Raw genomic sequence first — 72,089 nt, 5'->3', positions numbered from 1 at the left:
TTTGTTCCGTTTTCCGATTAACTTGCCGCCGGTAACCGCCTTCGGACATGGCAGAGCCCCGTCGTCGCATCTCCAAATGTTCGACCGATGAACCGTCATCTACAACTGTTGGTGATACTTCTGGAGAAAAATCTGAATATTGGGATGATCGGTTCCCTCTCCGTCTGTTTGCAACTGACCGTTTCCCCGACGCTAGGTTGAATGTTTACTCACGACCTGATATCCTGACGACAGTCCACAATGTTCTCAAAAGCACTCCCCAATTTGATACGATTCTTAGCTTAAGCCTGGGTTCTCTATTCCGGCTTCGTATTGGTGAGTCTCCTATCTCCTGCAAATTACTCCACGCTTTGCTATGTAGGCAGGTTCTGTCCAAAAAAAAATACGAGTTGTGGACTGTATTCGGTGGATACCCTTTGAGGTTTTCTTTAGTTGAATTTGGTGTTGTAACTGGCCTTCAATGTGACAAATTTCCAGAAGATTACGACCCCAAAGACGACCCTGCTCCGAACCTCCTGATGAATGTTACTAGGACATGTTGATTGGGAGAGATCGCAAGGCGACCCTGGGTGATGTGTCCACTATTTTTGAAGACCCTACTATCAAGGATTTGGATCGGAAGCTTCATCTAGCGTTGCTACTCATAGTCAATGGTGTACTCATTGCCTCCAGCCAAACGAGCCGACCAACTTTGAAGCATGTTGAGATGCTTGAAGACATCGACTCGTTCCTAGCATTTCCTTGGGGCAGAGAATCCTTCTTGAAGACTATTTCCACTATGAGACCTGATCTCAAACCGCAATCCATACCAGTGGCTAAAAGACTTAAACGGCAGGGCAAGGTTCAACCAACGGACTCCGTGAAGAGTTTCACGGAGAAGTTACAACAGAAGTCCTTCCATTTGCATGGCTTCCGTCTTGCGCTTCAACTGCTCGCATATCGTAACATTTCTGGATTACGAGACAAGGTACCAGGTGCTGGTGACAGCCGCACTTTCCTGGAATGGTGTTCAGTTGGCCTACCAAAGAATAATTTACCTTTGACAGACGTCATAAGTGTTGAGCATTATCCAGATGTAAGTTGTCTTATATACACATCATTAACTTGGATTACATTATCCACGTGGATACACACATTATGAGATTTTGTCTATCACAACCACAGCTATTAGTTTCTCCATTTTTGGAAGCTGTCCAACACGAAGGGATTGTTGAATCTGGTTGGGGAGAGTGGGACGATGAGATTAAAGACAAAAGGATTGCTTATATGGAAAGTCTCATTCAGGCAGGACATATCTTCACCAAAAAGGAATGGCCAGGGGGTGATTGTTCTTTGCCTTTAATAACTTTACCAGATAAGAAGGGCAAAGGACTTCACAGGAAGCACATTATTCCTAGGCGGAAAGAGATTTCTGCCAAACTTCGCGTCAATCAACCTTCTCCCAAGTCCAAATGCTCGAGTTCTAAGAGGCCCCGTGTTATCTTCTCCAATACTGAGGAAAATTGTTTCACTGATTTCAAAGCTGCTGTAAAGAAAGAACTTAATTCTATTAGGGATGCGGCAGATAGTAAGTTTAAAAAGCTGCAATCTGAGAACAGGAAACTACAGCAGCAGATTCACTCCCTTCGATCCCGTAGGCGGTTAAGACTACCGCTAAGGTGCGCCATTAGGAGGCCAGCATCCGTCTCTCCCTCTACTGTCAAGGAATCACCACTGGCCCATGTCGCAGTCGATGAGTTTACCTGCCGGAGAACGCAGCAGAGAATGTTACGGTCGGGACGTCACCCCTAACTCCTCAACAATCTCCGACCAAAGCAATAACGTCTCCTGACGATATCCTTCTTAACCAACACGACTGGGAACAATATGTTCACCCGTTTGGGACAACGGTATGTTGTTGTTTTCCATCATCTTGGAGCTAGTCTGAATGCATTGGTATTCATCTTAGTCAAATTATACAGGAACATTCCGTTGGAAACTGCTTGTCCCATATGAAAGATGTGATTCAGGATGATTCAGGATGTCCGAACTCTAGCCTCAATCCCATTTATGACACCGAGACTAAGGTTAGTCACACTTGTACCTTTTATATCAAACTTCGAGTAGCTTCCTTTTTGTTACCTAAACTACTTTTTGGAAAACAGCAATCCCTGGTATATGACACCGTCACCAAACCTATTCCCTTGAATGACCAATCGGTACATATCCCATATCTTTACTTTTTCAACATTTACCCCAGTTTACAAACTTACACTGTCCATGTGGATACATTTACAATATCAACATTTACCCCAATTTCCAAAACTTACATTGTCCATGTGGATACATTTTCAATATACAGGCTGCGACAGATATTGATCAAAAAGGAGTTAACTCCGCTGCTAATGCATCTCCACAACCCCTACAACCTTACACCAGCTTGTTACAGGGATTTATTGGGAACTCTAATGTCAATCCTGAATTGCCTGCTCCTAGTCCTGTCCTTGACGGTACACTTTCTGACAGTATTGAGGTATCTTTTCACTAAATTAATATACTTTCCGAGTAAGTCTCTATCCTCAACTATATCTCACTACTCAAACACTTGCTAACCTTCACGCAGAAAATTGACGCTGATAATGTGTTGGAAGCCACTCCCCTAACGTTAATTGAGGTAAGCAATTCCATTTATTAATATTTCCTATCATAAATATCCTATCCACATGGACACCTCACTTAGGCTAGTTGTTTAATCACAACTTTAATGTATCCACATGGATATGCATCACCAATTCGTTGCCTTTTTCTTGCAGGACACCAATGTTGACATTAACAGAGCTTGTGCCGATGAGGTACTGCAGACAAATACTACTTCAAAATCAATTTGTTAACTTTCACAATTTTACCTCATAGTTATTTAATTGGGACCCCAACTTGCTTTATTAGGATGATGGCCGTGAGTCCCCCATACAACCTAACGAATCCGACAGCGAAGCCACCGAGGTATTCCATCCTTCTCTACTTTTCATCGAATCCCTGCCTAGTTTTTTGCTGCCTAATAGTTTGCTGAAAATGAAATTTTCATCACCCACAGAGCAATGCTACGCCCACAGACCCTCTTGATGTCAGTGATTCTTCGCCAGCCAAACCTACACAAAAGTGTGTTCTCTCGGGACCAGAAGAGACCCTTCTCCCGGCTGTTTTGCGGATTCCTACACTTTCACCGTCCCAACTGCCTGACCTTCTACTCATTGTCGACAAAGATTTAGCATTCCTCATGAAAAAATCTCTGAAATCATGTCCAAACACGTAACTTTCTACACACCCTATGCCGTTTTTTATTCTAACAATATCAGACCAATGAGCTAACCGTGGATACCATTTTCAAAACCTCCAGGATACACATAACAAAATGTGGATACCCAATTGACAACTTGTTTTTCAAACAGTTAGCAAAGCCTCAGAATTGGGTTAGTACATTGGTAAGTATTTCCTATCTACCAAAATCTGAACTCGTTTTCAGTTAATCTATACTTACACATTATTTTCACCCTCTTCTCACAACATATGGAGGTTTTAGTGGATTTTCTACAAAAAAAGCTGCAAAAGTTCCTACTCATTGAACGCTCTCTCTTCCTCTCACCCTGGCTTGGGAACTACTTACAAGGGAAGTATCCTTCCTTCTGTCAAGCAAAAGTGAAGGCCAGAGTCAAGTGGGACAATAAGCTAAAACGTAAAACCTATGGTTCTCCTTCAGAGTGGTTTGTGGATTGGAACACGATATATATTCCGATGATTTGGGATAATTCTCACTGGGTTGGCTTAGTCATTAACCTCTCCAATTGGAGCATAGAAATCCTTGATCCTAATGTCAGTCTATACGACGACGCTAAGGTTGCCACCTATATAGCCCCGTTCACATAGCAGCTGCCATACCTTATTTCAAAACTTTGCACACCGCCTCCAACTCAAGATCATGGCTGCACTCCATTCACTTGGTCGAGGGTCCAGGATATTTACGTCAATGAGAGATGTGGTGATTGTGGTCCCCTTGCCATGAAGTTGCTAGAGATCGTCGCAACTGGGTTTGGTCCAGAACTCATGTCTCAGATCACCGACCAAATCGTCAATGATATCAGGTCACAATACGCGTTGGACATCTATAAGGAATATGTCGCACCCATCTACTCCAACTAGTTTTAAAACTTTTATTCGCACCCTCTGTTAGGTTTCTCTATGTATGTTTGTATCATGCCGTACTTTTAGCGACCTGTATCCTTGAACTTCTCTATCCGTATGCCTATCTACGTTAGGATATCGTTACCTACAATAACCCCTCACAGTTATCCCCGGTATCCAAATGGACATGTTACCTACAATAACCCCTCACAGTTATCCCTGGTATCCACCGATGTCTGACCACATGACAAGTACGATTGCTCAGCTCATGTACACTATCTATTTGCGGCTTAGTATTAATCCATAACATACACCCATAACCATATCATATAGCCACGTATATCCACGTGGTCAGACATCGGTGGATATCTCTCACTACTTAACTAGTTAGCAGTTTTCACTCAAACTTAATTTACACCGAAAAATACATGTTGTTGTGGTAAACCTGAAAATACATTTTTTACATAAACCACTACAATCAGCTCCCCCAGTTTGTTGATTCCAGAGTGTAGATTTAACAAAATGGAAGGAATCAGCCTAAACCCTAAACCCTAAACTCTATACCCTCAAACCAACACCCTAGACCCGACACCCTTTAAACCCTAAACCCTAAACCCTAAACCAACACCCTCTAAACCCTAAACCCTCAAACCAACACCCTTGACCCAACACCCTCTAAACCCTAAACCCTAAACCCTAAACACTAAACCCTAACCCCTAAACCTTAACCCTACCCCATGAACCCTTAACAGTAAACCCTAAAACATTGTGTGGAAATAACCCTAAAACCCTAAAAAACTCCCAACTCAATGAAATTTTGTGTCAGGAAGTTGAAGATTTGGTTGGAGAACTGCAGAGGCTTGAGGAGATGCGAGAATTGGTTCCTCCTCCAATTGATTGGTTGAAGATGAAAGTGAAATTCAACGATGAGTAGTGTTATGTCATGTCTTTATGTACTCGTTTTTTCTCACCACATCCAAACAATTTATAACATTGTTTTCCGTCCCTATTAAGCAAGCACCAAATGGATACACGTACATGTCAACCGTCCATGTGGACATATATATTTGGATGCAGTTACATACATATCTATGTGGACACGTACAATTAGCCCCCGTTACCCTATTCTACACTCATCAGATGGCCAACATTTTAGAAATAACTTGTCGAGAAGATCATAAAACAAATAAACACAGAATCCACTAAAAAAAATTAGAGAAAAAAATATGGGATTGATTACATTTCCAGACCACAATAACATCTCATAACAGTCCACAGCCACCAACCATATTACAACCTTAACGTAAAACATAAGAATCTGTTTCTGTCACCTAGAGGTGGAAATGATGAGAACATTCTGACAAATGATTCTTAGGAGTCTTCGCTCCTCCACAACGGGGACATCTAGGACGACCCACTTTACACTTTGTCTTCGGTGGTGATAATTTATGATCCACCATTACTGAAGGTACATCACTTGATCCGCCATCCACATATGAGAGAGAGCAGTTTTGAGCACTATAACAACCTCGGACGAAATGTCCGAAAGCAAGTCCCTTGTTATTATTCGCCCACATTGCATACGGATTACCGTTTTCAAGACATTTGGAAAAGAAGAAATAGTATTTCGAGTGTAAATTTGACCACAACACGAGATCTTCGGACTTGTCGAGTCGCACGGTTGCAAGACATTCCTTGGAGTATACAGCATTCAAACCTTGTTTACCAGTAATTAACAAGTTCTTCAACGCGTCCACACCATCTTCAGCCAAAAAAACAGCAACTTTGGCAAGCAGCTCGGGTGGCATGTGAAACTCGTTTTTGGAAGCAACCTGAACAGATTTAATGTGGCGTATATCAAAGTTAATTAGTAAGATGAATGTTATTCCCCAAGAAATAAAACGGAACTTACTATAACAGATTCCACATAACGCTGTGTATTTGCCATGACCAACAACAAATAATTTTGCTTCCACAAAGTTCGTGTCGCCTACGGAGGTTCATAAGCTTTAAACAAAGTCAGAACTTTAGGTAGGTCTGATTTTAAAGATGTGTACACCAGCTGAATTTAATTTGGGCACCACTTTAAACAATATTTTTTGGCACACACTATATCGTCCACATGGATATGAACTTTGTTCTTGTAACTTTTCAAACTCTGTGTGGTTAAAACCATGTGGATAGAGCGTTCCGAGTACTGGGGTTTTCTGCTGGATAAATCCTTTCCGTACACCATTTTTTAAAGATTTGTCAGAACTTTAAACGTGTAATCAGTATTCCCTCTCTCTCCTTACTGTTTGCTCTGTTACACATTAAATGCTCCTTCAAAAGCACTGTCGTGATGTAAAATTTTTGCGCCTACAACCTTAGGCTCACTGTTCTCTTCCGTAGACTACTCCGTCTGTTGGCTCAGCTTTTAAAGATGTCTACACCAACTGCAATAATTTCCCCACAACCATTACTCTTGTAACAAATAATCGATAAGAACTTTTATGACCACAATATACTGTCCACGTGGATTTCTTTACTTAGCCCATTGTTTGATATTAAGGTTGTTTCTTCCTAATCATGCAGAATTGAACATTATCTACTATCCACTAAGATGCTTAGAAATAAAGTTCCCCCTGGATACGTCCGCGTGGTTAGGTTTTTGCAGTTACTATTTAGGGCTACGTGTTAGTGTTTTCGTTTACTGATTCTATATAACCAGAGTATCTCTCTGTTATGAGATAGCTGAAAATGATTCCGACGTACAAAATCGTCTGTGAAAACTGCTCTCAGGGAAAATGCGGACATGGCCGAATTTTACCTAAAAGACATTTCCCTCGTCCGCACAGTGCATTGACACCGGTGACTGAACGCCAACCAGCGGAAGAACCAACCACCCAACCTCTTGTTCGCCTGAATCCTGAGGTTTGTTTCATTCTTTTTACAGTACGAATCCAGATAGATTTTTAAGCACTGGTAAATTTAATATTTATACTTGTCGCTATTACAGATTCCAACACGTAAAGATCTACACTTCCCAGCACCAATTCTGGCGAAAATTGTCAGCTGCGTAGCTCAGGATGGCATCAAACATTTCAGGAACTGGCTTGTCGCAGGGCGTGCAGGTAGAGTAGCAGTTCACTCGTTGGACACACTTTCATCGGTTAGGTTGGATCGCCATTCCAAATTCGTTAAGTGGTCAAGACCGGATTCTGTGTACTATGATTTTTTTGGGTGGTGTTTATACGCTAAAAATCCTTACGCTTTGTATGTGAAAAGTTTATTCTTAGCCTTCCAATGTTGTGATCTAAAAGAGGCTGTCTCTTTGGTGAGTACCATTAAACATGTGTACCCAGTTGCTGAGTTGTTGTGGATATGTTGAAGAGCTACGAAGGGACGTTGGATTCGGATTGTTACTGGAACTACAAAAAAAAGTATCGTTTTGGTGATGTTGATAGGATGGCTGACTCTCTAATGTACCACATCTTTAGCATGCGGAAGCGATGGGGGACTTATTCTAATACTTGGCGCTTTGAAGATGTGCCAAGTTGCGGTAATAAACACGCAGCGTTCGGGGAATTCAATGGGGAAAGGTGTATCGACGGTATCTTCTACTATCTATCGGGAGATATACTGCTTCTGTCTTAGATATAATGTTTGTATGTTGCTTTTAAATCCGCTCAAACTCCTGTCCTATAAGATCTGCTTAAGATTTGCTACTCTAATATGAATTCTACTTTTAGCATTTGAATTTTCTTAATTCAGCCGACAATCTAATGATGTCCACTTTAACTCGACTCAAACAAGAGTATCTACACACATATCCACAGCAAACCTATCCACAAGCTACTGCAGGTTATCTCTACCTCTACATACATTTCCTAAAAAGACAAAGGTTTCGATCCACGGGGTAATTGTAGGTGGCTATATTAACGGGTTAATTGCAGGCAAAGGTTGCTTTGTAGTTTTGTACATTATCCGTCGGCTAGATAAGAAATGGCTATCTGTCCACTTGGATACTAAATATGTGGATTACAATTACAAAGATCATACGTCGTTGAGTTTACTTCCTTGACACAATATTCCACAAACTGTTAAGATTAATAGTTCCAAACAACTTTCACCCAAAAAAAAAAAGGTTGGAAACAACAGCATAATAGGTTTAGCAATACTTAGTAAATGCAGACAACAAGTCTTACCCGTAGCAAAATATAAATTTCATAGCAAAATGTGGTACAAAACAACAAACCCTAATCTTAATCTTTTACCAAAAAAAAAAACAGCAAACCCTACTTAAGAAGCTTCTTAGACGTGAAATCCCTTCTATCAATCTGCGTTGAGACGAACAGCAATTTCTGACCAATCAATCGGAGTAGGAACACCACACTGCTTTGCGTCGTGGTCCGCAACAACTCTCATCACTTCTAACTTCTTGTGCTCTGCCTCCAAGTGCACAAGTTGTTGTGCCACTATTTCATTCAGTTGGGAGAGTTTGGCGTCAATTAAATCGACTTGATGCTTCAGGGCGGTACACTCTTCCTTCTTCTTCATATGATCTTTAATCATATGAAGAATATCTTTGAAGCGCTCAGCCGCCTCCGCCTCAGCCACGGCTCTTGTCTGACTGAAGGCTTCGCTAACGGCCAGAAGAGCTTCCTCCTCCCACTCGAAGTCAGCTTCCCGTACTGGGCGTTTGCTGGAACTCTCCCCGGCAACGGTCAACGGGCGTGTTGCTTCGTCTTCCCACTCTGACATTGGTTTTGAACGTTTCCTTGAACTCTCTCCCGCCATAGCTCGACTCTCTAATGGAAGAAATCGATGGATCTGAGAGTTTATTTATAGTTGAAATGATTGAAGAGAAGGGAACGTTTCACCGCTTTAAGAGGGAGAAGGGAACTTATTCAGAGAACCAAAAGACAAGAGGAGCCAACGTTTCAATGACACAAATAACCTCCAGATATCGGAAAGACACCTACGAATTCAAAACGGTATAAGGTGATATCGAAACGATGCACTGAATATCGATGTTCATGTACACAAAATAACAACCACGTGGATAGCAATATCTAGTTAGCCAACGTTTCAATGACACTAGTAACCTCCAGATATTGGAACGACACCTAGGAATTCGAAACGGTATAAGGAAATATCAAAACGATGCACTGAATATCGATGTTCATGTACAAAAAATAACTACCACGTGGATAGCAATAACCAAATAACAACAACGTGGATAGCAACAACGCGCAGACTTAATAAAATGATTAATGCTATTTGTATCCACAAAATAGTAATCCACGGACTATGTGTAAGTTATCTTCTTTATTTATGTTCAATTGTCCTTCCAATCACATTCAAATGTGTACACACCTGATAAACAAAACTTTAACACTTACTAATACATAGAAAAGTATGCATTTGATCACCTCTATTCGTAAATTTGCAACCAAAGTTCTAGATTTATCATCAATAAAATGAGTTTAGTTAAAGTAGCCACAGAAATTCACCCAGATTACAATAACTTAGGATAAATACACAATATCTTTAGCTAGGTAAAAGTAGATACACTCCATGCATCTCTCCCCGTTCGCTTCATTAAGAGCTTTGTGTTCCCACAAACACTATGGGAAATCTTCAAAACACTCTGGTATGTGCTTTTTCTTTGAGGTCCGATAAAGTAGATGTGGTACATCAAAGAGTCCGCGAGTTTGCCTGCTTCAGTAAATCCATACTTCTTCTTAAACTTCCATTACACATCCATATTTAGAATGCCAGCGAAGCTGCTCAACATTATCCACAATAGTTCTGCCACTGGGTACAGACTCTTCACCGTACCGACTAATTCAATTGCCTCATTCAATTGAAGACATTGAAACGCTAAGAACAAGCTTCTCACATACAAAGCATACGGATTATTCTGGTTTAGACACCTTACAAAGAAACCATAGAAGACATGCGAAGGCCTTGACCATGTCACAAACAATGGATCTCGGTTCAACTTTACCGATGAAAGCGTCTCTGGGGAAAAAACAGCTACTATTCCCTCGCGACCAGCAAGTATCCAGTTTTTCAGCGCCATCGGGCCATCTTCAGATACCAAACTCACGATTTTGGCAAGTATAGGGGCTGGGATGTGAAGATCTCTTCGCGGAGGTAACTACAAAAAAATCCAAAGAAAAGGGGCTCACATAACATATTGATTCAGAGCTCTGAAACAGTATATGTAAGAAAACGAACCTGTAACTTTAGTTGCTCAATAGCAGCGCTGATTGACTCCTCTTCATTTTTTCGGTCACATATCCTTGTCAAAGCACCGACAGGGCCAGGGTAATGTCTACGGCTAATCAAACGTTTAGCAGCCTCGTCGGCGGTGTAGTATGTTGGATCCATGTTCTCCTTTTCTTTGTGTTCTGTTTGCGAGACCTTACGTGCTCCTTATAAAGCTGATTCTCCTCATTCAAACGAATCCACATGGATAATGATTACTTAAACTACTTCCTACTAAAAAAACGTCGTCGATGTACATTAGGGCGACATTACATTTTACAATTTTTATGGTAGTACGTTTTTAGACAAAAAAAACTTAATTATCCACCTTATATTAACCACATGGATATATTTTCCATGGTTCCCTATATACTTGCCTAATCATCTAAATCCACATCAAACCATCCATGTGTTCGATACATTCATTATATTAGGTACCTGTAGCTAATAAATACGTGGATAGTAATTAACAAAGGAACTACACTATATTATCTAAATTGATTGAAGACCTACTAGTAAACTGCCTAAAAACATTAGCGTACTACGGTTCATGTATACAATCCATATCTCCAAAACGACAGACCACATGGGGTTGACAGGTGACCATGTGGTTATAGGCTATGTGGATACAATCAACAAGTCTTAAGTAACCCTAAAAATTACTCTACCTCTATATAAAGATTTTCAACCTGTTTACGCCCCCTACCACGACTAAAGAAGCAAAACATTTACTTCTGCTGATGGCCAATCTTGAGCGTCATGAGCTTTATCTTAACGTAAGTTTCGTTTCACTTCATTTCATCCTTATTTATCCACTAACAATGAGAAACACTTATTTAGCTAAACAAAACTCCCAGGTCGAATCCAATTCAGACTTTCACATGCCCACAGACTTACTAGCCAAAGTAGCTTCAATTCTGGGTGAAGATGGTGTGGAGGCCTTGAAGAACTTGCTACTCTCTGGAAAACAAGGTTTGGAAGCTGTTTATTCCCAGGAATGTCTCTCTACAGTCCGCCTAGACAAGTCGAAAGATCTTTTGTGGTGGTCAATGCGACACTCAAAATACTACTGCTTCTTTTCTAAATGTCTACAAACCGCCAATCCATACGCAATGTGGGCGACTAATAACAAGGGACTTGCTTATGGAGATCTGCAGAGGAAGTTCAGAGATAAACGTCGTAGATGCCCCCGTTGTGCACGACCAACCACTAGCACGCATCAATTCACAAATGAACCGGCATGTCCTCATCCTTTCCACCTCTAAGCGTCCAATTTTGCAACTTCCCTAATCTGACAACTGTAGTTACTTTCAAATAATTCTCTTCTATCATTATTGATGTTAAAATATCGAATTGTTGACCCGGTATCCAAATAGAAGGCACCTTCGCTTTTTCGATAACTAACAAATACATAAACGTTTCAATATCCACATGGATTATTCTTTATTGTTATCCACATTTTAATATCCACATGGATATCCACATTTTAATTACTTGTGTAAAGATATCCAAATAATTTGCATCTGTTGTGGATAGACCTAATTAACATATATACGTGTCCACATGGATACGTTTCTAAGAGTTTTCAATTAAACGTGTCCACATGTATACGTATCTTATAGTATCCAAACCGTAAACTTCACCATGACTTTAAGGATTGAGAATAAAATGGAATATAGATAAATTAAAAACGTAGAACAATGTTAGAAATAGTGCGGATGTTGTGAGAAAGAACGTAGTTTACAGAGTACGAAAATAAAAAAACAATTTAAAAACATAAAATAAATCTAATAAATCTTCAATTAAGGTTCAACTTTTGACCAATCGATTGGAGGAGGAACCCAACACCCTGCGTAATCGGCGTCCGCCACTTCTCGCAACTCCTCAAGACTCTGCAACTCTCCCACCAAATCTTCAATTTTCAGAGACATGATTTCATTAAGTTGATGGATTTTTGCATCGATGGTTTCCACTTGATGAAGGAGGGCTGCTTTCTCTTCCTTTTTCTTAAAATGATCCTCCATCATATGAATTATTGCCATGTAGTGATCCCTAGTCTCCGCCTCGGTCACCTTTCGTGTCTTAGTTAGCGCGGCTCGCATGGCCTCCAGAACCTCCCCTTCCCATTCGAAATCATCATTCCTTTTGGGGAATTTACTCGAACTGGCTCCTGCGGTTGGCTCCTCTGCAAAGCGTTTAGGACGTCCACTTGAACCCTCTCCGGCCATTGCTGCACTTTTGAAATGATATTGTTGATTGAAGGAAACACAATAGTTTCGGTCGACAATGAGAGGAATTTTATAGGGGTCATGATCGAACAGGCACATAAGGAGAATGAGACAATTGAATGCATATAGACAGATTCAATCGATACAATGAATTATCGGGGATCGAAACGATACAACGTTTCCGACTCATTTATAGTGTTTTAAACGACGACAACGTTTCTACTTCAATCCCACTTGCTATTGGTTGGGTTATGGATACAAATATTAAATAATCTAATTTTTTGGTTCGGATAACCCTTACAGTATGTATCTTAACATAAACCTGAATGACAGATTAAAGTAAATGACACCCAACTATCATGTACACCCAACTATCATGCAAATGACAGTATCCACATTAATAAAATCCATATGGATACATTAACATCACTATTTTGATCTATATAATATGCACCCGCGGCTATCTACGTGGATATAATATGTGACATGATAGACTAACATAAACATCCACGTTTAAATATCCACATGAATTATGTTCTGTTATTCTCCACATTTTTAATATCCACATGGATTATATCACGTCTGTGTTTCCGCATAATATAATCCATGTGGATACTACCACGTGATACTAAAATCCTAATCTCAGAATATTTTACTTTCAATTTCACATCAAACCATAACAAACTAACAATGTGGTTACTAACCTTTCTTCTCGATTACAATCCAATAGAGTACACCAAAAATATCCGTAGTATATCAAAGTTACCACAAACATCCGTGGTTAGTCTATCATGTCACATGACGTGGATATAATATGTGACATGATAGACTAACACAAACATCCACGTTTAATTATCCACATGAATTATGTTCTGTTATTCTCCACATTTTTAATATCCACATGGATTATATCATGTCTGTGTTTCCGCATAATGTAATCCATGTGGATACTAAAGCGTGGATACTAAAATCCTAACCTCAAAATATTTTACTTTCAATTTCACATCAAACCATAACAAACTAACAACGTGGTTACTAACCTTTCTTCTCGATTACAATCCAATAGAGTAAACCAAAAAAATCTGTAGTATATCAAAGTTAACACAAACATCCATGGTTAGTCTATCATGTCACATGACGTGGATATCATATGTGACATGATAGACTAACACAAACATCTACGTTTAAATATCCACATGAATTATGTTCTGTTATTTTTCACATTTTTAATATCCACATGGATTATATCATGTTTGTGTTTCCGCATAATATAATCCATGTCGATACTAAAGCGTGGAAACTAAAGCGAGGATACTAAAATCCTAACCTCAAAATAATTTACTTTCAATTTCACATCAAACCATAACAAACTAACAACGTGGTTACTAACTTTTCTTCTCGATTACAATCCAATAGAGTAAACCAAAAAAATCTGTAGTATATCAAAGTTAACACAAACATCCATGGTTAGTCTATCATGTCACATGACGTGGATATCATATGTGACATGATAGACTAACACAAACATCCACGTTTAAATATCCACATGAATTATGTTTTGTTATTTTCCACATTTTTAATATCCACATGGATTATATCATGTCTGTGTTTCCGCATAATATAATCCATGTGGATACTAAAGCGTGGAAACTAAAGCGAGGATACTAAAATCCTAACCTTAGAATATTTTACTTTCAATTTCACATCAAACCATAACAAACTAACAACGTGGTTACTAACCTTTCTTCTCGATTACAATCCAATAGAGTACACCAAAAAAATCCGTTACTGACTACCCAAAATAAAACCATATCCATTAAAACAAGATGGAATGGATACCTAATGTATTTTCTAAGATAGCAATGTAAGCAACAGTGTTCCCAAGTACATCCACAAAAAACATCAAATCTGGACACTTCCAATTGACTACTATCCGCTCCTAATCCGGTTAGCTTCACCCCAAGAATAACCCAAAAAAACAGTGCTCTCCCACACTACCGCCAAACTTTCTACCTTCATCCTCATGGCAACGGGTTCGAACAACTTGTTCGATTGTGTCCCGTCTCTTTGCACCTACCACAACGATTCACTTTTGTTTTCCCGAGTCCATTACTCGGCAAACAACATAACATATCCAAAAAACCTGGCACGTTACACAAATATTTATGTGGATACCAACACTACACATTTAAAAAAGGATTTCTCACATATTAAGCCCACTTACACGAAATTCACCAATAGAAGGAATCCTACTTTCTTTTGGACACCCAGCGGGACGTCGCGCCTTAGGAGGGTATAAAACACGGTTCTTTATTTCAACAGGAACTTCAGCATCACAAATTTCAGGATTAATTATCCCTTCGTAAGTCCTTCTCCATGTTTCTGTCTTGTAACAGTCACAAACCAAAGTCCCATAAGGGATCCCTTACGTATCAGCTGCTATCAATGAATGCCCGCATGGTATTTTCAGCCTATTGTACTGCTTACAAGAACACTGCTTCATATCAAGCAAAACATGATGCTGTCCATTCAATAAACCAACCACTTCATAACTCCAACTAGATAAACTGCCTACTTTGCTACCATAAACACCAACCACGTTCTTCTGCATCTGTTTATCTACCTCCGGCGTAGTCAACCCTCTATGCTTCTCAGCTTTCTTGCGCCTCGCACTAAACCACCTACTTAACATCGCACAAATGTACTTAAGTAGTTCAATAATATGACAGGATCTACCCTTTCCTAACACATTGTTTAAAGACTCTGCAATGTTGGATGTCATCAAATTGTAACGGTTCCCTTGGAAATAAGCCCTACTCCAATGAGCTGCTCCAATTTTATCCAGGAAAGCAGCACATTTGGCATTTTTAGATTTTATTTGTCTATAGATTTCGAGGTAACCAGTTACCTTATACGCAAACGCTGCATCCGTCACAAGTTTTGCAAGTCCTTTACTATGAAACTTCGCATTAACATTCCGGGCTAGATGTACTATGCAAGCTCCATGATGTGACAAAGGAAACACCCTCTTCTTCGCGGTGTATATTGACGGGCACCTATCTGAAATTATGGTCAGGCTCTTACTATCAGCAACGATTCGTTCTAATTTCTCAAAAAACCAAGTCCATGAGTCTTCGTTCTCACTGTCCACAACAGCAAAAGCAAGCGGAAACACCTGGAAATTAGCATCCTGTCCACTCGCGGTCAAAAGAACTCCATTATACTTCCCATTCAAATGAGTCCCATCCACAACAATAACACGCCTAAGCTTCTTAAAACCTTCTATGGAAGCCCCAAAAGCCAAAAACATATACAAAAACCTTTCTCTACCATCTTCAACCACTTCAGTTTTAATATCGGTTATAGTACCAGGATTCGCTTCTTTTAAAACATGGAGATAACAGGGAAGATTCTCGTAAGACTCATCATCAGGACCAAATATTCCTTCCAAAGCCTTCCCCTTTGCCCTATGACATTTGCGGTAGGACGCATCGACCCTCAATTCTTCTAATACCATCTGCTGGAGATCCAAAGGTGTCGGTCCTTTAGTAGGATCACTGAACTTCGATTTGTACACTGCTGCAATCACCTTCGAGGTCGCTTTCTTTAGGTAATTGGACCTAGTCTCTATTGGGCATGTGTGTTCTAGATTAGCTTTCCTGATCACATAGTACCCGGATTCTTTCATTTCACAAGCTAGTACCCTCCAGTCACACCTATCTCCAGAACAACTAACTACAAACGACTCTTTCTTGGTCGTCGTCTGCGTGAAGTGAAACCTGTTCTTGATGGCGTATATAGCTAAAGCTATCTGGCAATCCTCTTTATTTGCAAAAACCTTACCTTTATAGATACCTTTCCCATCATCCTCATAATCAAGATCCGGTATTTCAGAACTAACATAATCTGTGTCGTCAAACAGAGGAGGAATATCAAACTCCTCGTCATCTATATCTTCTAGCCTGCGACCATCCAGTGCAGTTGCAACTCCCTGACCACGACCACCTGACCACGTGGTTACATCAACATATTCGCCATCAACTACTCCGACCTGTTCCAAACCACCAGTTTTCCTCACTTTATTCTCCTCTTTTAAAGGAACAGCTCCGTTAACTAAGACAGTGTGATCAAAACAGGAGTTTTTGTTACACATAACCTCCACCACGTTCACCCGACCAAACTGATCGCCAATGAAATTCCCCCAAAACTCTTTATCATAGCTGCTTGGGCTCACAGCTACATCGGTTAAAACAGATTCTTCTTCTTCGTCTACATCTTCAAAACTATCTTCCAATCCGTCAATTTTTTCAACACAACCTAATTGTGTACTTGTCATCCCACGACCAACACCATCTTCTACACCCTTACTGCCCTTCATCTTTCCCTCTATTTCTGCCAACTCAGCCATATATTCTTCATCAACCTGGCTTGTTTCAAAAGCAAATGGCTTCGAACCGGCTGTTGAGGCTTCCCCTAAAAACCCTTCTTCACTACCGCTGTTACTAAGCCCAAACGAAGAACCCGAACTAAGTCTCTTCCGACTTTCCTCTCTGCAATCGGAATCCTCAGCGTCGTTACCCATTCCTCTCTTCTTAACCTCCTCAAATGTTACAAATAAATTCAACCCACAGTTCTGACTAAGCATCTGAATATAATACTGAAGTCCTAAATTCGTTGTCACAACCACCGGAGGCGTCCTCACCCCTGTCGCCAAATCCATAAACGTTGGTATGGAGTAACTCAGATTAGCCTTCTTCTCCACCAAACCGAATTCACCAACGATAGAAACTTCTAACTCTCCTAACGTTGTGGTCGAAGACAGTGGAACAACACGCGAGAGAAGTTTATTGTCAACTTTGAATCCCTAAACGCCGTCGTCAGAACAGCTCCAGCTACCGGATATTACCACACAAAAACTCGGATCTTCACCCTGCATTACAAATCAAAGGAAGATATCACACCCATCCACGAACATCAAACAGAGTTGCATTTATACGACCGTATCCACACAACATAAACCCTACCTGCGCAGCCATGTTTCGTTCACGGGGACACAAACCCTACATTCAACTTATGTCTCTTATCCACAAACAATCTTCAAATCTAACAAGGAGCATACATCCAACGGTGGAGAACAAAGAGAGGTAAGAAAGGTAACTTTTAAGAAGAGAAAGAGAGGTAAGTTGTTAGTAAGGGCAAAAATGTAAAAGGAAAGTGGACACATAAGCAAAAAACTTGGGAAAGTATACCATGAGTGGAAAGTGGATTTTTGTGACAGAACTCACACCCAAAGTGGGTAAATTTCATACTTTAGTCATAAGGTAAGCTTTTTAACCACTTTAGGTCAAAGTCAAAAATATCTTTCACATATTAGTCAGTTACCAAATTTTGTACAATTATACCCTTCAAATTAAAAAAAAAACTAAAACTGATCTAGTTACATCTCTTTCCTTTAAGTAACTGAGCTCAATGAAGTCTTATTGCTACAGTCCACTAAACAGAATAAACAAAACTAATTATATTATGTCACATAATATTTAATTCATACTTTAAGTTTCTAAGAGCATTATTACTGGTGAGTACTCACAGAGGTACTCACAAAATTGGGCCCCAAATTTGATTAAAAAACCCATTGAGTCTACAGTGTAGAGTATCGATTCTATGGGAAGCATTTTGAGTAACCCCTTAAGAACCATACGTGTCCTTCGCTGATAGGTTGACGCAGTGATCAGAAAATCGAATCGATTCACAACGATTCCAATAAAGTTTCTGGCTAAAATTGGAGGTTTGTTGATCACCCGGCTAAAATTGGCTTTACGATCGGCAACTTTTGGATTTGAAGCTTCGGTACTCACGAGAAACGACGGCGGAGGTATCTTTTGGTGGGACAACGACGGTGGAGCTTTCTTCTGAAGGCTTGAAGGGGAGGGTTCGGACCACCGGCTAACGAATCGGAGACGAGAAGGTTCGTCTTCGATTGATGTTAAATTGACTATGATAATAGTTTGATGTTCTTATTATGTTATGTTTGTCTTTGTGTTATTGATTGTATAGTGAACCCGTTTGATATTCTTAGGAGTAGAGTGTAAGAATAGTTTGATGTTTGGTATAAATAATTGTGTGATGTGTTGTATTTTTTGGTCAAGTTTGTTGTGTGCTTTGATGTGTTGTTGTGTGCTTTGATGTAAAATATTTATAGTGTATTGTAATTTTGATGTGAAATTTCAACTCTGCTCTGTTTTCATGTGTGAAATTTGGATGTTTTATTTGTACCCTGTTTTGTTGTTGTTCTTTGCATGTGATGCCGAGTTGAAGCTTGTTGGAGAATATGGTCTTTGTTGCAAGAGATAGCTTTGGAGGGTTCAGTTTGCACTTGGCCGTATCCGTAAAGCTGTTCGGATACCAAATATATAAGTTAATCAGGTTCATCGCCAAAGTCTCAAGTCATGTTTTTGTTGTTACCTGTTCTGCGAACAGGCTTGCTGCATCAAAGTCGTTAGTTGCTTCTTCCAATTCCTCCAAGGAGAAAACACGGTACGGCGGCAAACCAATCACTGCAGACTGAGACTTTATGAGAGGCATGTCTCTCGTTGTTGTTGTTGGTTACTTCAGAATGATTTTCTTCTGATCTTGATCTTCTTCTTTTCAGGGCAATCAAAATCAACAGAACCAAACTTAGAAATTGGAAGTGACCCGCTTAACATATTCTGATCCAAACTTAGAAATTGAAGAGAAGGAAGCGAAAACAGAAACTCTGGAATCGACCCGGTGAATTGGTTGGAAGAAAGGTCTAAACTTTGAATTATTCAACTTCTTGATCTGTTCCGGAATCTTGGATCTAAAGGAGTTGTTCTTCAATGAAACAGAGATGAGCTTACTTGGGAGTGAAGGAATGAACTCAATTGTGTTAAGCGTATAGGTAATGTCTTTTGAGTTAGTATGATCTTGGGAACAACAGTTAGTTAATTGCTCTGATCAAACTCAACTGTGTTGAGGCGTATAGGTCCTCTCGGTGGTGGTCGACCTGGACGAGTGAAGAGAAGGAATGAGAAAGCCGGGGCCAAGAAAACTTATCGTGGTCATGGAGATGAGGATGATGAAGAGTGAATGTACCAAACCCCTAATAACGATTTTGTCTACTTTGTCTTAGCTGGGGAAAATGGTGTTCTTCTTATCTGGAGAAAGTTGTATTCATTTATAGGTGTAGGACTTAGAATAAGTGGAGTTTGTAATATACTAATGACTGAAGTTGTCAAAGTAGTCTGTCTGCATTAAGAGATGTCTTGAAGTTTAGGTGATAGTATCCACTATCCATTGATGCTCGTACGATTCTTTCTATTAGCTTGTATGGTCTGATCTGTTTTCTATTAAAGGAGTATCCATCAAAATTTATTAATGTTTTTGCAGGCTGCTGAATTTATCTGAAATTTATTAATGTTCTGTTAATCCATCCATCATGCAATGCAATGTTTGTTTTAAATTTTTATCTAACCATTCATCAAGAAACTTTAAAACATAGAGAAATGAATCCAAACATAAAATTAATACATGTTATACAGTATTTCTAAACTTATATTATGAAAGTTAATCTGAATTTTGTAAAATATATTTAATATTCTGAATTTTGTAAAATATGTTTAATATTCCAAAATGTGTAAAATATGTTTAATATTTCAAAGTTTTATGTAATATAAAAATTTTAATAATTGTTTTATCATTTTACATAATTAAACTTTGATAATTAATAAACACAAATTAAAAAATTATTATTTAAATGCTTGAGTAACCTTCTTTGGGGTTCTCTAGTAATAGAGTGATTTTGCTTAAGTTCTTTTAGGGTTACTTTATTTAATTTACGATTATTTATATAATAAATTAATGTGAGAGTAACTATGGCGGGTTACTCCACTAATGATGGTCTAATGTACGTACATCGCATAAATCGAACAAAATCTAATATACGTACTCACCAACAATGAAATAAATAGATGTACATAGCATCAAATTTACTTAGAGTGTACGTAGTCAACAACAACGACAAAAATAAATCATTTTATCAAATTTCTCTTTTTCAATATACGTACACAACAACAGTGAAACAAATCAATGTACATTGCATCAAATATATTATAATCTATGTACACAATAATAATGAAACAAGTAGATTCTTGTACCAAATTTCTCAATTGCCATACATATAAAATTTCAATTTTACAGTTTGTAAATAAACCAACTTAGAGTACTTGTTATTGTTATTTACATAAAGAAGATATAACACATCATTAATATTGATCATTACGAGATATAAGTACAACTATATGTGTATATATTTTTTACAAAATTTTATGCGACAAAATTTGATTAAGTAATCATCTCACTATAATTTTATTCACATTTCTTTGATCAACAAAAAGTACTATAATTATTTCTTTATTTCTTTCCTAGGTATTTTTTTTATGGTAACATAAAATTAAACGAAATATAGATATATATATATATATATATATATATATATATATTACCTTATCTCTTTTTAACTTTTATGATTATAATTTTTTACTGTGCATTATAATTTTTTTTAATACTATATTTTCACTTTAATTTAATATTCTTTTTTATTTTGAATCATCCTCTTAAATATAGTTTCAAATTAATATAACCATGTATGTTCATGTACGTACACAGTAATAATTTATTAGTGTACTTATGTACTCAGTAATGTATGTAATGTTCTTTTATTTAATTTGTACGTCCATAAGTACTCAATAATGTACGTAATGTTCTGAATACATACGTACACCTAGGAAAAATAAGGCTTATGATTTGCTCTATGATATGGTGTACATACATAATGTTCTTTTATTCAATGTGTAAGTCCATAAGTTTGTTTTTAATAGAGGGTATAATTGTATTTTTGCAGTCATCTCAACATGTGTATCCTCTACAACCCTAATATTGCCGCCATTGTTCGCAATTTCTCATAAGTCTTATTTTCCTTTACATTTTAATGTTTTTTACACATAATTCTTGTAAATCTAGCTCATACACTACAAGAAAACAATCGATTTACGAGGACACATTGCGATGAAAAAAATCTCTCACAAATTTGCGATGCATCTACGAGGCAATTACGACGAATACTAAATCTTTAGCAAATCCCTCCCAAATTTGCCAGAGAAACGGTCCTCGCAAATCGATTACTATATGCGACGAATGCGCAGATATTTGTAAGGAGTTATATATCTCTCGCAAATCCATTGCAATTTTGCAACAGATTTGCAAGTATTTTCAAGAGTAATCGCAAGTCTACTGCAAAAGAAAAAAAATTAACAAAAGTACTTGTAAAATTTAATATAATTCATTTTTAAATATGCTAGAGTATTCGTACTCTGTCGTTGAACTCTTTTAAATTGCTAGAGTGTTTTGTTAATTAAATTTTTTTTTATCAATTTGCGATTACTTTTTTTTTACAACGTCTTATTCTCATACATTCATTTGTTAATTAATTTGTTCATAAATAGAATTTAGGCTACATAAATGCAAACAATTATATATATATATATATATGTATATATATATATTTAACGCATAGGGTGTAGATTTTGAGATTTAAGAGTTTAAACATAAAGTTTACAAAATAGAAAGAATGCACAACCAAGAATTAAGATTTAAATTTACCAAATAAAAATAATGATCTTTAATATAACATTTAGGGTATATAGTTTAAAGTATCTCTATATAATTAGAAGAGGAGTACGTTTGGGTAAATGTCCGAAATCCTCTTTCTATTTACTCAAATTGCCACTCAATTCGAGCAAATCTAAAATGATTCTGAAAATTCGCAAGGGCACAATCGTCTGCCCACACATAAAAAACATTATCCGACCCGCTTGAACGAGGATCCGCGTCCTTTTCTTTTAACCCGACTTTGTATTCATTTTCTTTGGGCCGCAATTAAAATCCCTCCAAAAAAGCCTGCAAACGAAAACAAAAAGAACCCATTACGAAAACATATTTTACAACATGTTTCTATATTTTACAAACTGAAGATCTTCATCAGTTTCAAACCACAACAATCACGGCTTTATCATCGCTAATATAAGATATTCGCTCAATCAATCATTCAAAAATTATAGCATCCTAATCTCGAAAAATCCCTAAATGTTAGTATTGCATAATCTAAACTTCCCTTATATCAAACCTAACAATCGAATAAACCTTGATCTTAAACGTATCTAAGATTTTGTGCTTTTTACATGCAATCTACCCATTCACCTATAAATATCCTCAACAAACGCATAAACTAAATTATCTCACACTAAGCATTTCTCGAAAACAAAGTTTCAAACACAAACCTCACAATGGCTGCTTCCTACGCTTACCTCCAAAACATCAAACCTTTCAAGACTTCGTGGAAGGTCCAGGTTAGGGTCCTGCATACATGGAAAACATACACCACACAATTTGGTGAAACCTTTGACATGGTACTCGCTGATGTCCAAGTAAGTATAAAGATCACATAATTTCCTAATATGTACACATATAATAACCATATACATATTCATAATTTATTTGCGGGTCATTTACAGGGAACAAAAATCCATGCTTCGTGCAAAAAAGACTTCATCAACCGGTTCGAGAACAGGTTGACTGCTGGACAATGGAGATCCATTGAAAATTTCGGTTTAAGCTTAGCCGGTGACCAATTCAAACCAACCAGTCATCGATACAAGATGACTTTCATGGCTCAAATTGTAGTGGATAGGATCGACTCTATATCTGATGACCTGTTCCTATCTCTCAGCCGATTTGACTCGGTCTTATCTGAAAACCTGAATCCAAACTTCCTAATAGGTAAAAATCAATATAGCTCCTAACTCTCTTCATTTATTCAATGGTAATTACTAAATTTTGATCCTCTTTAACCAGATATTGTTGGTCAAGTGGTTAATGTTGGTGAGATGCAAACAATAGATGTCAATAACAAGCCCACACACAAGATTGACTTTGAACTAAGGGATGAGAGGTACTTACCATGCTTATTCAGACTCTTAAACCTAAAAACTTATAGTTGATCGATTTTTACATTTAAACTAATAGTAGTTTGCTTCAAATTACAGTGATGTGAGGATAACATGTACTTTGTGGGCATCATTTGCTGATCAAATCTATGCTGCTTGCCAAGAAGTTGATGTGCATAGGGTGATTTGTCTTCTTAGATTTGTGAAGATCAGACTCTATAATGGTAAGTATTTGCTGGTTTATGAAATTGTCGGATATAATATATTCCAAGATTAAATTTTGCTTTTGTTAACCACGCCTTCATAGATGTGAGGACTATCTCAAATGCGTTCTATACGTCTCAACTTATTATTAATCCAGACTACGTTGAGGTTATAGAGTTCATGGGAAAGTAAGTATTTATGAAGCGTTTTATTTTTTAGGTTTGTCACGAAGGCATAGAATAGAATCCTATTTGATTATTGAAATTCTTAATGTAGGTTGCCAAATGATGGACTTGCTCTCACTATCCTTGAGGGCAATCCAAATCGTGAACTACAGTTCATAAAATTCGGCAGATGGTCCAGAAAATATGTGGTTCATATAAGAGACGACGTAAAGGTTTCAATGTTAAATCATTATCTTTTGGCGGATCCACAAAAATGAATTCAAAGGGTGACAAACCAAGACCAGAAGGTGATATTATGTTATAAGCTAATCGATATATGTTCAGACTAAAAAAACAGTAATATATGTTTTTTAAAAATGATGTTATAAGCTAATCAATAATTTCAAATGCTTGCTGTAGGTAGTGAATATTTAGATCATGGAGATCCAACATACAAGTGTTGTTACTGTGGTGCTATGATGTGGTATGATGAGAGAGTAAACAAACGAAGAAGATCAAGAAAACCTAAATTCTCTCTTTGTTGTTTACAAGGAACAGTCAAATTACCGTTTCTAAGAGAGGCACCAGAGCTCATTAGAGAATTGCTTAGTAAGGATGATGCTCTAAGTAGGCATTTTAGAGAAAATATAAGAGCATATAATATGCTCTTTGCATTTACTTCTCTCGGTGGTCAAGTTAATCGGACAGCTGAGAAAGGTCAAGGTCCTAAGCAATTCCAACTACATGGCCAGAATTTACACAAGATTGGAAGTATGAAACCAGAAGATGGAGATTATGCAAAGTTTTCACAGCTGTATATAGTAGATACAGAGAATGAGGTTGAAAACAGATCATCTGTTATGAGGTACACCAATTCCTCACTCCATTTAGCCATTAATCCATTTACTTTCAGTATTATTGTACTATCAAATTAAAAACTATCATATCATAATCTAATTTATTTTTCATAATAAAATGTATAGCAAAGGAAAACAAAGAGGAAGATTCACAGGGAAAAAAAGGTATAAGAAAGGAACTCATTGCCAGACTAATTAAAATGTTGGATGATGTAAACCCTTATATCCATGCATTTAGACAAGCGAAAGATAAGCTTGATGCTAATGAAGAAGAGAAATTCCATATGCGCATACTTAGTGATCGTGTGGGGAAGGATGGTAGAACATATTCTATGCCAACCGCATCTGAAGTTGCTGCATTGATTCCAGGGGATTTTCGTCCAGAAATGCTTGGACGTGATATTGTAGTGCAAGAGAAAAGTAGTGGAAGGCTACAAAGAATAAGTGAAGTACATGTTTCTTACTTGGCACCACAATATCCTCTAATTTTTCCCTATGGTGAAGATGGTTTCAGAATTGGAATAGAGAAGGGCTTTGGAGGTAACAATACAAATACAGAAAATAAGTCTATTAGTCTTAGATAGTGGTTTGCTTACAGGATCCAAGAAAGAGAGAATGAATCCCAAACACTATTAAGGTCTAAGCGTCTATTCCAACAGTTTTTGGTAGATGCATACACCAGTCTGGAATCAAACAGGTTGAAGTATATTAAATTTAACCAGTCTAATCTAAGATGTGATAATTACTCATCTCTTGAAGCAGCGGCCGAAGGTGGAAACAATAACATGGAAGAGCAGGGGAAGCAAGTTCGAATCCCCGCATCTTTTACTGGTGGACCTCGCTATATGTTGCAGAGTTATTATGATGCCATGACTACATGTAAACAGTATGGGTTTCCTGACTTATTCATTACTTTTACATGTAATCCCAAGTGGCCAGAAATAACAAGACCCTTGAAGAAGAGAAAATTGAATTCAGATGATAGACCAGACATTATGTGCCGGATGTTCAAGATAAAACTTGAGTCTCTTATTAGAGATTTAACAGAAAAAACATATTCTAGGCAAGACTACAGCGGGTAAGTATTTTGTTGAGCTTCCTAAATTAAATTCTTATGATCTATTTTACTAACAATCAGTTTGCTACTAATGCAGCAATGTACACCATTGAATTTCAGAAACGAGGACTACCCCATGCTCATATCCTTCTATTCATGGATCAAAGTTGTAAATTACCAACAGGCAATGATATTAACAAGTTCATATCTGCTGAGATCCCAGATAAGCTTCAAGATCCTGAACTATACGATGTTGTAAAGGATTGCATGATCCACGGACCGTGTGGTGCGGCTAAACCAAATTCACCATGTATGGTTGATGGAAAGTGTTCTAAATTTTACCCTAAGGTCCATGTTGAAGATACAAGTGTTGGCAAAGATGGATATCCAGTTTATAGGAGAAGAGTATCTACGGCTTATGTAGAGAAGAATTATATAAAGTGCGATAACAGATATGTTGTTCCTTATAATCGCCTCCTATCATTGCGCTATCGGGCTCACATCAATGTGGAGTGGTGCAACCAATCTGGTTCCATCAAGTACTTATTTAAGTACATTAACAAGGGACAAGATCGTGTAGCATTTGTGATAGAACCTAAAAAAAAAAACTACTTCAGATGCTAATGGTCTCGGTAATGGTTCTAACATCACAAAGGAAGCAGGGACGGGTGATACTTCATCTTCTATAAATCTCGAAGAAAATAAGAAAGATGAAGTAAAAACCTGGTTTGATTGCAGGTATTTGTTTTACCAGTTATTTTTAAAATGATAAAATCTACATTGATATTGAGCGTTTGTGTAGAAAAATTGATAATCGCCTTTTCTTATTTTTTGAAGATATGTTTCAGCTTCAGAAGCAGATTGGAGGCTTTTCAAATTTCCAATACAGTATAGAAGCATACCAGTGATGAAACTTCCATTCCATCCTCCAGGAAAGCAACCAGTATATTACAAAAGAAAAGAGAACATTGAAGATGTTTTGGAAAGAAGAGCTAATGTAGATTCTATGTTCATGGCCTACCTCAAACTGAATCAGGTTAACGAGTTTGCTAGACAGTTCACTTATGCTGAAATACCAAAATATTTTACTTGGGATGGAAAATTAAAGCAATGGAAGCTTAGGGAGAGAGGTTTCTCTATAGGAAGAATCAATTATGTACCACAGAAGATGGAAGCTGAATATTACATGAGAATACTCCTTGGTATAGTGACTGGTCCTAAAAGTGATGAAGATATTAGAACATACAGAGGTGTTGTCTATGATACATACAAAAAAGCATGTTGGGCACGTGGTATTTTGGAAGACGACCAGGCTTATATAGACAGTATTCTAGAAGCAAGTGCATGGTTTTTTGGACCGCAGCTGCGTAATTTATTCACAATGATGCTTTTAGATGGTTGTTTATCAAGACCTGAGCATGTGTGGGAAACAACTTGGCAAGTATTATCAGAAGACATCGAGAACAAGAAAAGAGAACAATACAATAATCCAGGTTTGTGAATCTGTTTTTTTTTTTTTTAATAAGAGTTTTCAAGTTATTATAGGTCTGTCTAGGAAGTTTCTGATTGTGCCAACTATTATTTACCTGACATGTAATATCATCTGCAGCATTGAATTTAACAGAGGATGAGAAGAAGAATTATACTCTCCATGAGATAGAAGAGTTGATGTTAAGCAGTGGTGGAACTCTACAAGCATTCGATGATATGCCTAAGCCAACTGATATGGGTGTTGATCATTCCAATCGTCTCATTACAGAAGAAAAGAACTACAATCGTGATTATTTGAAAGAGAAACATGATGAATGGATAAGTAAGATGACATCAGAACAACGAGCAATATATGAAGAGATTATGTGTGCTGTTTTGAAAGACAATGGTGGAGTGTTTTTTGTATACGGCTTTGGAGGGACTGGAAAGACTTTTATGTGGAAAACTTTGTCTGCTGCTGTTAGATATAGGGGATTGATAGCAATAAATGTCGCATCAAGCGGTATTGCGTCTTTGTTGTTGGAGGGTGGAAGGACTGCACATTCAAGGTTTTGTATCCCAATAAACCCTGATGATTTTTCAATGTGTAATATCAATCCTACTTCAGATCTTGCTAACATGTTGAAAGAAACATCTTTGATCATATGGGATGAAGCACCAATAATGAGCAGATATTGTTTTGAGAATTTGGATAGAAGCTTGTCAGATATTATGAGAAATGGTGATAATAAGCCCTTTGGTGGAAAGGTTGTTGTGTTTGGAGGTGATTTCAGACAAGTTCTCCCAGTTATCAACGGTGCTGGTAGGGCTCAAATTGTTCTAGCGTCTTTAAATTCATCATATCTGTGGGAACATTGTAAGGTTCTAACTTTGACAAAGAACATGCGGCTTATGTCAAATGGGGTGTCTAAGAGTGAAGCAGAAAGTATCAAGGAGTTTTCTGATTGGATATTAGCTGTTGGGTATGGGAAAATTGCTGAGCCTAACGATGGGGAAGCCCTAATTGATATTCCAGATGAATTCCTAATCACGAATGTTGGTGATCCGATTGACGAATTCCTAATCACGAATTCCTAATCCATCCTTTGTTAAGATTTATAACCGTTTTCAAATTATATTCTTCAATACTGAGATTTAGCAAATCGATTGCTAATATGTTAAGATTTATAATGAAAAGGGGAACTTTTTTTAAACAAAATCAATCTGATAAGAGGAACGAAGAAGAGGCTGAGAAATGAATTACAGTGCGTTGAACAGGTGGCGTCGTTCCCAATTCTCAGAGTTTCAATTGTAATAATCATATATTTTTCTTACAAATATTTTCCAATACCGCAATATGGTAATAATCAAAAGGCCTGGCCCATTACAAATATACTTATGCAATTCAAAGGAAATCCATTACATAAATGGGTCGTTTGAAATATATATATAGATAGGAACTATACATTTCAAATTAAATATTACACTTATAGAGATATGTCAAGTAATGAAATTGTGAAGAAACTATTATTTCTAATTATTAGTATAAAACTAAGATAAACAACCAACTTTTTAATATAGTGAGGTTGAACCAAACTATTACACTAAAAGATTAAAAAATTACACACAAACTGTTTTAAAAATAAATCAAACCTGTAAAAAAACTATACTCTTAAAACAATCAAACTACTACACCTACAAATTAGTCTAATATATTAATAAAAAATAACACATTTAGTTGGCTACAAACAAAAAATTGTTTCCAATGTACCACGGATTAAAACATATATTACATTAATCCGCTAATATATTATACTCGACATTCACAAACAATACATATATAATAGTTTTTATACATATAAGTTTAACCGTTAGTTGTCTAATTTTTTAAATATAATTAAACTTTGTCCCGTGGTGTACCGCGGGTTCAAACCTAGTTGAGTTAAAAAATTTAAACTCAAAACTCTAAATATTACTTACTATAATAAAAAGGAGACTATCCACATCAACCAATTCTAAAACACCTTAGGAGATGCCACGTCAGCTTCTTTCTTTCCCTCTTAGTCGAGTTGATACCAAATAAATAGCCCATTTATAAAATTAAAATCCATGGAGCCCATAAACCAAAAACATTCCAAAAAGAAAATCTATCGCCATCTCTTCACTTCTCATCCACCCACCTTCATCGACTCTTCCACAAATTTAAAAAAAAAAACCTCCAACAAAAGAAAAAGAGATTCCCAGGAAGTCTAACCGTTTCAATTTCCTACTTATCACTTTTATAAGTTCTTAACTAATCGTAGGATCTCATAAGTCCTAAGCAAAACTCTTTAAATTTCCTAAACATAATCAGTTCTAACTTTCAATATAAATCGAATCCCGCAGAAAGAAAACACTGTTAAATTTGGGCTTATCATGGGCTTCTAACTAAAAACCAATTGGCAATTAGTAGATTGACCCTAACCCTTTATATATTAATGATAGTTTTTTCAAACTTCAGATGTGGGACTTGGATTGTATCCAACAATCTCCCCTTCAATCCAAGGACCACGCCTCCTCGAGATGACAACTCCATCTCGAACCGATCCCACTTGGACCGATAATAAACCCCTTCTTGGGCCCCCATTACTCGGGTTGACAAGAGGCATGTCCTTATCCACTTTTCTAAATCCACCAGGATTTTTAACCTTTGGGCTCTGATACCATGTTAAATTTGGGCTTATCATGGGCTTCTAACTAAAAACCAATTGGCAATTAGTAGATTGACCCTAACCCTTTATATATTAATGATAGTTCTTTCAAACTTCAGATGTGGGACTTGGATTGTATCCAACAATCTCCCCTTCAATCCAAGGACCACGCCTCCTCGAGATGACAACTCCATCTCGAACCGATCCCACTTGGACCGATAATAAACCCCTTCTTGGGCCCCCATTACTCGGGTTAACAAGAGGCATGTCCTTATCCACTTTTCTAAATCCACCAGGATTTTTTAACCTTGGGCTCTGATACCATGTTAAATTTGGGCTTATCATGGGCTTCTAACTAAAAACCAATTGGCAATTAGTAGATTGACCCTAACCCTTTATATATTAATGATAGTTCTTTCAAACTTCAGATGTGGGACTTGGATTGTATCCAACAAACACCATCGAGACACAAAATCAGGCTTTGCTTTTCTCAGATAAAGTGTGATGATCTTAGGAAGATGATTAATAATAGGAACCGAACAAATTCGTTTCAGACCCGATTCTCAGTGTAAGTAAAGATAAGCGTGTTTATGTGCTTAACGAACATCGAAGTGGTATTACTACTATGCCTAGAATTATTTAGAATTATAATCTTACACTATATTATATTTATCTTTTTCAAACTTCTTGATTGTTATATTTATGATTTATGTTTTATCTTTTTCAGGGAGCTCTTCCAACATAGTTTTCCAATTAATTGAAGAGAGAATGAATCCAATGGCTTCACTCCCAATGTCAACAAAATTCAGAATACAAGGATGAATATGTGGTTGAGTTATATGTACAGTTGACCCAAATATTTAAATTGTGTTTCATATAACTTGCGAATTGGTGTTTTCATTGCTTTCTAAATCTGTCAAAGAGGAAGATGAACATGTTCATGTTGAAGATTGAGTATTCGATTAAACCTGCAAAGAATAAGAAAAATCACTGTGAGGCAAAGAATGAGAGGAAGAACAATCACATAAGATTGGAAGTAAAGCGACCATAGAAGAACAAGATGTAGAGAAGAGTCAACTACAAGAAAAAAGGAGGTCAACCAAGAAGACAAGTGAAACTGTCGTGACTTTAGTTAAGAAGTAACTGGGTTCATTGTTTAGTTAGGCTCAAATGAGTAAATGTGTTGTGTTAGTTAATGTCTAAAGTCTAAGCAAAGTTTTCATGATGTGGTGTAGTCTAAGCATGAGTAGTGTGGCTTGTGTAAGAGCATAGGATCTAGAAGTAAGTACTAGAGTATGGCTGCAAGTAGAAGATGTATGTGTATGGGTTGTAAGAGACATTCAAGTTAATACAGTGTAGTCTTAATGAGTAAAACGTTTTCTTCCTCTCTAACATAAAAAAACCTCTAAAAGAAAAAAGCTAAAAGTGGGAATGTCAACAGTTCAACAAACCTAGAAGATTAACAGTTTAACACTACTCTAAATAATTCTTATATCCCCTATATATTAATAGAAAAACACATTCTTGAAAAAAACTGATGTGTCGCCGCCAGAGAGTTCAAGACACATTTAGCTATTTAGCCTTAATTATTTAGATTTATTATTTACAACTATATACCATTGTGTTTTTGAAAAAAAAAACAAATATGTTATTTTAAAAAACTTTATCACATAACTTTATTAATTTTAATTAATTTTAAGCTTTAAATATCTCATATATATTAATAGAGAAACACATTCTTGAAAAAAGCTGATGTGTCGCCGCCAGAGAGCTCAAGACACATTTAGCTATTTAGCCTTATTTAGATTTATTATTTACAACTATATACCATTGTGTTTACAACTATAAACCGTTGCAGGATGGCTTAGCGGACGGGTTTGACCGGGATAACAATTTTATTTAAATATTTGGTTCATGTAATTTTAATTTTTTTGCGATTTTTATCTGATTTGATAATTCAAGATTTTGATAAAAATCTAACGATCACTAATTCGGTTCACATTCTATCCGATCCGCCATCATGTTAATTTAAAATTTATAGCGAAACGATTACTATTTTAAACTTTCATAAATTTGATGAATTCAAACCAATATAAATTTAAATGTTATGCTAATAAATATATTTACAAATATAATAACTCAAACAAATATTTCACTACGTGCAACAGCACGGATTATTACCTAGTTTGGATATAATCACACATGCCAATACTTAAAAAAAAAAAAGTTCAAATTGTTTACCAGATTGTGATGTAGCCTTTGGCGGACCCAGAAGATTATTTTACCGGGGTCATATCATAAATTATGCATAGACATATTAGACATATACAAGTGAATTTTAATAGAAATAAAAAAATTAATCAATATAATATAAAAAAAAAATTTTGAAAACAATAAACGGTGAAGCGTTCAAAAAAAATAATATAATCATCTAACTAAAACATAGCAACATTAGAATCTTTTTTTATTGGTGTCCTCTGGCCCCGTGGCTCAACGTACATCGACACATTAGATAATAGTCAATTGACCATCAACAATAACTCAATTCCGATATACCAAATTCAAATATCATATATTATTTCATATTAAATTCATGATCTTTTACCCGACTCGGATAGAGTACGCGAGTCTTGATGCGGACCAAAGATCAAACCTCGCGAAGGTTTAGGAGGCTTAAACCGGGGCTTAGGCCCATTAGGTTTAGAACCATTATTCTCACGGAACGAACGACAGGGTTGGTATCAGAGACGGTTGGCACATCTCGTGAGGATGAAGTGGCGATTTCCATTCCGGATACGGCAGTGGCTTCCGGGGATCGGGAAGATAGTATGCAGATTGTGCTGCCAGCGGAGAAGGCGGTGGTTAGGGCTGCTTAACAAGTTGCCCCGGCGATTCAATTGTGGAAACTTTGGAAAAGAAGAATGATGAATTGTTTAATGTGGAATTACCGGGGGGCTAATAAACCCAATTTTCAGAGATCCCTGCGTTATCTGTTGAAGAGATGGAAGTCGGATATGGTTGCGGTGTTTGAAACTCACGCGGGGGGAGATAGAACACAGAGGATATGTCAGAACTTGGGTTTTGAGAATGTGTTGACCAGGCCAATTTGAGCACCATGTTAACTCACTAAACGGACAGATCAAATGTGGTTAAGTCTCTGTTAGTTTTACCCGTTAGCAATTAAACACAGTCGTTTTTAACAAGACGAAAACCCCCAAAGCGTAACTCAAATATTTCTTTCTCAGAACCCTAAAAATTGAAAACCCCCAAATTCGATTCCTCTCTTCTTATTCTTCGATTCCTCTCTATTTCTTCTTAGTTCCTCTTCCATTCTACAATTCTTCTTCTAAATCATTAAGTGATGGTGAATAAAAAGAAGCCTTCTCAACGTCGTTCTAAACGAAAGAGGGTTGATCCCGAATTGGCTGCTCCTGAATTGGCTGCTCCTGAAGCGACTAATGGTGAAGGTAATGCTCTTGTAGCGTTCGGTGGTGATGCTGCTGGTGATAAAAACCGTGAGGACGTTAGTGAGGATGATTGTGAGGTTGTAGGCGACGATTATTGCGATGGTATTGCGTATGAAGATACTGGCGAAGCAGATAGAAATTGTGTTGGTTTAGAAGAAATTATTTGTGAAGACATGGCAAATCAGTTTGGAGAGGATGCGAGAGACGAGGAAGACTTGACTGATGCGGATAGTGGAGATGATATTTGGGATGAGGAGAAGATTCCAGATCGTCTATCAGATAGTGAAGACGAAGACAATGTTGATGGCGATAATCATGTCGAACCTGAAGATGCTGAAGAGATGCTGCATTTGGGGAAAACGTTTAGTTCTCCAAATATTTCAAGCTTGCTGTTTTGAGGTACTCTCTTAAAACTAGATACGACATTAAGCTATATAGATTGCAATCTTTGAAGCTTGGAGCAAAATGTACTTATGTTGACGAGAGTGGTAAGTGTCTATGGAGATGCTACTGTGCTTATGATAAGAAGAAACACAAGATGCAAATCAATCGATATGAGGGTAAGCATAGATGTGTGAGGTCTGGTTACAGTCATATGTTAAAGAGAGGAACAATAGCTTGGTTATTTTCAGAGAGGTTAAGAAAGAACCCAAAGATTACCGCACATGAGATGAAGGCAGAGATTAAGAGAGAGTACAACCTGGAAGTTAGTGAAGAACAATGCTCAAAGGCAAAATCAAAACTTAGGCGTGAAGCGAGTGCTAGTCATCAAGAACACTTTTCACAGATTTGGGATTATCAAGCTGAAATTCTCCGATCAAATGAAGGGTCAATCTTTGAGATTGAGACAATTCCAGGGCCAACAATAGGAAGCTTGCAACGGTTTTATCGTTTATTTTTGTGTTTTAAATCACAAAAAGATGCATGGAAGCAAACATGTAGACCAATATTAGGAATAGATGGTGCTTTCTTGAAATGGGATATAAAGGGACATCTATTAGCTGCAGTTGGAAGAGATGGAGACAATAGGATAGTACCAGTTGCTTGGGCAGTGGTTGAGATTGAGAATGATGACAATTGGGACTGGTTTATGAGGTTGCTCTCTAGGAGTTTGGGTCTTGAGGATGGAAGCAAAATTGCTATAATATCTGACAAGCAATCGGTAAGTATATTTCAGCTTGATGTGTTTTTTGTGTTCATATATTATGGAGAATTTTATCTAAGCTTATTTATTTTGCAGGGTCTTGTGAAAGCTATCCATAACATTCTCCCCCAAGCAGAACATCGTCAGTGTGCTAAGCATATTATGGAGAATTGGAAGAGGGATAGTCATGATATGGAACTACAACGCCTGTTTTGGAAGATTGCTCGCAGCTACACCATTGGAAAATTTAATGCGAATATGGCAGCATTGCAGAGCTATAATCCATGTGCTTTTGCTTCCCTATTAAAGACTAAGCCAGAGACATGGTCTAGAGCTCTTTTTAGAGTAGGTACATGTTGCAATGATAACTTGAACAACCTGAGTGAATCATTTAATAGAACCATACGCCAAGCTAGGAGGACGCTTTTACTAGAAATGCTTGAGGATATTAGGAGACAGTGTATGGTGAGAAATCAGAAGAGGCATATTATAGCTGGCAGATTAAAGACAAGATTCACGAAGAGGGCACATTCGGAGATAGAAAAAATGATAGAAGGGTCACATTTTTTCATAAGAAGCATGGCTAGGAACGATAGACACGAGGTAGAGTTACATGATGATACTTATAGTGTAAATATGAATGATCGAACATGTGGATGCATTAAGTGGCAGATGACTGCAATCCCATGCGTCCATGCTGCTTTTGTTATCATAGCAAAAAAATAGAAGGTTGAAGATTATGTTGTCGACTGGTACACTACAAAAATGTGGCAAAAAACTTATGAAGATGGTATTGCGCCTGTTCAAGGTCAGTCGGAGTGGCCTAGGATGAATAGATTAGGAGTTTTGCCACCACCATGGAGAAAAGGCCATCGTGGTAGACCTCCTAACCATGCTAGGAGGAAGGGAAGATTTGTAACTGCCTCTTCAAGCACCACCAGATTATCACGACAAGGTAGAGTCATGACATGTTCAAACTGCAAACAAGAAGGTCACAATAGGATATCTTGTACAAACCCGAGTGTTGCAGATCAACCTAAAAGGCCAAGAGTTCGACCAAGGAAGAACCAGGTTTGTTATATTTACAAAATTCTCGTTTTATTATTGTTAACACAACAAGTGGTCATAATCAGTAACATCTCTTATCTCTTATCGCTTGATCTAGGAACCAAGGAATGCCTTGTTTGGACAAGGACAAGCACAATCAGAAGGAGAATCACAACCACAAGCAACACAATGGGAACCTCAACAAGGATCACAACCCTCTCAAGGATCACATATGCCAGCACCACAACCGCAAACAACACAGTGGGAACCTCAACAAGGATCACAACCCTCTCAAGGACGACAAAGGAAAGCACGTAGGACGCCAACACCAATGCCGCCAACAACACAATGGGAACAACAAGCACCACAGAGGCAACAAGTATCAGGAGGATGGACATCATCGTTTCAATGCTCAAGTTAGGATGGAATGTTTTGGTGTTTTAGGACCAGCAACTTACTTATTTTGCGGTTTTTAGACAATGAGTTATGTCTCTTTTGTTATCAAACAATGAATGATGTCTCTTTTGTTGTTTACTAACTCTTTATTATGAATGAACCATAACTATGTCTTTTATTATGAATGAACCATCTCTAACTCTTTCAAAGGAAACAAACTGATTTCATTACCAAACATACAATTAAACAACACTAATAACCGAGAACAAACTTGGGTTGTTTTACATTACCAACCATAAGGTAAACAATGAAAATTGTTATTACACAAAGCCACAACAAACACATTTTCCACAACAGTTTAAGCTTGCATATGTCTCTTTTCCTTTGCATTGCATCTTCCTTCAACTCTTGCATAGCAATATTGAGCTCATTTATCTCAGCTTTGGCTTTAACAATCTTGTTACATTTTTAGAGACGAATCGAGAAGAAATAGAGAGAAATTTGGGGGTTTTCGTTTTGATTAAAACGACTCGTTTAACAGCTAACGGTGGTATTGACAGAAACTTAACCGCGTTTGATATGTCCGTTTAGTGACTTAACGTTGTGCCCAAATTGGCCGAGTCAACAAAAGTTTGAGATTTAAAAGGTAAGTCAACAAAAAGTTCGACATATATTTCACCATATACAAAGTTCGAGCTTTAATTCAACAAAAATGATAAGTTGAGGATTTTTATGGTTTTTCCCGTAATTAATTTGTGTATCTTTTATTTTTTAATGTTGATATTTTGTATCAAGTTTTTATTTTATATATATATATATATAGAAATATTCAATTAAGTTTTTTGTAAACTACTATTTATTTTAAGTTCGGTTTTGATTACTTTTAATCAAAATAAAATTTTCTAATCACAAAATGCAAAATGCTAATTATGGTTCAATTTCATGTTAATAATTTTTTTCTTGCGATGGAAAATAAAGTTGCAATTTCATAGCAAAATTTACGAAAAATTAACTAGGAACTAAATTTTGCAAAGAATTTGCTATCGTTTTTGTTTTTTGCAATTTACGCTTATTTTGCGAGGGATTTAGTTCCTAGCAAATATTGCGAGGGATTTGCAACGTAGAGCAAAAAGTGATTTGCGAAGAATTGACTTTTTTCGCAAATCCTTTGCTTTAGTCGATTTGCGAGGGATTTGCTAGATTTAGTTCCTAGCAAATATTTTTTTTAGTAATATTAGCATTTTTAAATTCAAAAACTAAAATTTTTGAGTTTTTAAAGTGTTTGGAAAAATCAATGAAGTAAATCTGAATATTTTTCTTCTTCTTCTCCTCGCCGGAGTTTTGCACAGCAAATCAAAATATTCAGCACTTTCTTCTTCTTCACGGAGTTTTACTCACTCAATCTGAAAATTTTTCTCTTCTTCTTCTCGCCGGAGTTCTAATCGAAAACATAATTGAAAATAATTTTACGTATTTAATTCAGAGTTCTAAACACAATTTCATTTCACCGGAATTTTGTTAATTTGTTCTCTCAGTTTCCAGATTTTTCGGTGAAGGAAGACGATGAGCTTCACGCTTTGACTTCTTCTCTTTTTTGTTTCTTCGTTTCGTACACTGAATTAAATACTTAAAATTATTTTCAATTATGTTTTTCATTTTTAATTAACCAAACACTGCATCGTTTGGGTAATAACATCAAACTATAATTGTCTAGTTAGAGGGTATTTTTGTTATTTTTTTGGGGGGTGGCTATTCCGTGATTCAGATTTACTTCACTGATTTTTCCAAACACTTTAAAAACTCAAATATTTTTCTAATTAATTCATGAAAGAAAAATATTTTTTTGGTGTGATTCGTGAAAATTTCTTTTGAATAAATTGTGGGAGACTTTTGTCTCCTGGCCCCACTCTTACTAAAAAATAATAATAATAATTGAGTTACATACACTACAAGAAAACATATTTTTAGTGACGGCGAGATGCGTCACCAAATCGTCGCAATCAAGACATAACAACGTATTTGTGATGACTTTCGAATCGTTGCTACTAGCTCGTCACAAATTTTGATTCGTCACAAAGTCGATGCCACTTTTGTGACGTTAACAAAATGTTGCTACATCGACGCGAATATGGCGTTGCTAATTCGTTGTAATGTTTGCGACGAATTAGTGTCGAAAATATCGACGTAACGATAAGTCACAAAATTGTCACTAAATGCTCGTACTAGCAGCGTCACAAAACCGCCTCAAGTACAAAGACACTAATAAGTCGCTAATTTATCACCACCGAAAACATACTTTCTTTACCATTCGTCACAAATTCATCGCAATCTTGCAATGTATTTGTGACGCTGGGCTTAATTCGACGCAAACTTGTCTCTACTATAATGACACTAAATTATCACAAAATCATGATAGAATTAAAAAATATAGTCACAACAACGTCACAATGTTCGTCAAAAAGAGGTTGCAACATTAATTCAAATTTGCAAAAATACTAATAATATTTAATACAAATTTTTAATAATGTAATTATAGATTTAAGAATAACAACATTAAATAAAACAAACTTTTAATATATATTTGTTTTTAATATTACAAAAGATACTTATCACGCAAGTTAATAATATCACACCGGGAGATCCGCGTTTGCCGCTTCCGCCGCAGCACGATCAAACTCCGATTGGTTTTGAACCAGATCCGTTGGTTGTGTTACTTGTGTAGGCCGTCGTCGCTGCAACGCTGCTGCAAGGATAGGATTATCCGCAGCAATAATATCAAAGAGGCTAGTTAGCCCCGCTAGCTCTTCCTTTGTGGCCGCTAGATCTCTTTGATGGGTCTCTCGCATTGTGAGCATCTCAGATTGTGCCTCTAGCAACTGTGCCCTCAACTAAGTTGAGTCTTCTTCAGAAGAGCATGGAATGGATGATGATGCAAAAGGAACATCTCGAATAGACCCGACCCCATAGATACGGTTCTTCTTCTTCGGTGCAACCTAGTAAAATATCAAATCATTAAAAACATTGAAGCTTGATTGAACAAAATTGTAACTAAATAAATCAAAAGCTTTAACGATGACTGGCCACAACGAATACTGTCTACCAGACATACCAAATGGGCTAAATCCATCTGTGCAAAGACCAAGATATACATTACGAGTCTCTCTAGCAAAGCGTGGATATACCGTGTTAAAGTGTTTCCATGCCTTTCCATCAGAAGGATGAGTCATTTCTCCATCCGCACATGTATGTTCTGCATGCCATCTCATCGAACTAGCTGTCCTTTCAGATTGATACAACCGTTTCAACCTATCAGTTATAGGCAGGTACCACATTCGTTGGAATGGGACCTTACTCCGTCATGTACCTTGCGGCTTGTATCTTGGTTTTTGGCAAAATCGGCACTCCTGCAACTTATCATCATCTTTCCAAAATAACATGCAATTATCAATGCAAACATCTCATAGTATGACTCAGCTGAAACATTATCCTCGGGTAAATACTCTTTTATAAGCTCTGCCCATGAATCCATACAAATCTCTGATAAGTTATGATCTGTTTTAATGTTCATCATTCTAGATGCCAATGACAACTTAGACTGTCCTTCTCTACATCCATCATAGATTGGCTGATTTGCAGCTTCTAACATATCATAAAATTGTCTAGCATCTAAGTTGGGTTCCTCTACAGCGTTTTCAGTAAATGATGATGTGACCTCAGGAAATGCATCATTAACCATGTCATGAAACCTATTTTGATCTTGATGATGACCCACGCCCATATCATGATCATAATCATATTGATGCTCTTGCAGAATATTTGGATCATGATTATCTGCAGCTTGATAATTATTGTTACTACTAGATGCATGACCATGACCATGTCCCTCACCATGTTGAATCCACAAAAAATATTGCGGCATAAACCCTTTATTATACAGATGTGACCCTACAAATTCTGAACGAATATATCTCTTATTCATACACCTTCTACAAGGGCAATGGATCTTACCAGTAGCTCGAGCCATCGGCATATTAGTTGCATGGTACATGAAAATTTCCAGTCCGTTTAGAAACTCCTTTGTCACTTCTCCATTTGAATCTTTATGATTATACATCCATTCTCGTAGTTTGTATATATCACTTCCACGAGACATTGTGTTTTTTTAGAGGAAATTTTGGTTTAGAAACGATTTTTCACAGAGATATATGAGTTTGAGTTTGTTTCGATCTATATGGCTCTTAAACGAAGATGGATCTGAAAATAATTGTTCAACATTAGTGACGAATTAGCGACAAACCATTGTGACGACTTTGCCACGCCACGTACACTACAACCGTTGTGACGAACTAGGGACAAACGGTTGTGACGACTTTGTGACGCCACATACACTACAATAAAAACGTGTTTAACCACTTTTCTACTAAAATTGTTCATCGCAAGTAGTGTCTATCTAGCAACGACTGTATGCTTCGACACTAATTCGTCACAATACCGTGTCAATTATACCACTACTTAGTGACGACTTCGTACGTCACAATATAGCGACGTCTTTGTGTCGAATTGTTTTGTCGTCGCTAAGTCGACTCCAGTGTGTCACTAATTTGCAACAGCCTGGATCCGTCACTAAAATTTGTCACTAATAAACTGTTTTCTTGTAGTGATAATTGAAACTTGATCCTACGACATTGGAAATTTGTATGAAGAATCACTAAAAAACGATATATATATATATATTGTGGCCCGTGCTTTAATGAATAGTTTTTGTCATTCCTATTGTTTCTCATGTGTAAATTGAAAAATGAGAATTTTGTTAAATGTACCACATTTCTCACAAAACTTTCCGCCACATTTGAAAACCCTTTTCTGATATACCATAATTGTGATATAAAAAGACGAAAATAACCTCTTAATAATATGACAAATGTGAGTAAAAGGAATCTTGGATTATATTGTCTTTTTCTGACACATCATGCATATAAAACGACAATATATCTGACAACATTGACATTTAATATATATTTAATTTTTTGACAACAGAAATAAATATTAATTATTTGTACTATAAAGACAAATGAGACCCGTAATAGACAAGATTTGTGTGATTAAATCATGTCCATTAGCTGGAACTTTGTCTATTTGGTAAGCATGTTGAGTAGTAGACAAATTATAAAATAAACATTTCAATTTAAGAGAAGTTGTTGTGGACCAATAAATAATTTTGTTTACTCATAAGTTGTCTATAAAAAATTATTATACATTTGTAATATTTTTAATTAACAAAAAGATGAACGTTGAAAAATATTGTTATTGTAGACAATATATATATTTTCGTGGACAAGATTCTAAATAGTGGACAACATTATAACGGTGAACAACATATATGTTGAACCAAAAATATAAGGTTGTGGACCAAAGTAACATTGTGGACAAAAAATTAATTTAAAAGATAAATTTTGACTTGTCCACAATCGAATATAATATAATATAAAATCTAGAGTCAAATAGTCAAATGCGTAGCTTGGACTTATGTGCACTAGCGTGGGAGAAACTGAAAAGACATGAGAGAAATCTTGTTTATTAATTAAAAAACAAATAAACATTTTTCTATTGTTAAAGAAGTTAAAGGCTAGAATGATGATTTTGATATACATATGTGGTACATTGAAAAGGAAGTTTTTTAATGTGGTATATTAATAAAGAATGAGTTTTGAATGTGGTATAATTGTTAAAAAAACTCTTGAAAAATCATAAGAGAAATGGATATATCGAAATAGATAAATGAAAACTGTTCAAATTTGTTTATGAAAACAAAACCTCGGAGCATTGGAAACAGGAAAACGTTTTTCGTTAAGCATTTTCACAAATCGAAAATGTCAGAAGTGATAATAAATACTTGTCATGTGAAAACGCAACAGAAACTGTGTTTATAAGAGAAATCGAATCTGTCATACGATTCTAGTGGTTATTATGTGAAAACTCAATCTGACTTTGCGAAAACGTGACTAAAAAACATCATTCATGGCTATTTAAACTAAGTTTAATTTCCTCGATCTCCAAATACTCAACAGACCCTACACCGGCGAAGACCTCCACAACGGCCACCGCGAAATCGGCCGCCTACGTAAAGTCCGCCAAGCCTGCCGAAACGTCCGCTGAAACGATCGCCAAGACCTCGATCACTACCAAAATAGCCAGGGGAGGAATCTCTCATCAGTAGAGCCGTCTTAACTACAAGTTCCTTTCCTATCATAACACTACCATTAAGTTCCAACGCCTTTTTTGCGTCTTCTTTTAGATCAATGTAAGCAAATCTGTCAAAAGAAAAAATACAACATAGCTTATATATATAGTCAAAAGCTTTTAATTTATAAGTTGTCATAAACTTGAGGAGGAAGTAACAAACCCTTTGACAGCACCGGTTACAATGCTTATTGGAACAAAAACTCTTGTGATCTCTCCACAGCCACTGAAATGTTTACTTAATGCGGTCTTGATATCATCCTCCGGAAGCGAAGTGCCGAATCCTTCAACGTAAATCGTTTGAACACTGCCACACCACAAATGTCAGTGGCGATACTTCCAAGAGAGAACATTATCAGCACAAGAACATTTTTACGTAAACAAATCTCGCAAACATCGAAAAATCAGTTCACCTGCTTTGTGGAGGAGTGGATGCATCTATATTGCCACTACTAGCAGCCACTTCTTCAGAATCTTTATCTGCTGAATCTGAACTGCTTGCATCCTTGCTAGTAAGCGGAGCTTCCTTGATCTGTCGTAGAAGGTTTACATTTTCATAAACAAGTAATGAGAGAACCATTTGATATTATATATATAGATACAAAATAAATATACAACAAAAGACGAAGTAAAAATAACTGAAAACTGATTAATAACACTACGAAAGACGCCTAAATTTAATCAATACTCTCTCAAGTCTCAAGAACAATAGCATTCCTTATTTAGAATCGAACCTTGTTCTCAGATTCTTTCTTTTGCTTCTTCAGTTTTATTACTTTGATCTCCAAATCATCTTCTTTCTCTCTCTTACCTAAAAGAACACAAGCAAAAAAAAAACTAAAAATCAAGATTCACAAATCAATAATATACTGTACTTCCGAGGGAGTAGCCAGACATGATTACAGCCCCGTCTCCATAATTTCTTTGTCCCTAGGCATATAATTTTTTCCATATAAAAACATATACCCACCAAAGTAATTAAAAACATAGTTTTTTTTAAAATTAAAAGTAGTATATATTTAGGCTTTTTAAAAAAAAATAGCACAGGGTCTATATAAATTTTGAGCCGGCCCTGCCCATGGAGAATCATATATATAAAAGTAAGGTTTTGGTCTCTCCTTATTGGTTAGTCTTAATTTAATGCTTTCTATTTTTTTATTTTTTATTTTCTTTTTAATTATTTCTTTGCTTTAAACAATATTTAAGACTCAATTAACACAATACATTTAATTCACACATTAAAATAAAATTATAACTGAAAATAAAATAAATTATGCATTAATCATATATATTCCACCACTCAATTCTATTCAAACACAATAAATTATAATTATGCACTCACTTTTCTTTTGTAACTTCCATCAATTTTATCATATAAATAAGCATTCTCTCATTCTCTCATATTAGCATTTTTTTACTTTCACATTTTCCTATTCTCTCATTCTCTTCCATTTCTCTCATTCTCTTCCAAAATACCTCAAATCATTTTTCAATTTTCTGTTTTTGATTTCTTATTTTTGTTGTATGGGTTACAAAAAACCAAATGAAATATCATTGTAAATTTTAATTTTAGAGACTGCATGATATATATTTTACATTGTTCTTATTTTTAAAGATTCATCTCCATTATCTAATTTGGATTATCCTCTTATAAGTAATTATTCTTTCTTTATCTCCCACCAATATCAAATATTGTTATATCTCATATGTGTTGTAAGAGTTGGATTATCATCTTTGTTCTGTTTATATTCTTGCATAAATTTAAAACTCATGGTAAGAGTGTGATTATATATTTTGTTGGATTTATCTTATATTTTGTTCAATTTTTTTTAAAAATGTATTTCTTCCTTCCTTCTTTCTCTTTTTACTATTTTCAATGTTTAATTACATATGTATAATAAAAATTTGGTGGATATATGTGACAACCCGTCCCGTGGACCCCACTAGCCTCACTGCTAGCCCGCTAGCCTCACTGCTAGCCGCCCAAACGGACTCCAAGCTGGCCCTGCAGGGCATCGATCCTAACCCATCACTGTTGAAATCCACATCCACCAGTAGGTTATTGGTGCGCCAGGCGTTCCTCGAACCCTGGTCCTCACCCTTTAACAACCTTCCCACAGGACAAGTTGCCACCAATTGATCTGCAAGTCAATTGGTGGCAACTTGTCCTGTGGGAAGGTTGTTAAAGGGTGAGGACCAGGGTTCGAAGAACGTCTGGCGCACCAATAACCTACTGGTAGATGTGGATTTCAACAGTGATGGGTTAGGATCGATGCCCTACAGAGCCAGCTTGGGGTCCGTTTGGGCGGCTAGCAGTGAGGCTAGTGGGGTCCACGGGACGGGTTGTCACATAAAAATCGATTTTTATGTGACAACCCGTCTGTGGACCCCACTAGCCTCACTGCTAGTTGTCCCCATAGGCTGGCCCTGCAGGGCATCGATCCTAACCCATCACTGTGGACTAACTCACATAATCCACCAGTAGGTTATTGGTGCATCAGGCGTTCCTCGAACCCTTGTCCCTCACCCTTTAACAACCTTCCCACAGACAAGTTGCCACCAATTGATTGTAACATCCGCGAACCAGATTTTGTGATTTTGGAAGCAGCATCGATCGACACCCTAGTGGCATCGATCGATACCACTTATTTCTGGGTTCGGCCGGTTTGATTAATTGCCGAATTGGTTCGGTTTGGTTCAATTAAAACCCTAATCGTGTTGTTAAGTGTCTGAGACGAACTGAGGGTTTCAGAAAGTCTCTTTTGGTCGCCGTTGTGTGAGAAAGAAAGAGAGAAAAGAGAGAAAACGTTTCTGTGACTTTCTGGGCTTGTTCTTGGAATTTTTGGAGAGATCTGAGGCTGTAGGAGAGTTAGCTGTTGCTGGAAACGAAGGGGGAGCTTCTGGAGGTGTTGTTTTCCACGTTTCTCAATCCAATCTTCCTGTTCTTGAGGTGAGTGCTTGACCATGGTTGATCTAAGCATGAGATCTCTCTTGTTTGTGTGTTTTCTTTGCTGTTTGTGTTGTTTTGTTGCTTGGGTTCGTTGCTTTTGTGATTCCCAGTGATTTCTGAGGTAATTGGGTGAGTTTGGGACGGATTCGTGATGATTTGGAAGGGGAGTTCGTCGTTCGGGTTCGCGCAGATCGTGTCTGTCGAAGGGGCATCGATCGACACTCAAGGAGCATCGGTCGACACCGTTTGGTGGGGCATCGGTCGACACTCTAGTGGCATCGGTCGACACCTGTTGGTTCAGTATCGGTCGACACTTTCTTGTGGCATCGGTCGACACTAGTCTCAACCGAGACTTGTTTTCCTGGTTTGATGTATTGCTTGTGTTTTGTTTGCTTGCATAACTTGAGGGTCTCATATGCTTGTGTGTATAACCTAGTAGATGGGAGGACGGCCTCACTAAGTATTTATGATAATACTTACGCATCTCAATTGTTGTTTGTGGTGTGCAGGTAAAGGAAAAGTGTGATCGTGGAATCAAAGGCGATGAGGAGGAGGATGTTCTAGAGGCTTGATTGATTGTGGTCTAGCTATTGTTAGGTTGCTAGTATTGAGTTGATAGAGCATTGTAGGATGTTGGAACCTTGCTATGTCATTGTTGAATTATTGGATTATTGTTGTTGGAATTCTTTTGGTTTAATGGAATTTGTTTTATTTGGTTATTCTGCGGGTATTGATTGTTGTTAGGATGTTAGTGGATATGGGACCACTAGTAAGTTAAGGTATTAAAAGAAAAAATAACAGGAAGGGTTGTTTCATTTTTATGTGACAACCCGTCCTGCGGACCCCACTAGCCCACCGCTAGCCGCCCCAACGGACCGTCCGTGGACCCCACTAGCCCACCGCTAGCCGGCCCAACAGACCCCAAGCTGGCCCTGCAGGGCATCGATCCTAACCCCTCACTGGGCAAATGGAACTATTCATCCAAATCCACAGTAGGTTATTGGTATACCAGGCGTTCCTCGAACCCTGGTCCCCACCCTTTAACAACCTTCCCACATGACAAGCTTTCACCAATTGATCTGCAAATTATCGATGCAAATTCAACAACACTAATTTCAATCAAAGCCCAATGAGGGAATCAATCAAAAGAAATCATCTTCGTACATGTATATATATTTTATTTTTAAAAGTATGCAATGTTTTAACAAAATTAACTATTATGATAGAATTATTAAATCAAAATTTTTAACTCTCTCTTACCTCCAATTTTTTTTGAGAATTTGTATACTCATCATTATATTTAGTTCTTCTCATTGAAAATATAATTATATAAAGATTATTATAGTGTTTCTTTAGTCCAAAATTTTGTAATTTAACGATTTTCTATATAAAAAATAATTTGATATTCCCATTTCCAAAATCTTACTACAAAGAGGAAATCATTAGAATTTAACCTAGCAATATAGCTTAAATTAAGGTGAATATAAAAGAGATTAAAAATTAAATTAATATTTGGGATTTTTAATTGCATTTCATATGATTTTATATGAAATATATTTCATTGATACTTCAAAAATAATATTACAATTTAATTATTAAATGTTTTAGGTAAATTTTGAATATCATAGTAAATTTGTATGATTTGAATAAATAAAGTGTATTATTGACATTTAGGAGATTTTTTTGTTATATATGTATTTTTAATGAGAATTTCAAAAATACATTTTTTTCAATACAACACTAAAAATACCAGTTTAAAAATTTTTATTAAAAAGATTTTCTCAAAAAGTTTTCATAATTTTATGATAAGTAAATAAACTAAAATAAATTAACATATGTAATACAACAACCCGCGCATATGCGCAAGATATTACCTAGTGATGATTAAGGAGAAAATCTCAAAGCGACGTTAATTAGGTTTTCGAGAGAGAGAGAGAAGCAAAAACCCAAATTATATTTTTCACTTTTAGGGCTTTTGGTCTTAATTGAAACTTGACCAAGAGTTACATCTTATGGAGGGGTCTGAGACTAATCTTTTTGGGAGAAGGGCATCCTACGGGTAGGGTCCCCCCGGTTATGCAAATAGGCCTTAAGCAATGGACCCATACCCATGTGGCCAAAGAGATAAAGCTAACTAATTCTTGCGCTTGGGGAGAATCGATCTCTGGCCTAAACCAACAGGGCAACTCTTCCACCAAGGCTAGAACCACTAGCCCACCACCTTGTGGTTAATTATCATATTTTTTTAAAAAGAAAACTAGGTTAAACCCGCTCTACCGAGGGTATTTTCTCAAACGAAAAAAAAAATCTCAAAAACTTAATTTATATTCTTTTCGGCGAAAGTTCATATATTTGAGACTCAATCACTGAAATCCACAAAAATATTTTTACACCTCTCTTTTTAGTCGAGTTTAGAGTCATGTTCCTTACACATCTTTGAAATTCACAATTTGGACCCCAACTGTCTTTACTTCACAATGTCAACTGGGTCCAAAAAAATCCTTCAGAAATTAAATTTATATCATCTCCAGCGAAATTAATCTTATATCATCTCCGGTGAAATTTCATATCAGTGGGACTGGGCACTATAATTCACGAATATCCATTTGGACTTCTCTTTTTAGTTGAGTTTAGAGTAGGTTTAGAGTAATGCTCTCTGCACATGTTTCCATGAACAGAAAAATCAAGAGGATTTCTTAGAACCGACTGTCATTACTTCACAACATTAGCTGGGTCCAAAAAAAAATACTTATTCAATTAAATAATATTATTATTTGTGAGAAAAAGATGAGGCATATCTTCTTATGTTCTTTCCACTTATTTGATTTAATGTGTATGTGGAATGTGGTTAGATTTTGTAAAATTAGATACTTATTTTTAAACTAATTTTCTGTGATTATTAATGTATATTGATAAAATTATTTGCTGTACTTTTTAAAATAAAAAATGGAAAATTTAGACTTTAAAAAATTGAGGGTACTGTGATTTTTGTTATATATTGGTATGTGAGTCCGCACATTAATGATTTTCAGAAAAATACTTAGATAAATAATTGTTTGAAAGAAACATTAAAAAAAAAATTATTATATATAAAATGGATGATAATGTATATAATGTATTTTTTTATTATAACTTGAAATTGTTTTTTATATATCACTATGATTTGAGAATCAATACCAATATTGATTTGGAGCTAACTGACACAAGAAGTAGTACACGAACTAGTACAAGAAACGATGTGATCGATACGGAGCAACACAGAGGAAATCAAACCATGGAGCTAACCAAACCATGGAGCTAACCAAGTATTTGTAAGGTCTATTCGACACTCATCAAAAACATGCCTATTTTGGAGATATTTATCAAGACCCACTAGTAAAGAAAGAAGTGATTCAACGAGTAGCACAAGAAGTAGCTCAAGGTATATCACACTTGCCATTTTGGGAGCCGAGTACTTTTAATGCTCAATAGTCATATTCTCCTCAGATTGTGCACTCTCCTAAGCCTCATACAATAAACTTGGACGTCACAAAATCACATCACTTCCAGCCCAAGTTGTCAAGACTCAAGCATCACAATTTTTCTAATTTGGCCGATTTTCTCATTAAGCCTCCAACGGCACTATTTCTTTACTGTTTGTGATTTGTTTCCTTTATTTAGCATATAGATGTTGTAGCAGAGCTTTTTATTAGCTCCTTTAGTGTTTCATTGTAACTCACCCATCATTTTAGAAATTATTTCAATAAATGTTAAGTTTGTTTTACAAAGAATTGTCTTTGTGTTTCTTATTTCAAGTCAAGTGTGGATTCACTTCTCATGGGTGATTTGCGGGCTAAACAAATTGTGGATTCAGGTTGTTTAATTTGAAGATGTACTGGTTTGTCTGAAATAGTGTCTGTATTATACAAGGAGTGATACAATATTACTGAAGTAGTGTCTGTGATACAAGAAGTGATACATGATTGTTGTTGTTTTAAGTGCCTGAGAAGTTTCTAGGAGGTTTGAGAAGGAAATATTGAAGGATGGTTTGAGGATGAATTGAAGAGGAAAACTACTATTTCTTTGGTTGATTAAATTGGAGTTTTACAAGGAAAATGAAAATAGCAAAAAAGGAAAAAGGTTTTTTCTTATTGAAATTTGGAAATCTTCTCCTATGGTGATTAGGAAGTCTTGATGGATATATAAGGAGGTGTTGGGCACGTCTAGAGATGTAAGAGAGCTGAGACGTAAAGAATAAAAACCCTAGAGAGCTTTCTCATTGTGTGCGGCTTAGTTTCGCAGTTTGGTGCTTGTGTGATCAACCTTCTTTGTTCGTCGGTGTGACGGGTGTGTGAAGGTTGATCAAGAGAGTTGAGGATCTGAAGTCTAGGCTCAGGGGGATTTTATCCCAGAGTTAGGTTATCTTGGTTGAAATCTAGGCTCGGTGTGAGTTTAGTTAAGGATAGAGATTTATCCTTAAGATTTTACGTTATAGAACGGAGCAGTGAATTAAGAGGGTGTGCTTGATTTACGCATTTACGAATAGGTTTTATTTGCTTTCTTATTCTAGTGGAATCGAAATATGGATGTGGTCCTGGGGAGTAGGAAAAACCGAACCTCGTTAACAAAGCTCTTGTGTTATTTACTTTCTACACTTTATTACTGACTGACTCATCCGCTTTAACAAGTGGTATCAGAGCGGGTTCTCGATAGAGATTCAGTCTATTTTTGGGTAGATCGAGGGTGAGGGTAGTTCAAGAAGTAAGGCAGAGCTTTGAATCAGTTATGATGAATTCATACAAAGAAGGCACGTCTATGACAAGACCATTGTTGCTTGATTCATCGTATTATGGATATTGGAAGGTTCGTATGCAAGCGTTTATTAGTAACCTTGATGAAGATTGTTGGAATTCGATTGAGCTTGGTTGGGAGCACCCTAAAGTTGTGGATGAAAAAGGAGTTGAGAGTCTTAAGCCAAGAGATAAGTGGACTATTGTAGAGAAAAAGCTATCAAGTTGCAATTCTACAGCCAAGACATCGATTTACAATGTCATTGATTCAAGCCACTTCAAGTTAATTTCTCAATGTGTATCAGCTCAGAAAGCTTGGAAGTCATTGGAGAATATGTTTGAGGGTACTTCAAGTGTTAAGAGAACAAAGCTGGATATGTTGACATTACAATTTGAGAATCTAAGGATGGAAAAAGAAAAATTGTGGCTGAGTTTAGTGCCAAGTTATGTGATATATCTAATGAGTCTTTTGCTCTTGGAAAGCAGTACAAACACAAAAAGTTTGTGAAGAAGCTGAAACAATCATTGCCTGCAAAATTTGAGTCAAACATTTCTGCAATTAAAGAAGCTCATAATTTAGATGAGATGGCTTTTGATGAGTTTGTTGGGATTCTTAAAACTTTTGAATTAAACAAAACATATGAAGCTGAAGGCACTACAAAAAAAAGGGTGTGTTACATCAATTAATTTGTATCATAAACAAAAATGATATTAATTAAATTACTTTTTAATAACTGATACAAAAATTATATACTAACATCAATTACAATAATTGATACTGTTATTGATTGGTATGACAGCATTTCATTATAACTGATGCAAATCGAAATTATTTACATCACTTTCAGAATATTGATACAAATATATAAATTTACTTCACTTAATAATTGATGTATTTATTAATTTATATTAACATCACTTAGAAAATGATACAAATTTTACATCATTAAGAAACTGATTTTAGCAAAGTTATATGTTAAGTTAATATATTAACTGAACTTAGAATTGTTAAAAGTTAAAACTTATGTAATTATTTGTTCATTTTTATCGATTAAATAATTTTTTCTGTTTTTATATTTTAAATTTTGGGGAAAGTCATTTGATTTTAATATATACTTTTTAAAAATAAAAACTCAAAAATAGAAATTTAAGAAAAATGTAGATCTTTTTTTTTAACAATAAAAATGTAATTCAAAAACTTAAACAGAAAAAAGAGAAATAGAGAAAAAAATATAACTTTGTTATTCTGATCGATTAAATTTACAACTCAAACTGACAGCAAAAAAAAATTAAAAAGAAAAAAAAACAAAATAAAACAAAATAGTTTGTATCCCACATCGGTCATAGCACTACAAAGTACTCCTAATAATTGCCTATATATATGTTCTTGACTGAGAAACTATAGTTAGTGGGTACTTTATAAGTTATGACAACTAAAATCGTGGGCCCATTGTAAATATAGTTTAAAATTATAATTATAGTTATCAAATGAATATAAAAGAATAAAGTGGAAAGATATAAATAATTAAATATTATACTACAGACAAAAAAATTTTCATATTATTTATGATAATATTTATTTTAACATTAGTTTTTCTAAAATGATATAAATATTTTACATTAGTTTTGATAAATGATCCAAATATTTTATATCAATTTAGTAAAAATGATGTAAGATTTACAACACTTATTGTAAATAATGTAAATGAACATCAATTCAAATAATTGAAAGAAATATTTATTTCAATTGATGAAAATTATTTGTATCAACAAAATATAAATCATTTATTAAAAAGATGTAAAATATTTTTACATCATTTAAATATGATACAAATATATAAAATAAATGATGTAACAAACTTTTTTTGTAGTGAGGAGTAAAGAAGAAAGATGATGAAGTTAAGGAAGCAATAAAGTAGGAAGTTGACATTGGAGTAGCTCTTAAGGTATCATCTTATGAAGATTCAATGGCCATGCTATCAAAAGGATTTGTTAAATATCTGAAGCTTAAGGGGAAAGAGAAGAAGAATAGAATGGATGAAGAGATGAGAAGTTCATCAAAGAGTGTCCAGTCCAATGTTTTGAATGTAGAGGGTATAGACATGTACGTTCTGAATGTGTCAATCTACACAAGCAAAATAAGAAGGCTATGAATGTTATTACTCGTGATTCTGAAACTGATTCAGATGAAGAAAAAGATCTGAAAAATTTTGTGGCGTTTACAACTTTTGAAGATAGTTCTGCAAGCGTCTGCAACAGTGTCTGCAACTGCTTCTGAGTCTCCAGCAAAAACTAAAACTGCATCTAAATCTGCAACTACAGCTGAACATGAATCAAAAGGTGATAGTGATGCAGAGAGTATGGATTATGAAGAATTTGGTAAGAAGTATGAGATGTTGTATGAACATTGGCTTGAAATAATTGAAGATAATTCAATTTTGATTAAGGAGAAGCTCAAGTTAGAGGCTAAAGTCGTTGAAGCAGAGAAATATGCAATCGAAAAGGAGGAAGAAGCATCACAAGCTAAAGTGAAACTTGAAGAAACTCAAAAGAATTTGAGGCTGCTTAATAATGGTACAAAGAAGTTGGATCATATTTTGAATATTGGCAAGACAGAAAAGTGTGGACTTGGATTTGAAGAAAAATTTTCAAAATCAGATCTGGTGATAGTTTCAATTGGAATAATCACATCAGAAACTGTGTCAAAAACTGCAACTGTGACACAGACTGCTTCAAAGACTACTTCATAGACTGTATTTATGAAAGAGTGTGGTACAAAAATATCTGAATTTCAGAATGCACCTAGACAAGTGTTTCGACCTGTTTGCCATCATTGTGGTATTGTTGGGCATATTAGGCCAAGATGTTTCAGATTGTTGAGAGAGAGGACCAGAATGGAGAATGCTTTCTCTTGTAAGGTGAAAGGACCGACCTTTTTTTTTTTTTAATAAATAAATAATAAATAATAATATATATAAATAAACTACAACTAGTGGTCCCATACCCACTAGCCACCTAACCACAATCACAATCAACAGCGGAATAACAATACCAATAACAATATCCAATAATAACCCAATAATAACCGATAACAATCCAATATTATAGCAAAGGCAATATCCCAATACCAAACAACAAGAAACATGAAACCGGCAACCTAGCAATGTTCCTAATGGCTCAACTCTAACAACCTAGCAATACCAGACAACATCCAATCGAGTCCCTAGAACATCCTCCTCTTCATTGCCTTGATTCCACGATCACACTTTGCCTTTACCTGCACCACAAACACAAATTGAGATGCATGAGTATTTGATAAACACTCAGTGAGACAATCCTCCCATCTACTGGGCTATACACACAAGCAACAATGATTCCAAAGTTCCAAACAAGCATCAAACAAAACACACAAACCAGGAAATCAGACATCGTCTCGCTGGAAGGGAGGTGTCGACCGACACCAGCCTAGTGTCGACCGACACTGGCTCAATAGTGTCGACCGACACTACCCCACAGTGTCGATCGATGCCCAATTTTTTGGTGTCGACTGATACCAAGTGGTATCGATCGACACTCCCTCTGCAACTGCGATCGGCACGAAGTCGAGAGTCGAATCTCGCTCCCAAATCTCCTCCAAATCGTCCAATACTCAAACCCCAAGCCTTATACCTCCATATAAACCTGTATCAACCAATCCCAGCAAGAAAAACACACAAACAAGCAACAACAAGCAAGAACAAGGGAATCAAAGGCTTAGATTAGCCATGATCATGCACTCACCTCCTAAAATGAAAACCAACCGTTAACTATCAAATCTCTCCGGTGCAAAGCTCTCCCTAAACGTCACGAAGCTTCCCACAAAATTTCAGCACGATCAGATCTCAGATGAAACCGCAATCAATCCCGAAACACCCGCTGGTCTCAAACCGCGTCTGAGAAGAAACGCCCCACCAAACTGCCGATATCTCTTACAATATTAACTCAAATTCACTTCTGTAAAAAGGAGAGTGTACGAAAATATCTTAGGTACAATCCTACCAAATATCAATACCTTTCAAAACGATTTGAGCAGTCGGATCCTCTTTCTCCCAAACCCTGACGATTCTGTTCTTTTTGCTTTGAACACTCAAGTTTACTCTCCTTTCTCCTCTTTCTCTTTGTTTCCAGCGGCTAGACAACAACAAAACACGACCTAGGTCATTCTCCTACTTAAATATCACGGTTTAATGGTTCTCCTTAAATCAAACCGACCAAAATCGGCGATTAAAACAATATGATCGAACCAGATAACATTGGTATCGACCGACACCACCTTGGTGTCGATCCACACCCATCCCAGAAAAACCAATTTTTTGTTTGCGGATGTTACAATTCTCCCCCACCAACATAGATTCGTCCTCGAATCTCAAACAACCATCATCCAAGGACTCTTGTGCAACCATCTCCACGGCCCACACTCCTCCGACCGATCTACAGAAGGTCACCTCTAGGCGATAGACTCACGCTCCAGGCGTTATTTGCTCTCGACTTTTTGGACTTTCCTTTACTCATAGGCCTAAACCTTGAGTTTTTATTGGCTCCTCATCAGACCTAAGTCTGCATGCCAAATTTTGGCTCCTCATCGGGCCTAGACCCGCATGCCATAATATATATATATAAGGAAAAAATCCAAAACTCGTCTCTCGGGTTGCCACCCTACAGCGCGCCCCTGGATCGTCATCCGAAGTCGATATACCAACTATACTCCCAAGCCACAAAGTCTCTGAATATGGCAGTACTAGGAGAACCTAAGTCCTCCAAGAGCCGCGAGCAAACAATTCTGAACACGTCTGAGTCCTATCCCTATCCAGGTTTCCTTCCCGTGGCTCGCGTAAAACATCTCAATGTCCTACCAACCACATATCCCCTCACTGGAATACCTCATGACCACACAAGGATCATATACATGCCATAAGGGCCGCCACAAAGGCCAAACAAAATGTTCTAAAGAGGACCGCCACCAAGGCCAAACAAAATGTCCTAAAGAGAACCGCCACCAAGGCCATACAAATGTCCTAAAGAGGACCGCCACCAAGGCCAAACAAATGTCCTAAAGAGGACCGTCACAAAGACACTCTGGCTAAAAAACCCGTCACAAAGACCATCTGTCCCGAAGGACCGTCACAAAGACACTCTGGCTAAACAGCCCGCCACAAAGGCCAAACAAATTTCCTAAAGAGGACCGCCACCAAGGCCAAACAAATGTCCTAAAGAGCACCGTCACAAAGACACTCTGGCTAAAAAGCCCGTCACAAAGACCACACAATGTATAAAAAGACCGCCACACACTGGCACACTGACTCAAAAGTCCGCCACTAAGGCCACACACAAGCCCCTCCAAGGCTCTACATCGCTAAAATGGACAAATTCTAACTCCCGTAAAACTTCCCATATTTAGCACTTTCCATTTCTGGATACTTTCCACTTTTGGAAACTTCTATTTCAGGAAACTTTCCTCCAGAAACCCCGCCTCACGGAAACTTTGTACCCCAAACACCACTTCATCTTGTTACTGAGTCGCACAGCCAACCACCCCAAGCGACCGAGTAACAAGAGAGATGGGCTGGAATACTCCATTCCCGCTCCAGCCACGGATTACAGATGGGACCAGGCTAAACAAGCTCAAGTCGCGGCTTGCTTCTCATACCACTTCTTGAACCTTGCTTTCATCTTCGCCTCAGGCTCCCAAGTCTGCTCCTCAACACCATCACAGTCCCACATGACTCTCATCAAAGGAATCTTCTTCTTCCGAAGTTCCTTGATCCTCCTCTCGAGAACCCTCACTGGTCTCGCCTCCAATGTCATGTTAGGCTGAAGATCCTTATGAATCTTAGCCAACACCTGCTTACCCTCACGGAGACACTTCCGCAACATAGACACATGGAAAACCTTATGGAATGCACGCATAACCTCGGGTAACTCCAGTCTATATGCCACAGGTCCAACCCGCTCAATCACTCTGAATGGACCCATATACCTCGGACTCAACTTAATCTCTGACAATGACCTGTTCGGACCCCGCAACATGGCCATCTTGAGGTACACTCTGTCTCCTACCTGAAACTCAAGATCTCTCCTCCTCCTATCAGCATAACTCCTCTGTCTATCCTGAGCCTCCTTCATGTTCAGCTTGAGAACCCGAATCTTCTCGGAGGTCTCCTGAACGAAACTACCACCAAACATTCTCCTCTCCCCTACCTGAGTCCAGCATAATGGTGTACGACATGGTCTCCCATACAAAGCCTCATAAGGAGCCATCTTAATACTTGCCTGATAACTGTTGTTGTAAGCAAACTCTACCAGCTTCAGGTGATCTGCCCAATGGCCACCCCAATCCAACACACACATCCTCAGCAAATCCTCCAGCGTCTGGATTGTCCTCTCAGACTGTCCATCTGTCTGGAGATGATAAGTTGTACTCATATGCACCTTAGTGCCCATCTCTGCCTGAAATGCCTTCCAGAACACCGAAGTGAACTTAGAATCCCTATCAGACACAATGCTCGCCGGCACCCCATGCAATCTGACTATCTCCCTCACATACTTCTTAGCCAAGACCGCTGCTCCATCAGTCTTCTTAATGGCCAGAAAATGTGCTGACTTAGTCAACCGGTCCACAATGACCCAGATAGCATCAAAGGTCCGTGACACTGGCAATCCTACCACAAAATCCATCATGATCATATCCCACTTCCACTCTGGAATGGATAGACTCTTTAGTAATCCGCTTGGAACCTGATGCTCAGCCTTCACCAGCTGACACACGTCGCACCTCGCGACCCAACTAGCTACAACCTTCTTCATCCCGACCTAATGATAGTACCTCTTGAGATCATGGTACATCTTAGTCGCTCCTGGATGAATAGAAAACATGCTCGCATGAGCCTCCTTCAAGATCTCCTATCTCAAATCCTCATCCTTGGGCACACAAATCCAACCGTGCACCAAGATAGTACCATTAGCTGAGACCTGATACTCTGAATCAATATCCTTAGAGACATTCACCAGCCCCAAATCCTTCTCCTGAGCCAACCACACCCTGCTCAGAAGATCCGCTCCATAAGCCGCCTCCTAACCCAATGGTTCTCGAGAAACCGAACACAAGCTCAACGCACTGATCTCTCCTACCAGAGACTTCATCTCCTGGTCCTGTAGTAACCTGTCAAACCAAGGAAACTCCTGATCTCAATGACATTCTGTAGTCTAGGCCAATCCTTGATAGCCTGAATCTTCTCCAGATCTACAGAAACTCACTCTGCAGAAACAATGTGACCCAGAGAACCCATCTCATGCTGCCAAAAACTACACTTGCTCAACTTAGCAAACAACTTCTGCTCCCGCAGCTTCTCCAGAACTGCCCTCAAATTCACTGCATACTCCTTAGGACTCTTAGAAAATACCAGGATATCGTCGACGAAAGTGATGACAGACACGTCCAGAAACTCCTGAAACACACTGTTCATCAATCTCATAAACGTTGTTGGCACGTTAGTCAACCCAAAAAGGCATCTCCACGAACTCATAATGCCCATCCTCATCCTGAAAGCCGTCTTTCTCACATATGCCTCATCTATCGGTATTTGATGATAACCCGACGCCAGATCTACCTTAGAGAACCAAGTAGCACCCCTCAACTGATCCAACAACTCATAAATCCTAGGAAGAGGGTACTTGTTCTTCACAGTAACCCAGTTCAAACCCCATTAATCTATACACAAGCAGAGACTTCCGTCCTCCTTTTTAACAAACAACACTGGTGCTCTCCACGTATGAATCCCTTGCTCCATAAATCCTCTAGTTAATTCCTCAGCTCAACTAAACAAATACTCAAGTATGCCGACATCAACTCGCCGCCACCTGAATATCAACCCTCTTGTTCCTCCAAGAACCTCTAGTAACTTGCCAGTTAGGGAAACTTCCACAAGTTAGCTTATTCCAAAGACAGCTTTCCGCTTGGCAATTCTCCACAGCAAATCATCAATACGAACGTTATAAAACAAACAAGTACCATACGTTCGCATATTCTGATTCACCGCTTCAAATGCTTTACAGGCCGCTAACTCAAACCACTTGACTTATTCCCTCCAACAAGCTTACCAAAACCTTCAATCTAGCACCCTGTCCATCTCCAATGAACTTCATCCAACATCGTCGCAACGATTAGTTTATCCTGCCATGAAGGCTTCTCGTGAACTTATGTATCTGGCAAACATGCCTTTCCCGGCTCAAACCTGCTATAACTCCCCTTCCCGGGACTCCGACACCACCGGCCTCACAATCCTGGCAAAACAGCCACACATTCATAACCGCTCTGGTTCATAAAACCCTGGCCCATCCGCCAACATAATCCTAAAATCCAAGATTAAACCACCATCACTCTCGAGGTCTACATTCCGTCGTTGTGTTTATACTCACCTTCTATACATTGCTTGCTCTCACCTCTTCCACTCTTAGGTCGCAACCTTCGAGTCATACCGATCTCACTCTCAGACCAGCGTCTTCGAGTTATACCGTCTCACTCTTGGACCATAATCCTCAAGATCTCGCTATCAGGGGAACTACTCATCCCCTCAGGAGAACAACGTCCCCTCTGCCACTCTCGGAGCCCTCAGCCCCTCGAGCTATCGGTATTCAGGGGAATCACCATCCCCTCAGGAGCAACAATCCTTAACGACTATAAACATCTCTCGACACAAGTACCTCCTATGGTCCGAGTATAACATTGCAATGTTACACCTGCCCACTAAACTTCTAATATCCAACTGGATTAACCTCCAAACAGAGAAATATCTGCTCCAACTGCATATATCCACCTATCCGCCTCTCTAGGCTCGATACCCCTTGAGAATAATCTCATACCGGTCATCTACAACTGCTCATTCTCTTAACATAATATGGAAACTCCTCAACATCCGCAGCCCTCGGCTGCACCCCGCCACATGCGGCACAACTGGAGCCTACACTGGTACCCCTCTCGGTAACCGCTCCAACAGCACGCCAACAGATCCACCAAGCGATCATCTCGACCCTGGGCTCCACCTGCTGCAACCCCACACTTGGGTTCCCAGCACCCCCGGCACACTCACCGGCTAACCCCCTCTGGTCCCTTCTGATACGCTTGCGACCTTCTGACGTACCTCCTCGTGGAACTCTGGACCACACACTCGCTGGCCTCGGGACCCGCCCGATAATGACCACGACCACGTCTCCGTCCACGACCAACAACTCAAACACCTTAACCACTGATCTTCCAAGAACAGAGGCTAACAAGCATAAAACAAATCAATACCACACAAAGAAACATAACAATAACTCACCGTGGAATCTTATTGAAGGCTCGAAGAGGATGTTCTAGGACTCCATGCCACACACAATTGAATAACTCACATAATCAATCAAGACATGCAATCCAAACATCACAACAGAAACCTAGTGAACCCAAACCTAGAACCGTAAGGGCTCTGATACCAAAATGAAAGGACCGACCTTTTTTTTTAATAAATAAATAATAAATAATAATATATATAAATAAACTACAACTAGTGGTCCCATACCCACTAGCCACCTAACCACAATCACAATCAACAGCGGAATAACAATACCAATAACAATATCCAATAATAACCCAATAATAACCGATAACAATCCAATATTATAGCAAAGGCAATATCCCAATACCAAACAACAAGAAACATGAAACCGGCAACCTAGCAATGTTCCTAATGGCTCAACTCTAACAACCTAGCAATGCCAGACAACATCCAATTGAGTCCCTAGAACATCCTCCTCTTCATTGCCTTGATTCCATGATCACACTTTGCCTTTACCTGCACCACAAACACAAATTGAGATGCATGAGTATTTGATAAACACTTAGTGAGGCAATCCTCCCATCTACTGGGCTATACACACAAGCAACAATGATTCCAAAGTTCCAAACAAGCATCAAACAAAACACACAAACCAGGAAATCATACATCGTCTCGCTGGAAGGGAGGTGTCGACCGACACCAGCCTAGTGTCGACCAACACTGGCTCAATGGTGTCGACCGACACTACCCCACAGTGTCGATCGATGCCCAATTTTCTGGTGTCGACCGACACCAAGTGGTATCGATCGACACTCCATGTGCAACTGCGATCCGCGCGAAGTCGAGAGTCGAATCTCGCTCCCAAATCTCCTCCAAATCGTCCAATACTCAAAACCCAAGCCTTATACCTCCATATGAACCTGTATCAACCAATCCCAGCAAGAAAAACACACAAACAAGCAACAACAAACAAGAACAAGGGAATCAAAGGCTTAGATTAGCCATTGTCATGTACTCACCTCCTAAAATGAAAACCAACCGTTAACTATCAAATCCCTCCGGCGAAAAGCTCTCCCTAAATGTCACGAATCTTCCCACAAAATTTCAGCACGATCAGATCTCAGATGAAACCGCAATCAATCCCGAAACACCCGCTGGTCTCAAACCGCGTCTGAGAAGAAACGCCCCACCAAACTGCCGATATCTCTTACAATATTAACTCAAATTCACTTCTGTAAAAAGGAGAGTGTACGAAAATCTCTAGGTACAATCCTACCAAATATCAATACCTTTCAAAACGATTTGAGTAGTCGGATCCTCCTTCTTCCAAACTCTGACGATTCTGTTCCTTTTGCTTTGAACACTCAAGTTTACTCTCCCTTCTCCTCTTTCTCTTTGTTTCCAGCGGCTAGACAATAACAAAACACGACCTAGGTCGTTCTCCTACTTAAATATCATGGTTTAATGGTTCTCCTTAAACCAAACCGACCAAAATCGACGATTAAAACAATATGATCTAACCAGATAACATTGGTGTTGACCGACACCACCTTGGTGTCGATCGACATCCATCCCATAAAAACCAATTTTTGGGTTGCAGATGTTACAATTTTGTGGTTCTACATGTTATCATTGTGGAGTTCAAGGACATATTAAGAGGAATTGTTTTAGATTCATTCGAGACTTCAATTATGGAGGTCTAAGGCGCAACAAGATTTGGGTTAGAAAATATGAGTTCTATGGAGGTGGTGTACTAGGATATCAACCGCGTATTGCAAAGCGGGGAGAATTTTCCAATTAGTTTTGACCATGTTGTGACTCATTCAGGGGGAGAGTGAAGATGCGTTAGGTGATGTTGTTTAAGAGTTAAAATTGATGAGTTCACAAGCATAGTCAAAAAGGGGGAGAATGAAGATGTATTGGTTTGTTTGAAGTAGTGTCTGTGTTATACAAGGAGTGATACAAAATTGCTGAAGTAGTGTATGTGTGATAAAAGAAGTGATATAGGATTGTTGTTGTTTTATGTGTCAAAGAAGTTTCTAGAAGATTTGAGAAGACATTATTGAAAGACGGTTTGAGGATGAATTGAAGAAGCAAGCTATTATTTCTTTGGTTGATTAAATTGGAGTTTTACAATGAAAATGAAAATAACAAAAAGGAAAAAGGTTTTTTCTTATGGAATTTAGAAATCTTCTCCTATGGTGATTAGGAAGTCTTGATGGATATAAAAGGAGATGTTGGATACATCCTAGAGATATAAGAGAGCTGAGACATAAAGGATAAAAACTCTAGAGAACTTTCTCATTGTGTGCGGCTTAGGTTCGCGGTTTGATGCTTGTGTGATCAAGCTTCTTTGTTCGCGGTATAGTCGATTTACAAAATGCTGTTTGTGTATTGTCACCAAATGTGAAGAACTTTCATTTTAAACACTCGCGAGGTAAAAGTTCTCCACTCTGACAACAATACACAAACAACTTATTGTAATCGATGAAACCTACAAAGGTAATTATTCTTCCGTTCTCCTGTTTATTAAAAAAAAAAAAAACAAGAGTTATAAATTATATCAGGTACATGCTCTACTCTATGCTAAGGTAATGGATAATACTGGTAAAACTAAATGCCTACTGTTTGACAGTATTGCTCAAGATATTACTTTCATTTAAGTCTTTCCTCGACAAGTGACATATGCAAAGCATCAACAAAGTGAATTTCGAATAATCCTGTTATTTTGCATTTATCCTTTTTAAGTTAAAATTGATTCATAGTAGTAAGAGTTTATATAAATTTATATATGAAAATACAAAAACCAGAGAGTTATTGTTTCGAAAACATGTAGATTGAATCGGAAATGATTCAAGATTAAATATGTAAATTGTAAATATAAAAACCAAGTTTTGATGGAATCGAACTGAGGTTTAATGGGTCGTTCATTTTGAAAATTCCAACAACATTTTAGGCTTTTAGGTTACCAATTTGTAATAAACAACTAGCTATTCTCTAATTATAGAAAAGCAAATTGAGCTTCGAAGTGGTGCTAATCTTCGGGTTCATCAACAAATAATAAGGTTGGGAGTACCATTCTGGTTTTTTGTAGTGTCTGTATTCCAAAAACATAAGGAGAATTTGATCTCAGAGGAAGAGGAGAATTGAAAGGGTTCGAATTGGTGAATCGGCAGAGCGTGTTTTCCTTTTTTTATCAAATAATAACCAAACTGAACAACCAACAAAAAATAAGGGCTAAACCCAATCCAAGACTACCTACAGAATCATCTACTCAACTAATACAACTAGAAAAAGAAATTATGAAACGTAAAAGAAAAACAGAAAACAAAATTAAAAAATGTACTTTCGCACATACTATTAATTCATACAATTAAACAAACTTAAAATTTATATACCAAACTCAAATTAAAAAGTATAGAATAGAACAAATATATAATAACAAAAAAAATAAAATGATGCGTGGTGTACAACAGGATAAATCTTAGTTTATTTAATATACGTAGGACTCACTACTACCAAATGTCATATATTACAGCAGTAAGCAGCCTCTTTGGGTTTGACGAACTACAGCAGCCTCTTTAATTTGACAAAGTAAAGCACTCTGGTGGTGGTGGTGGTGGGTCTCAACCACTCATTTGAATTCTGTAATCGGAGTCTGAATCTGGACTTTTGTTGTCAACCGAAGGACTTACTAGGTCGTCAACTTCAGTAGTCTTATTAATTAAAGTAAATGATCATTTTGTAAAAAAGTGCAAAAATATTTTAGAAATGAGGAAACAACCCAATGCTAGGCACATGGTTTTTATGTAGCGGTCTGTGGTAGACTCATTCTTATTGTAGCGGTAGGTGCTCGACGCGTTTTACGATTTGGGTTATCTAACTAGATTAAAGATGTGCGCTTTGTTCTATGTGTTTTTTCGCTTTTAAGCACATGATTATTTCTATTACAGTATTTTCTTTCTTTCATTTTAGATGATGTTTAATGTTTATAAACATAACTGAAAATTACATAAGTTTTAATAAACATCATTTACATTAAAACACCAATGATTCAAGTTTTAGTGGAGAAAAAAAAAACAACATACTGTAAAATATAAATGGTTAAAAAACTTAATGTATTTAATTTTAGTATAGAAATTTGAAAACATCACTTATAGTGAATTAAAAAAAATCACTAAAACATCATTTAAAATGATACGGGGAAATGTATAATAATATCTTAATATATATGATTTATATGTGTATTTACTTTTCTTTTTAACGATAATTGTTAAAATGAATCAACTTATGATGATAATAATAATAAATAAATAAATAAATAAATAAGTACAACTAGTGCATCAACTTCATGTAATACATAAACACTGGTATAACAATTATTAATAAAAGAGAAAGTAATAATAATAAAAGTAAAGAAAAAGTATGTTCAAATGTTAATTAACTAATTAAGTATGAATGTGAAAAAAAACATAAAATTATGTATTAGAAGCACGTGATAATTAAAGTTTTCTTAGACTTTAAAACCTGTTTGCCGAAAGAAGAAAAAGAAAAGGTTTGCATGTAACTAAAGTGTGAAAGTGAAAAACAAAATACGTGATAATTATTAGTTTTTTTAGACTTTAATACCTACTTGCCAAAAGAGAACACAATACACAATAATCATTCAACAAAAGACAATGTCTTACTCAAAGTTTAGTCTTCCATATGTAATGCAGTATAATAGACTATGCACGTATACACTACTTGAATATAAAAATATCATACAATCCACTAAAGTAAAAGCCGCCAAGCTAGAACATTTTGCCTACATAAAGAATCGTTAAGACAAAATCTACATTCACTCAAATCAAACCATCACCAAATCATTCTCAAAGAGTGCAACGAAAATGCATTCCTCTTTGATAAAATTGGGATTTGTTTTTCTTCTTCTTCAGGTATCATTGTCTCATGCTCAACTAAGCCCTTCCTTTTACGATAAAACATGCCCACAAGTCTTTGACATTGCGACCAAGACCATTGTCAATGCTCTGAGATCAGACCCTCGCATCGCTGCAAGCATCCTTCGTCTTCATTTCCACGACTGCTTTGTCAATGTACGATATCACTAGATTCATGTATATATATATATATATATATATATTAGTATGTCTTTTGGTTCTCTACTAGTTTATGAATGTGATACTTGAACAAAAATCTGAAGAAAATATGTTGTTTTTATAAAGGGATGTGATGCATCGATATTGTTAGACAACACAACATCGTTTAGGACGGAGAAAGATGCGTTTGGGAACGCAAATTCTGCTCGGGGTTTTGATGTGATCGACCAAATGAAGGCTGTTGTGGAGAAAGCATGTCCTAAAACAGTTTCATGTGCTGATTTGCTCACCATCGCGGCACAAAAATCTGTTGTTTTGGTATGCAGTTTTAACAATACATAGTAACCAAATACACATCTTTGGGTTATGCATGTTGTTGAGTTTTAAGCAGAAGAAATTTTATAAGACCAAATATAATTGTTTTTTCCATCTATAGGCGGGAGGTCCTTCATGGACGGTTCCAAATGGAAGAAGAGACAGTTTAAGGGCGTTTATGGATCTTGCTAACGATAACCTTCCAGCTCCATTCTTTACCCTAAAAGAACTTAAGGATAGCTTCAAAAAAGTCGGACTTGACCGACCTTCTGATCTCGTTGCTCTTTCCGGTACGTTTATAATGGAATTAAAACGTTTTCAACTATAGTTGTAATCAGTAATAAATCTGTGTGACTATTAATTTGCTTAGTTTATTTATTCTTTTGATATTTTTCTGTGTTTAGGTGCTCACACCTTTGGCAAAAACCAATGTCAGTTCATAATGGACCGGCTTTACAACTTCGGTGAATCCGGTTTACCTGATCCAACCCTTGATAAATCTTACCTCAGCACGCTTAGAAAACAATGTCCACGTAATGGAAACCAGAGTGTCTTGGTAGATTTTGATTTACGTACGCCAACACTCTTTGACAACAAATACTATGTGAACCTTAGAGAAAACAAAGGTCTTATCCAAAGCGACCAAGAGTTATTCTCAAGCCCTGATGCTTCAGACACCATCCCCTTAGTCCGGGCATACGCTGATGGTCAGGGGAAGTTTTTCGATGCGTTCGCGGAGGCAATGATAAGGATGGGAAATCTTTCACCTTTAACAGGGAAACAAGGAGAAATTAGACTGAATTGTAGAGTGGTTAACTCGAAATCGAAAATCATGGATGTGGTAGATGCTATTGACTTTGCAAGCTCAATGTGAGGAAATGACTTTTTCCCAATAATTAATAAATTATCACTGTTATCAAGATCGATGTTACATTTTTCTATACTTTTTCGTTTCTTTCACTTTAATTATATGTAAATAGATATGACTATCAATGGTTATAACTTATAACTATTTTTACGTATAGAAGAATAATAAATTACAACTGATGGTCATATATGTCGATAATAGTGACGGTGGCCGATAAGTATATGAATTTGGTGGTTCAACTTTATGGGATCATACGCTACATAGTTAGTGATTGGGATTAGGTCTTTATTAGCATTTTTTGTAGAAAGGTTTGGGAACAGTCCAGCACAAACTCTACACATGCACCGCGTAAAACCCACAAATTGATGTCAGTCGAGTAGATGTCGTGGAGCAATGAAACTCTAACGCTAACTCGATTTTCTTGGGTAAGAGATGAAGAAGATAAATCCCCATATAGGCTTACATGTTTTTTAGTGGCAAGAAAATCCACACTTCTATGAGCTCCGAGTATTTGTCTAGAATAGCGGAGGGCTTATTAATAGAAAGCGAATAACCGAACCGACTTGGTAGGGGGAGCTTGCACCGTTTGCGTAATTTAGTTCGTGAGGTTCCATTCTAGGAAAGCTCATGGGTGTTGTTAGTGAGCCGCACTCACAGGACGCCGGGGACGTATGTGATCGAGGGCTTTGTAAACATCGCCGTTGACGGCTTAGTCTCGGGCCTCCATTGAAAGAAAGGCTTCTAGTGCGTTTATTGCTTGGGGAATTTGGCTTCTACAAAGTGTACCCGCCCTTCGTCTCGAGCTTACCACACGGGAAGAACACCAATATCGTCATCACTTCGTCCAACTCTATGTAGAAGATGAGTTTTATTCATAAACGATAGCTTTACAAAGATATATATAGTTGTACAGAAAGAACATTCTAGACTAAAGAGTATAAACAGAACATTCTATATACAGCATGATACAGAATATTGAGTAATGAAGAGCATATCGTTTGCGTATCAAGGTGTATCCTTAACATGCCCCCTCAAGATGGAGGGCCGGGAGACACTCCAATCTTGTGACGTAAGTGAATGAACGGTGCACGTGTAAGTGGCTTTGTCAAGGCATCGGCGAGCTGATCCTTGGTGTTAACATGACATACACGAAGCTGTCCTTGCTGAATCTGGCCTCTAACGAAATGATAATCTAAAGCAAGGTGCTTCATGCGGGAGTGAAAAACGGGGTTTGCACAGAGGAAGGTGGCACCGACGTTATCACAGTAAACTATCGGTATGACACGGATATTGACACCCAGCTCAGTTAAGAGATTACAAATCCAACGAAGTTCTGCAGAGGTATTGGCAATAGCTCTGTATTCGGCTTCAGTGGAAGAGCGAGCAACCGTTTTCTGATTCTTTGCGGACCAGGAGACAGGATGAGTACCCATGTAAACAATATAGGCGTTTGTTGAAACATAGTCATCCCTGTCGCCTGCCCAATCAGCATCGGAGTAAGCATGGAGAGCAAGGTTATTCTTGGCAGCAAAGAAAAGACCATGAGTTGTTGTTCCCGCTAGATAACGAAGTACCCGTTTTGCAGCTTGCCAGTGTTCTTGAGTTGGGCGGTGCATAAATTGAGACAAGCGGTTGACGGCATAGCTGATATCGAGCCTTGTAAATGAAAGATATTGTAAGCTGCCAACAAGACTGCGATAGTCAGTTCCATCGGGAAGAGGAGAACCGGACTTGAGAGTAAGCTTCGGAGAAGAGGCCATCGGAGTTGCAACGGGTTTGGCATAGAGCATGTTATAACGCTGAAGTAAGTCGATGATATACTTGCGCTGACAAAGATGCAAACCTTTAGCAGTGCGATGAGCTTCAATGCCGAGAAAGTAATTAAGCTCCTCTGGATCCTTGACGGAGAATCGATCAGCAAGGGAGTGAAGAACTCGTTGAATTGAGGAATTGTCATTACCAGTGATGAGAATATCGTTGACGTATACTAAGAGATAGACAAACGTCTTGCCGCGTCGGAGGATGAACAGAGAGGTGTTGGCCAGAGAATAAACCCAACACTAAGAAGATAGGACCGTAATTCTGTGTACCAGGCACGCGGAGCTTGCTTGAGTCCATAGATTGCTTTGTGAAGGCGACACACATAGGACGGGTGGTCGCTGTCAACGAAACCCGACGGTTGTTCCATGTAGACTTCCTCATTGAGAGTCCCCTGTAAAAACGCATTATTGACATCTAATTGAAGAACCGGCCATGAAGAGCTCACAGCGACATCAAGAACCAAACGGAGAGTTGTTGCCTTTATCACAGGACTGAAGGTCTCAGTGTAGTCACGACCGTACTGTTGGTTGTATCCCTTGGCAACAAGCCGAGCTTTGCATCTGCCAAGTTTCCCAGTTGGTAAAAATTTATTCTTATAAACCCACTTACAGCCGACTACATTGTGGTTTGGTGGTCGTGGAACTAGAGACATGGTTTGATTGCGGGCAAAGGCGTCAATCACGGCCAGACATAACTCCGGGATTGGTGCTCGCTGATTGGACTTGTGTGGATGAGTACGAGAGCGAGAGGTGGCAAGATTGGCAGTGAGAGGAATAGAGGTAGGTGCGACAGTAGCAGCAGTCAACAACTGAGCTTCTTTGTTGAGAAGTTTTTCATGAACTTCGGTGAGTTTGGGAGAGACCTCACGACCTTCAACCTGATCAACAACAGAGCGGTAGTCTTCAGGAAGACCACGGAGAACTGCCTCTATTTGCTCATCGAGATCAAATGGCTTACCGAGGAGAGCCAACTTGTCAAAACGAGTGGTTAATCCTTGCATATACTCATCGATCGTTTTATCACCTTTGGAGAATTGTTGCAGTTGAAGGCGTAACTGTTGAATGTGACCCTTGCTGGGTTTAGCAAAAATGTCAGCAACGGTTCTCCACATCTCAGCAGCAGTTTTGGTGGTTATAACAAGAGGTTGCACCGACGGAGAAAGAGTGCCGAGAAGACCACTGTAAATCAACTTGTCCTGTCTCTTCCACTTGAGAAAATCAGGATTCGGAATGGTGGCATCATTGGAGACAATTGTCGGAGCCGGAGAAGCAGTGGAACCATCAACATATCCGGCTAAGTCATACCCATCAAGCAGAGAGTGGATCTGTAGGCTCCAAGTGATGTAGTTAAGGGAGGTAAGCTTAATAACATTGCTCTTGTTGATGTTAAGAAAGCTTTGGGCGGAATCAATGACTTCAGCGGTGTTAGACATGGAGACAAGAGAGGAGAAAACACAAAACAGAGAGAAAGAGAGAAAATTAGAAACAGAGAGAGAGAAGAAGAAGGAAGGACTCGGGGAGATGGAAAAAAAAATTCAGAGATCTTTTTACTGCTCTGATACCATGTAGAAGATGAGTCTTATTCATAAGCGATAGCTTTACAAAGATATATATAGTTGTACAGAAAGAACATTCTAGACTAAAGAGTATAAACAGAACATTCTATATACAGCATGATACGGAATATTGAGTAATGAAGAGCATATCGCTTGCGTATCAAGGTGTATCCTTAACACTCTATTCACCTCGTGCCTATGTCGAGTGGACGGACTGAGATCATGTTTACGAACTATGCTTCCATGTTTTTACCCTTTTTTGCCATGGGACCATTTCTATAGGATTATAATCCATGATTGTAAACCTAAACCTTTTTTCATTTCAATGAAATATTTACATTCTTAGCAAAAAAAAAAAAATAACTGAACCGGATTTTGGATTTGGTTTGGTTTTGGGTATTACATAATAACCAAACGGTTTTTGGTTCGGTTTAGGTAAAACTCGAGAACAAAGTGAAACTTACAACATTACTCGCGGTTCTCAGTTCGGTTCAAATTCATGTGGTTTTGACCATATGTATATGGCTATGGACGGGTATTTTTTGGTTTTTTGTTAAATCGGATAGTTTGGTTATTTTTGGTTACAAAATAACCAATCAGAGGTGACCCGTTGGAACCCAAAATTTTCTCAGATCTTACAATTGAAATTTCAAATATTCATACCGAAGCGAACCTAATTTTAGACTCTCATATTTGGCCTACGACTCACCGGTTTAAACAAAAACTCTATTAACAACATAAAGTGATTTTTACCATTGTTATCCTTTCTTCGTAACGACATAAAAGTGTTTTTGTATGAAAGTTTTTTCTAAGTAGTTTATATCTTTTATAAAGGGATTCTTTCAATAGCTTCAATTAAGCTAATGTATGTAGGATGTAACTAGAACCAAGGTTGCATTGAAACAGAAACGGATACGCGGAAGCGAAATATTTTGGAAACGAGAAACAATTTTTTCAAAAAATTAGGAAATGGAAATGTTTTGGAAATGTACGTACGTATATATACATATACATATACATATATATATATATATATATATATTTATATTTATATATATAAATAACATACCAAACATAAAAACCATATCAAAAGCTTCAAATAACAAAACTTCAAAATATAAATATTAAATAGTTGAACTGAAACACTAATAATATTATATATTTATATCTATAGTGACGTTTTATATTTCTAAATTATTTATTTATTAAGTTTCAAACTAAAAAAAAGTTTCCGTCGTGTTTCCAAACAAAAAATTTTAGGAATTGTGTTTTTGTGCTTTGTTTTCAAGTTTCCACGAGTTTCGGAAATGTGAAACGGACCTCAAAAAGAGTTTCTATGCAGCATAGACTACAACTACTACGTACTAAATTACATATATTATTGGAGCCTCTTTGGTTTTGAGTGTTTGACGAATCATATATAGCAGCCTCTTTAGTTTGATCCTAGCACCCGGTTTGGTTTCATCAAACCATGCAACTTTTTTTTTCATTTCATTATCTTAGTTTGGTGGGTCTCTCAACTACTCCTTTGGCACTCTCTTATTCGAATTTAGGACTTTTGGCGTCATATGAAGGACTGGCTACTAGGTCCTCAACTTCGGTCGTCTTTTAATAATTAATATAAATAAGTTTGTGTGAAAATTGCAAAAAACAAAATTAAAAAATGAGGAAAAAAGAAACGCTAGCACATGGTTTCTTGTATTGGTATGTGTTTGACACATTCATCTTTATATTCTTGACTAACAAAACCAATATAATATTCATGATTTGGATATGCCAACTTAGGTAAAGACATGCCCCATCGCTTCGTTTTATGTGTTTTTCACTTTTAAACACATGGTTACTCTTTAATACTTAAGAAACTACTTTAATCTACGTATTCACTCTTTTCCTTTCTACAATCATTGTTAAAAACAATCAATGAAGCAAAAAAAAAAAGAAGGAATATATATATATATATATATATATATATATATATATATATATATATATATTAACGTACAATATGTTTATCAACTTTATGTGAATACAAACACATATACAAACTTACGTGAATGGGTTGATCACATTGTCGTCTAATTCCAAGATAAAACACAGAACCATATTATAATGGAAAAAAGTAAACTAAAATGTTTTTGAAGTGTGGAAAAAAATAAGATTCGATTTTAGAGACACGTGATAATTATAGTTTCTTAATTAAGACTTTAAACCTATTTGCCGAAAGAAAAGAAATGCTTTAAACCACTCCGTACAGAATAATTCAACAAAACACAAATATGGTATTGTTGTATTCAAAGTATACTCTTCTATATGTTTTCGACTATATGAACGTATCCACCACTTGAATAAAAAAAATATGTCAAAAAAGTAAAAGCCGCCAAGCAAGAACATTTTGCCTATATAAGAAATCGTTTAGACAAAACCTACATCCACTCAAATTAAAACTATAACAGCAAAATTATCTAAGAGTGCAAAGAAAATGAGTTCCTCTTTGATAAAATTGGGATTTTTTCTTCTTCTTCTACAAGTATCATTGTCTCGCGCTCAACTAAGCCCTACCTTTTACGATAAATCATGTCCACAAGTCTTTGACATTGCGACCAAAACCATTCGCGATGCTCTGAGATCAGACCCTCGCATTGCTGCAAGCATCCTTCGTCTTCATTTCCATGACTGCTTTGTTAATGTAAGATATACCATTAGACTTAATATATTTCACGTTATATTCTTTCATAGTTTATCCTAAAGAGTGGGAATGCTTTACTGATATTATAAACTTAATTGAAACCAGGATATGAAAATGTGATAAACATTTCAGTTTCTTGTTCAACTCAAAATATTCGTTTCACGGTTTTTTCTTTTCCAATATAAGATACTCAAACTGTAAAATTACTAAAATACTCTCTTTAGTGCTGAAATTTTGGCTCTTTTTTTTTAATGTTTTCTTTGGATTCACGTGAATAA

At 37.2% G+C, this 72,089-nt stretch overlaps 6 protein-coding genes and 3 pseudogenes across 6 annotated transcripts in view; 8 read left to right on the top strand and 1 right to left on the bottom strand.

The window, feature by feature from the left end:
- Positions 1-14,662: 14,662 nt before the first annotated feature.
- Positions 14,663-17,677, bottom strand: LOC147948538 (uncharacterized; annotated as a pseudogene).
- Positions 17,678-23,002: 5,325 nt separating this feature from the next.
- On the top strand, positions 23,003-24,308 carry LOC104749655 (replication protein A 70 kDa DNA-binding subunit C-like). Its single transcript, XM_087467461.1, has 6 exons — positions 23,003-23,143; positions 23,231-23,495; positions 23,571-23,667; positions 23,762-23,886; positions 23,970-24,054; positions 24,143-24,308. The coding sequence occupies exons 1-6, from the start codon at positions 23,003-23,005 to the stop codon at positions 24,306-24,308; spliced, it is 879 nt and encodes a 292-aa protein (XP_087323587.1).
- On the top strand, positions 24,305-25,969 carry LOC147948537 (uncharacterized). The gene is made up of 5 exons (XM_087467457.1): positions 24,305-24,338; positions 24,451-24,895; positions 25,014-25,052; positions 25,126-25,427; positions 25,650-25,969. Exons 1-5 carry the CDS (start codon positions 24,305-24,307, stop codon positions 25,967-25,969), a joined length of 1,140 nt encoding a protein of 379 aa, XP_087323583.1.
- LOC147948536 (uncharacterized) lies at positions 25,200-26,568 on the top strand. Its single transcript, XM_087467453.1, has one exon. It carries the CDS (start codon positions 26,002-26,004, stop codon positions 26,566-26,568), a length of 567 nt encoding a protein of 188 aa, XP_087323579.1. The 5' UTR covers positions 25,200-26,001.
- LOC147948535 (uncharacterized) lies at positions 25,200-28,512 on the top strand. Its single transcript, XM_087467447.1, has one exon. It carries the CDS (start codon positions 27,613-27,615, stop codon positions 28,510-28,512), a length of 900 nt encoding a protein of 299 aa, XP_087323573.1. The 5' UTR covers positions 25,200-27,612.
- A 4,953-nt stretch (positions 28,513-33,465) lies between these two features.
- LOC104749643 (uncharacterized) lies at positions 33,466-36,183 on the top strand (annotated as a pseudogene).
- Positions 36,184-50,115: 13,932 nt separating this feature from the next.
- LOC109126504 (uncharacterized) lies at positions 50,116-61,268 on the top strand (annotated as a pseudogene).
- A 2,936-nt stretch (positions 61,269-64,204) lies between these two features.
- LOC104749627 (peroxidase 37) lies at positions 64,205-65,801 on the top strand. The gene is made up of 4 exons (XM_087482677.1): positions 64,205-64,563; positions 64,693-64,884; positions 65,003-65,171; positions 65,286-65,801. The coding sequence occupies exons 1-4, from the start codon at positions 64,357-64,359 to the stop codon at positions 65,753-65,755; spliced, it is 1,038 nt and encodes a 345-aa protein (XP_087338803.1). The 5' UTR covers positions 64,205-64,356; the 3' UTR covers positions 65,756-65,801.
- A 5,680-nt stretch (positions 65,802-71,481) lies between these two features.
- LOC104720039 (peroxidase 37-like) overlaps positions 71,482-72,089 on the top strand; it is a 1,890-nt gene continuing 1,282 nt past the window's right edge. The window contains exon 1 of the mRNA XM_010438015.2: positions 71,482-71,811. Within this exon, the coding sequence (XP_010436317.1) occupies positions 71,605-71,811 (207 nt within the window). The 5' untranslated portion in view covers positions 71,482-71,604. The remainder of the gene's footprint in view (positions 71,812-72,089) is intronic.

This window comes from Camelina sativa, chromosome 2 (genome assembly GCF_030686135.1).
Source record: "Camelina sativa cultivar CO46 ecotype springtype chromosome 2, ASM3068613v1".
NCBI lineage: Eukaryota > Viridiplantae > Streptophyta > Magnoliopsida > Brassicales > Brassicaceae > Camelina > Camelina sativa.
This window is presented reverse-complemented; position numbering and strand designations above follow the sequence as displayed.

Excerpts from the sequence above, each read along its gene's own strand:
- LOC104749655 (XM_087467461.1), top strand. The coding sequence starts at position 23,003 with ATGGCTGCTTCCTACGCTTACCTCCAAAACATCAAACCTTTCAAGACT. Across the intron at positions 23,496-23,570 it reads GAATCCAAACTTCCTAATAG|ATATTGTTGGTCAAGTGGTT; the intron begins GTAAAAATCAAT and ends CTCTTTAACCAG. Across the intron at positions 23,887-23,969 it reads GAAGATCAGACTCTATAATG|ATGTGAGGACTATCTCAAAT; the intron begins GTAAGTATTTGC and ends ACGCCTTCATAG.
- LOC147948536 (XM_087467453.1), top strand. The coding sequence starts at position 26,002 with ATGATCTATTTTACTAACAATCAGTTTGCTACTAATGCAGCAATGTAC.
- LOC104749627 (XM_087482677.1), top strand. The coding sequence starts at position 64,357 with ATGCATTCCTCTTTGATAAAATTGGGATTTGTTTTTCTTCTTCTTCAG. Across the intron at positions 64,564-64,692 it reads TCCACGACTGCTTTGTCAAT|GGATGTGATGCATCGATATT; the intron begins GTACGATATCAC and ends GTTTTTATAAAG. Across the intron at positions 64,885-65,002 it reads CACAAAAATCTGTTGTTTTG|GCGGGAGGTCCTTCATGGAC; the intron begins GTATGCAGTTTT and ends TTCCATCTATAG.
- LOC147948537 (XM_087467457.1), top strand. The coding sequence starts at position 24,305 with ATGAATTCAAAGGGTGACAAACCAAGACCAGAAG. Across the intron at positions 24,896-25,013 it reads AACAGATCATCTGTTATGAG|CAAAGGAAAACAAAGAGGAA; the intron begins GTACACCAATTC and ends TAAAATGTATAG. Across the intron at positions 25,428-25,649 it reads AATAGAGAAGGGCTTTGGAG|CGGCCGAAGGTGGAAACAAT; the intron begins GTAACAATACAA and ends CTCTTGAAGCAG.
- LOC147948535 (XM_087467447.1), top strand. The coding sequence starts at position 27,613 with ATGTTAAGCAGTGGTGGAACTCTACAAGCATTCGATGATATGCCTAAG.